Source organism: Panthera leo, chromosome D3, assembly GCF_018350215.1.
Source record: "Panthera leo isolate Ple1 chromosome D3, P.leo_Ple1_pat1.1, whole genome shotgun sequence".
Classification (NCBI taxonomy): Eukaryota; Metazoa; Chordata; class Mammalia; order Carnivora; family Felidae; genus Panthera; species Panthera leo.
This window is the reverse complement of record NC_056690.1, coordinates 1,689,796-1,742,500: the sequence shown is the minus strand read 5'-3', so window position 1 is coordinate 1,742,500 and position 52,705 is coordinate 1,689,796. Positions and strand designations below refer to the sequence as shown.

Sequence of the window (52,705 nt, the reverse complement as noted above, 5' to 3'; positions counted from 1 at the left end):
GTTCCCCAGAGCACGTTCTTCTTCATGAAGATTGTGTACCCTGGACAGCTGTCCTAACTGGGGCTTGAATAAAACTCTCTTCCTTTTTCTTTAAATGTTTTGTAAAGGTTTATTCACTTCACGTTGATAGGTCCTTGCTCAGGGGGAAAAAAAAAAACAACAACAGTGGACAGAAACTCTGTGTCCTGGAGCACCTGGGTGGCTCAGTCGGTTACGCATCCGACTTCAGCTCAGGTCATGATCTCACAGTCCGTGGGTTCGAGCCCCGCGTCAGGCTCTGTGCTGACGGCTCGAAGCCTGGAGCCTGCTTCGGATCCCTCCCCTGCTCATGCTCGGTCTCTCTCTCTCTCAAAAATAAATAAAACATAAAAAGAAAGAAATACTAAAGGAAGTCCTTCGAGCCGAGAGTGACTTTGGAGTGATCATCATCTGTAGGAAGAAATACAGAGCACCAGAAATGGTAAATCCAAGTGCTAACATCAAAGGTGCTCTAAGCACATTTTTCTCTTTTCTTCTCTTAATGCCCTTGAAAGACACAAGTTGTATTAAAAAAAAAAAAAAAAAAAAAAACAACCAGGGTCGCCTGGGTGGCTCAGTCGGTTGAGCGTCGACTTCGGCTCGGGTCATGATCTCACAGTCTGTGAGTTCGAGCCCCACATCGGGCTCTGTGCTGACGGCTCAGAGCCTGGAGCCTGTTTCGGATTCTGTGTCTCCCTCTCTCTCTGTCCCTTCCCCACTCATCCTCTGTCTCTCTCTGTCTCAAAAATAAATAAAAAACATTAAGAAAAAAAAAATTAAAAAAAAAAAACAAACAAACCAATTTCACCAGATTACACAAAGAACTCTCACAATTCAAAAATGAGACAGCCCAATATTAAAAACGTGCAAGAGGTCTGAATGGGTATTTCACCCAAACAGACCTGGGAATGCCTTAATAAGCACGTGGAAAGGTGCCTGGCTGCGAGAAACAGTGGGGAAATGCCAATTAAAAGCACACTGAGGCAGCACACACACCCTCTCCAGAGACCTGACCCAGCGCGGTGAGGACGCGGAGTCTGGACGCGCGCAGGAGTGGGAAACGGTACGGCGGTCGGGTCTCCTCCCAAAGGAAAGAAAGAAAACCTCCAGCCAACCCGGTTATGCACATACGTGACAGCATCCCTCACGACCTTGTAGCACGAGACCACTTAATCAGACCGCGTGTTTGTGTGTTACCGTGCAGGGGAGACACAGAAGTGGAAAATATGTAAAACACTACGCCACGTGGCGCTCGGGGCTCGGTTCTTTGGGTACGAACCCGACTGGGCAGTGCCGACAGGAATAAAGTTCCTTCCTGAAAGAAAAGCCTCGGTGTCACGACTCTCCGTGCGAGAATCCTGCTACATGACTTAGGGGCTCGCGTCCGGGATTCAGGGACGGGGCGTTTCCACCTCCTTCGCCGCCAGGGATGCGAACCTCTGGGCGCCGGGAGAGGCTGCCTCACCTGGAGCCAGCGGACCCCTTGATCCGCAGGAGACTGGCCCTCCCGGCACCGGGGTGAGGATCCCGTGTGCGCCAACGGAACCTGTGAGGCCCAGGAACCGGCTCGGGAGCACTGCCCGTAAGACTGGTAAGAACCCGGGTTCGTTTGGGCAGACCCGCCCCACAAGAGGCAGAAGGGGAGTCTGATCACCTCCCGGAGTTGTCCTGGTAGGTCCACTGGGAACTCTCTTTCTCTGCCTTCTGCTGGCACCTCCCCTCTTCTGCCTTTCCTTCCCTTCCTCCTGTTTCTGCACCACTTGGGGGCGGCCTGCAGAACTGGTTCCTCGATGCCCAGGCCACCGGCAGCCCCTCCTCCCCCAGAGGTCGCGTGTGAGACCACACACACTTCAGATTTCCCCGCCGGTGCCCCAGGTGAAAAGTAGACAACGGGGAACAAATTGTCTTAGTGGACCCAAGTAAAACGTATTCAGTGTTTAAGCTAACTTGAGTTTGTTGGTTTGAGACAGGCAACGTTTACCGATATGAAAAAAAAAAAAACAAAACTTTTATTCTACCTAGATTTGCTGAGGGTCAAATAAGCTCATGTTATCTCCGTCCCAATTTGTCAGCAAAAGGATGGCTTAAAGTGATGGCTGATTTCGTCTGCCTCAAAGTTTTCGTGGGTAATTGTTAAGACAGCTTTCAAAGTCCTTGGTAACCTAAAACGTTTTGCTTGCATGATAAACTGAGATTGAATTCATTGGATATCTAATGAGAGAAGAGGCTAAAGTACTAATTACTAGATGTAGGTTTGTGCTTCTGACTTGTTGCAAAAAACTAAGGATCTTTGGATCTGATGGAAAAAACATGCTTTGTGCTGAATGGATTCATAAGTTTGCCATCTAAAAAAAAAAAATTCTGATGCAACACAGAGTTCACAACTGGTTACTAGTTAGTTTTCACCGGAGACTAAGGTTTCGAAGAGTTAAAATTCTGCTAAATGTAGTTAAAACTGATAAAAATAAGAAAAGCAACGCTGCAGGTAGGAAAGTAGGAGACAGGAAAGAAAGATATAAGAAATGGAAATACATTTTTGTTAAAGGTAAAAAAAAAAAAAAAAAAAAAAGTAATTTAGTCCTAAATGAGACTGGTTATTTGGAGAGAAATGGCTTGGGACAAAATCTAAATGCAAAGAAAATCTGTGGAAGTTTTGTGAAGGAAAATCTTTAAAAAGAAATTTTATGTGTGGTCAGGACGGGCTAAGGTTAAAATAAATGGATTTCAAAAGTACACGGGGTTGATGGGGGGTGGGAGGGAGGGGAGGGCGGGCGATGGGTACTGAGGAGGGCACCTTTTGGGATGAGCACTGGGTGTTGTATGGAAACCAATTTGACAATAAATTTCACATATTGAAAAAAAAAAAGTTAAAAAAAAAAATGAAAGTACACGGGGTTAAGATGAAAATTCCTCGTCCTTTGATCCAAAGGCTGGGAAAATGATGGCAGTGCCCTCGGTGCCGGCCTCCAACTCCTCCGCATGCGTGCACGGGATGCCTCTGCCGTAGGAGGGAGGGACCGATACATGAAGGGCTTTCACTAAGATACATGGGAGCCGTTTTACTAAACTTAGCCCACTGTATGCCGAAAATGGGTATCCACACGGCTGACACATATTTATGTGGGCATTGTTGAGAAAGGCAGGGGACTAGACCTTGACTCTGGCCCTTTAACCCCCTCCCTCGACGGCCAATGATCAGTATGTAAGTTACCGTTGGGCCAAAATCAAATCAGGACCTCCTACGACAACCACAACCGGGAAAATCTTGCTTGGTCATACCCCATACCCCCAAGGTGCTACAGGTGGGAAACGGAGGGATAAGAAAAACCAGGAAAGGCCGGGCCAGCTCTCGGAGGTAGAGTCAAGCCTGGGTAAGAGTGACTACTCCCAGCCCCTCGAGAGACCGACAGGGCCTTTGGGAGCCAGTCCCTCAGCCGGCCCAAAAGCGGGCCAGGAGATGAGGTTTCTCCTGGCAGGCTATGGGAAATGGAGACAAGGGACAACTTTCTTCCTTTTTCCTATAGATGGATGGGTAATTCCCCAACCAAGGCCACTGGTCCTTTGGAATGCATCAAGATTCATTTGCTTTTGCCTCAAGGCTTGGCCCCAATCCGAACCGGAAGAGGGAACTTGGCCTTCAGAGGGAAATATCAATGACAATACTATCCTACGACTGGACTGGACCGGGTTTTGCAAATGGGAAGGGAAATGAGGAGAATTCCCCTATGTTCATTGTTTCGGGGCCTTAAGAAAGAAATCGAGATTTATGTAAGCAATGTGAGGCGGAGCCTAATTTAAGGGCGACCCTTTCTGAAGTCCGGCAATCAGGAGGGGACGCAATTAAGGGCCCTTTGCCTGTAACCAAAACAGACCTAGAGAAGGAGGAAGGGAAGCCTCCCACCTCAACCTCCTCCTCGGGTCCTCAATCTCTCTCTCTTCCTCTCTCTCTTCCTCTCTCTCTCTCTCTCTACATATATATATATATATATATATATATATATATATATATATATATATGTATATATACACATATATATAAATACAATTCTGCTCCCTGCTACCCACCTTATCCAGGCCCTCCCCGTAATGTAACAGGCATGTTTCCCTTACAAGAAGCTAGAAGGCCAGAAGGAAAACCTTGACATTACAGGGTTTAATACAGATAAAAGGAAATGTAGGTAAATTTTCTGATCAGACAAGTATATGAAGGCTTTTCAGAATATTATATATGTTTTTGAGCTGACCTGGAAAGATATAATGCTTTCGTTAAATCAGACTCTCAATGAGACAGATGTTTGGGGAAAAAAAAAAAAAAAATTAAGGAAATCTAAGATTTAGCCCTCAAATTATGCTAAATTAGCCACTATTTTACAAACAGAATATGAGAGCCCGATGGCCTTCCTGGAGAGGCAAGGGGGGCTCTCACTACACATTCGGCTATCTCCCCTGACACCCCTGAGGCTGAGACGATTTTAAAGGACAAATCTGTCATTCACTCAGCCCTAGATATTCAGAGAAAATGCAAAAATTGGCTGTTGGCCTTGAAGGGTCCCTGGAGGTGCTCTTGTGAGCTGCCAGCTGGGTGTATTACAACCAAATCAAGAGAAGAATTTTTTTTAAAAGAAAAGAAAAAAAAAGGAGGCTTAAAAAAAACTGAGGCCTTAGTCGTGACCTTACGTACTATGCCAGACTGGACTTCCCGAGGTCCTGGCACCAGGTGCCATTTAGGTGGCGTTCAGAGCAGTGAAATGAGAACCAAAATGAAAACCCCACAAGCCGTGCCCCTTAAATGGAGCCGATCACTGGAGACCTGAATGCCCTCGGGGACCTCTAAATGAGAGAACTTACCTCGTGTCCCCGGGAGGTTTAGGCTCCCCTAAACCAACGGTCCATCAGAAACCCAGAGCCTCGGATAACTTCAAACATAGAAGGAAAACTAGTTGATTTCCTTCTTGAGACCGGAGCCACCTTTTCTGTCCTCCTTTCCACTCCAGGCCACTATCCGAACGTGGCATGACGATCAGTCTCCGGAAAACCTGTAACCAAAGTTTTCTCTCAGCCCCTGGAATGTCTATGGGAACCCTTTTTTCTCATTCTTTCCTGATGATGCCAGAGACCCTTACTCCCTTGCTAGAAAGGGACAGTATAACTTAATTAGAGACTAGGGTACGACTAAATCCAGGGCTAAATCACAATTATGTGAGTTTTTGGAAATTACTAGATGCTGTAGGCTGTAGATAGCGGGGTTCAGGAAAACAGTGTGCTATGTCGATTGTTAAAGGAGACTCGATCCCACCTACTCTGCCCCTCAAAAAGTAAACTGGGGCCTCGCTCCTAGACACGGTCTCCAGCCCTTGGAATGGTTACACACAGAGCAGGGCAACTGCTGTCACCAAGCTCACGGAGCTAGCAGATGATGAAAACACAGCCTCAGGCCTTTCATTTAGGGACAGACAAAACTTAGCAAATGGCCCAAAGGATGTTTACTGGAAAAAATTCGACGGGGGACAGTTGCGGAAGAAGTATCAGCCCGTGAAGTAGGTCTTAGAAATGTCCAACCACAAACTTGCTCTCCCAGGCAATCAAGGACCTGGAGGCTATCCAGGAAAAACTAACAATCAGGTTTCATTCATATGCCAAGGTCAAAGGAATCCCAACACCAGTTGGTATGGACGGACTCTTTTACTAGCTGGGTAGAGGCCTTCCTCTGCAAGACAGAAAAGGCACAGAAAGCAATAACAGTTCTGCTGTATAGAATAATACCCAGGCTCGGCTTACCTAAACATTTACAGATTAACAATGGCGCGTGGCTACTTTGACCTTTCTCTAGTAGCACTCCTGGCCCTTGGAAAAGTTTCACACCTCAAAATGAAGCAGACTGTCTACCTGCACTCGGCAAAACTCTGAGTTAACCTCACAAGCATTAAATGCTTTAAAAAAATTTTTGGTTTTTATCAACATTTTTTTTTTTTTTTTTTTTTTTTTTTTATTTTTGGGACAGAGAGAGACAGAGCATGAACGGGGGAGGGGCAGAGAGAGAGGGAGACACAGACTCGGAAACAGGCTCCAGGCTCCGAGCCATCAGCCCAGAGCCCGACGCGGGGCTCGAACTCACGGACCGCGAGATCGTGACCTGGCTGAAGTCGGACGCTTAACCGACTGCGCCACCCAGGCACCCAAAAAATTTTTGGTTTTTAAATTACGTTAGGGCCAAACTCTTGGAAACAGAGCCACCGTCACGTGGGTTATGAGAGATCCCCTGACATGTGTTGTTTACAAAGTCAGGGTCTCTCCTAGATTGTCTGACAGGTTTGAACACCGTAGACATGATCTTAAGATGCCATCTCGTTGCTCAGTAGAATCTTTGTGGTTTTCTGTGTGCGTCTGCTGATGTTCATGCCGCCTCCTGCCCGCCAGCCTTCCCGTGGAACCATGCTGTGGGTCGCTCGAGCGACCCGTGGGTTGACTCTAACTGCTGTCCCCCGACACCATCCCTTATCAGCTTGAAGAAGCCAGAGCGGTCATCGTCCCTGTTCCCTAACAGCAGACACAGGCCCTGCTCCAGGGGAGGAATAAACAAGGAAAGGGTGAACCTTAGGCAGGGAGAGATCAGGGACCTTCAGGGAGGCAGACTGCAGCCGCAGGTGGGAGGCTGAAGGAGCAGGCGGGGTTCTCCCCTTATGAAATCCTTTGGGCACCCTCCCCCCACTATCAAGGGCATGGGGGGCGGGTTCTAAATGAGACAGACCGTCTCACCGTAAGACAACAGATGCGGCCCCTTGCCTCTACCCTAACCACCTTATACCACTGGGTCAGGGATTACCTGTGAGTCTAACCCCTCTAACCAGGAGATGCCGTGTGGGTGAAGGAGGAAAATGTCCAACCCCTACAACCCCTCTGGAGGGGCCCGTTCACTGTCATTTTGTCCACCCCTACGCAGGGAAGTAGCCGAAGCGGGTCCCTGGGTTCGCTACGGCAGAGTGAAGCCAGCCTCTCGAAACTGGGAGTGCCTTCCTGACCCATCCACACCGCGCAAGCCGACCACACACGGAAGGTTCTGCCACTCCAGAGGCTCTGGGAGACTGCAGCCCTGCCCTAGTCACTCCGGAAGCTGACTGGGCTACGCACGGCAGGAGCTTGAGGAACCCACGGTCCCATGAAACAAAAGACTGTCCTTATTTTCTACATGTTTCCTTGCTGTGAGGCACCGTCACGCCTTCTCAGTATTATCGTGATTCTTGTTCTACTCTTTGCCACAGGATTGGCCGAGGCTGCCCTGGCCGGCTAGAAATGGGGGAGGGGGAGGTTTTCGTTAGCACTCAGCTAGGATACTTCGTGGGTACCAACGTGGGGAAACGACGGCCATTGATCCCCACAAACCTCATAGTAAAACAAAATACCCCAGTCCCACACCCGGGGTTTGGCCTCTCAAAAGCTCAAGTATTGGGAAAAACTGTCCTGCCTAATGGGGAAAAAGTTCATCATCGTCTGTTAAAAACTTAACATGCCTAGGCCGAAGATTTTATAACTCAACTGGTGGGGGACCCCAGATCACCTTGAGCCAGATCCCCACCCTTTGTCTAACTTCTCTCATCTACGAGAGGCCTGGGACAGTGTCAGTGCAGCCGTCAAAGGGCAGGCTCCAGGTGGATTATTCTAGGCATGTGGGGGGACAGCCTATATAAACCTCTAAACCAAGACGATGCTCTTTGACCCCAAATAGAGGGGTCTGAGAATCAAAGGGGGGAATGTGGTAGGGTCCCGTCCCTGAGGAAAGGAAAAAAGAAACCTCAAGGCAACCTGGTTATGCACAAAGGTGACAACATCCTTCACGACCTTGAAACATGAGACCGCTTAATCAGACTGGGTGTTGGCGCGTTACCATATACGGGAGGCAAAGAAATAAACAATATATAAGAAGCTACACAGCGTGGCATCGGGGCTCAGTTCCTTGGGTACGAACCCAACTGGGCGGTGCCAGGAATAAAGTCCCTTCCTGGAAAGAAAAGCCTCAGTGCCGCGACTCTTCGAGAAACCTGCTACAGTACCGCGTGTGGACAACAGCTTCGCAGTTTCTTAAAGGGACACTTACGTGTGACGCAGGAATGTCCCCAAGAGGAATGATGGCGAGTGTCCACAGTCGTGTCCGGGCGACGCCGTGGCCGCGCTTGGACCTGGGATCCGCTCCATGAAGTGGCCAGCGGATGAATGAAGCCTGGTTTACACTAAAAAACAACAAAAAGGAACAAACTAGGGATTCACGGTACAGAATGGGGGCACCTGGGCAGCGGGAGGCTGGACTGACCGCGTGGGCACGAAGTGTCCAGAAAAGACAGGGAGAGCTTCTGCACGCTTCCTAGGGCGCGTGCGTGTGAAACTTCCTGCCCCCGCAGGGTGCGGGGTTACACGAGCGGGTACGTTCACCGCAAATCACAACTACACCGCTGTAACCCGGGAGCTCGCGGGGGTGGGGGTGGGGAAGGACACCTGTAAAAGCTCCGAGGCAGGCGGTCCGCTCCGGCTGCAGCCCGCGGAGCCCCAGGCCTGCCGGCGAGCAGCGGGCGTCGGCTCCGGGTCTGGCCCCCAGCTGCCCCGCGCAGGCACAGGACTGGGGTGCGGCGCGGGCTGGAGCTGCCCTGCTGGGTCGCCGCCCCACCAAAGCCACCCCCACGCCTGCGGGCAGGCCCTGCTGGGGGCTCCGAGCCCCGAGACGGCAAACCCCCCCAGCGCCTGCGCGGCGGGCGGCGCGGACGGCCACCCTCCAGCCGCACCGCGAACTCGGGGTCCGGCCCCCCGCCCCGCCTCCGAGGCCACCTGCCTGCCACCGGGGTCGGGAGCCCCAGGCGCCCAGGGGGGAGCGAGCGGCGGGCGGAGGCCGACCTGCGGGCGCGCGTGTGTCTGCGTGTCTGTGACTCCGGCCGCCGGCTCCGTCCCCGCCCCCGCCCGAGCCGGGCCCGCGGTGGGCGGCCTGGGAGGTTCCCGGCGCCCCTCCCCCTCCCGTGTCCCGGGCCCGAGGTCACGCCCGGGTCAGGCCTCTGGAGCGCTCCAGGCGGCCTTTGCTGGAACTTCCCCCGTGGGGGAGTCCGGGCCTCAGCCTGCCGTGCCCTCCGCGCCCCGCCCCGTGCCCACCGGCCGCCGCGAACACACGGGAGCAGCGGGGCTGGCCAGGTGCCGGGCGCTGTGCCTCCACTCACCTCACCAGCTCCACGTGCCCTGCGAACCGCTGCGGGAGGCATCAGAGGACTGCGGCCCCCCCTGCACCAGCTGGGGCCTCCCCTTGCACCGGCCTGCGCCCCTTTCTCCCCCTCCCCCCACCCCCGCACCGGCCTGGGGCGCCCCGGCCCCCCTGCACCGCCTTCGGTCCCCTATGCACCAGCCTGCAGCATGGCTGGCACCTGACCGCCACGATCACCGGCTGTGCCACCTGCCGGTGTGAATTGCACCCCAGGTGTATCCTGTCTTAAGGTCGTGAGAGGGTGTGACTGTAGATGTGCCGGTGTTAATAGGATCTGTTGGGAGAGGTCAGGGGAGAGGACATGACCCCAGCCGACCTCAGGCCCCCTCTGCTCTCCGTTCCCTTGGTGGGAGCTCATTTCCAGGCCGAGGCCCTGAGAGGGGCATGTGGCCCTGAGACCGTGTGGACACTGCAGCGCCCCACCCTGGGCTGAGGCGTCTCCGTGAACCCCAGGATGCTGGCGGCCTGGCCCGAATCTGCTCCGTCTGCCCAAGACAAGCCTGGATAGGAGCGCCCCCGCGTGTCGAACCTACCACCTGCACCTCCGGGGCGCTCTGCCTGCTTCGCCGCCTCTCCCTGCTCCCCCTGCCTGTCTGGGGAGCTCCCGAGGGCTCAAACTAACACAATTCATTTTGCTTTGTCGCCTAAACTATATATAAAAAGTATAAACTTAGGGGCTACGTTACTGAATGTGTACATCGAGATTGCAGTTTGGAAGGACACTCACTGTGGAAGGGGCCTCAGAAGAGGGAGGTAACGTAGGGGAACCTAGTTCTGTGACCTGCTCTCTCCAGGACTGTTTTCTCTTCCCTTTTTGGAACTGTGGTTTTTGACGTCACTTTCCAACATGGTTAGAATTTAAGAGTTACGGATTAAGGAAATCCCACTGAAGAAAAATTCTGAAAGGGGATGAAGAGATAGATACAAAGGATAAACAGCTCAGAGCACGGGGGCAGGAGGACCCCCCCTCCCCCGTTACTCAAGGAGATTCTGTCTGGTGGACATAACCACCGAAGCCGCTGACTCTGAAATGTAACCCCAGTTCCCTGAATCAGCGTTTGCCATCAACAGCAAGGACCCGGATGGGCTCCTACATACCACACCAGGCACCGAGCCTTGCAATCGCAACGAAGACGCCCAACATCGTTAAGTGACATTATTATACACAATAACGGCCACAGGTAAGAGTGATTTTCTTAGTAGAACAATTTATTAATGGATATGCAATAGAATATCTCCCCCCCAAATCTTTCCAGAAATGACGAGACAGAAAGTCAGTTTGGTTTCGGTTCTCTGGCAGTTTTTTCTTTATGTAAACATAAAATATTTGAAGGAATGATCCAAGTAACAAGGGAACCCGTAAGTATAGCTTTTGTAATCTGATCTCAAACGGGTGCTTGGGGTCCATGCGTACAGCAGCGCTACCCCATGACTGACTTCGATGTTCTCCTAAACAGAAATCAAAAGGCTTTTCCTGGACTCCAACTACAGAAGCACAAGTTTGGTAAATCTCGGAAGAATGACCTGAACAAGGGCAGTCGGAACCGTTGCCGGAGGCGAGGCTAACGAGCCAGAGCTGGAGAACGCGCCCAGCCGCACACAGGCCGCCGCCAGCACAGAGCGCTGCTCTGCACGCGGACGCGATGACACAAACGAGTGCACAAAAGTTGTGCTGATGCAGGCATGATCGCGAAATATTTAAATGTCCTTCAAGGCGCGTCTCCGACTTGTGCACACACGGCGAGCGGACCCCGTTGACGGGCCATGTAAAGACTTTTTAAAAACACGCGTTGCAGCCAGAGCGCTCCTCTCCTAACTCTGAGCACTCAGCGGTGATCAGCACGCAAATGAAGTGCATCCATTCAGATCCGGGTCTAAGCTAAGCCATCGCGTGCATAAATCAGGAACGAGTGGAAGTCATAATCGTATTACATAAAGAGCACGGTTTCCGGACCGCTCGACTCATTTCACGCTTACTGTGTGGAAACAAGCGTGGCTCTATCGGTTTTCAAGCCAATGTCAGGATGCAGGCACGCGCTTACACGGTCGATCGCATACACAAGGAATGAGAGCTTGGCGCCATTTTGAACACCCTTCACACCTTCACCCACAGTCCTGACCAGCTGCCGTCTCACAGAGGTCCGCTCCCTAGTAAGAGCCCACACGTGATACACGTCAAAAAATAAACCGTATTATACTAAGAAACATTACCGCACGATACAAATGTTGAATTACCATGGATTCCTATGAACTTTGGGAATCTACTTTTGCAGTTCAGCAGAACAGTAAGCACTTACCAAGAGCATTTATAAGTAATCTGTACAGCAGTTTACATTTAGAGGAATTAACGTCTGGGAGTAAGTTCCTTGAGTTGAGAGAGTACTCAGTCTCGGTCTTCTCACCGTCTTAAGTTCAGACCTTATTGACGTACACAGGGACACACAAACCTTATTTCTAACGAACAAAGAAGAGGCAGTGGTCTCGCACGGGCAGTAACTAATTTATTATCTCGGGCAGCGGAACAGGTAGGAGTGGGCCCAGTGCAATAATGGAGACGTTCCCGGAGGCCGTCAGGTGCATTTTTTAACCTTGTGAATCAGCGTTAACAGAAGGCACTTGAAAGGCTTTTCGGGGGCTTTGCCGCCGATGTGTGCTATGCCAACGGCAAACTTGGTAAACAACTGTGCAAAGAAGGCTCTAGTCATATCATGACGCTTCCTATTTACTTCAAAAGGCAATATTCGATATATAAAAACGGAGTAAATTAAGATGTTAATATATTAAACAATTTATAAACATTTAAAATTATCGATATCTTACAAAACAGTTCTGTGACGATACAAATTTTTGTTACGAACAAAACACGAATGAAACGGAGTACAAAAACGACTCTTAGCGTGTTAGCTGGGGGACGGGGAGGGAGGAAGGCTCAGACCTTAAATCTCATAGCTTCATGACATAAAATATTCCTAATTAAACTTCACATGTACTTTTAACACTGAAATACAAAAAAAAAAAAAAAAATTGAAATTTTCAATCATTCCTTGTTTTAAGGCCACTGAAACAAGTTTCACATTGTTAGTTTTCGGTGATGTGCTCTTCAGAGTCCAAGGACGTCTGGGTTAGCTCGTCACACCCATCCCGCTCCCGGACTTTCACTAGACAGTGCATCCGTGGCGCCTCCCCCTGGCCCTCAGCAACGAGACCGGCGCCCAGCACCACACGTCACGGTGGCTGGGGCTCAGTCACGGGACGGGAGGGCGCGGGCTCGCCGCTCGCTGCGCCTGTGGTCTGACTCCGAGGACGGTGGCTCTCGGGATACGGTCGCTACGACAACGTTGTTGCTAGGACAATTCCAAGGATCACAAGCAAAACAATTACACAAATGATAATGCACATCATTTTCTGCAAGATAAAGAAAAAAACATTAATTAATTCGCATAATTTGCCAGGTCTCAAAGGAAAGAAATCGCTAATGTCATTTCTTCACAGAATTCTCCTGGAATTTGAGTTTAAAATGCCCAGTCCCCAGGCACAGGACAGGGAGGGGCGGGGAAGCAAAGTTCCAGAGGCAAAGCACCGGGTGCACGTACCGAGTTAACGGAACTTAATAAATCACAGCAGGTGTTGCTGGACAACAACCGTGGGCCCCTGGGGGGAAGGCAGCGTCTACCTGGCACCACGTGGGGTCCTCAGCGGACACTTTGTACCGATCACACGAACATTGCGAGCCGCTCTTCCTCGGACGCGCCGCACGTCTTTTTAGAACTTTAAACGAATCTACTTCCCATTTGCCTAAGACGGTGTCGCTTACACGCGTCTTTGCGCTGAGGCCCGATGCGCGGACGCACGAAGGCAGCAAGCTTACTCAGCCCTCCGCTGCGCCTGTGGCCCAAAGCGGGCGGCACGGCACTTCCGTGGTTCCTCTGTCACGAACACGTGTCCTGCACACCTAGAAGCTACGCTACCTTCGGCTTCAGAGCCGGTCTCCTCCGGGGGACCGTCAGCGGGAGAAGGGAAGGAAGGAACAGAGATGACGGGCGGGCCGTCTGGGCGACCCTGCCTGAGCGCACGGCTCCGAGCTGGCGCACCAGCACCTCCATCAGCCACCACGCGCTCGGACGGTCTGCGCGGCAGGCCCCTCGGGAAACTTCCGCTCGGCTACCCAGGGACCGGGGAGCTGCCGTCGGGACACCCCTCTCCGTCAGACCCGCACACGCGCCGGGCGTGAGGACCGCAGCCCGGCCGCCCGCCACGCGCTCCCACAGACCCCGCTCGGCACCTTGATCTGAGACGGCCTCTTCCTCGGGCTTCCCAGCAGCGGCCACCCCTCAGCTCCGGAGCCTGCTCACCGCACCCGGGTCCCCCGGGGAAATGCCACCCTGGACGCGAGCTCTGACTTCCGGGGCCCGGGGTGCTGGCCCTGAGGGCGTCTGGGCCCCCCTCGCGGGTGCACGTCCTCCCCACCGGCCCCCGGTGCCGCTCCCCTGAAGCCCACGCCGGCCGAGCTCCTGCACCCAGATCTCCAGCTTTAACAACCATTCTGTCCAGCGCCCTGCTGCCAGCTGCACCCACACGCGTGCCCCTCTCCTCGGCGGGCGGGGCGCCACCACCTCCACCTCGTAGACACAAACGCGGCAGGGTGCGGGCCCTGCCTGCCTCCTCGGGCGGAACGGAGCGCCCCGCCCACGCCGCTGGGCATTCGGTTACCCACCAAGTGCCTCCGCCGCAGGGCCTGGCCCACCGCGAGGCCCCCCTGCACCACCTGCTGAAAGAATAAATTAAGTTTTCTAACGTGTAATCACGGACAGCAACCACTCGTGTATAAAAGAAATAACTGTTGGTGTAAGCTTTGGCGCATCTTACCGAGGATTGTTTTGCGTTCGTATTTAAAGACACTAGGGTAGGGGCGCCTGGGTGGCTCAGTCGGTTAAGCATCTGACTTCGGCTCAGGTCATGATCTCACGGTCTGTGGGTTCGAGCCCCGCGTCGGGCTCTGTGCTGACAGCTCAGAGCCTGGAGCCTGCCTCGGATTCTGTGTCTCCCTCTCTCTCTTCCCCTCCCCCGTTCATGCTGTCTCTCTCTCTCTCTCAAAAATAAATAAAAACATTAAAAAATTAAAAAAAAATAAAATAAATAAAGACACTAGGGTAAAAACCAGCCATCCGGGCCCACGGCCCAGAAGCCCACTGCTCCCTGAGGGGTCACCCTGAAAAGGGGCGCCCGGAGGGGCTCAGTCGGCTGAACGACTGACTCTTGATTTCGGCCCAGGTCATGATCCCACAGTTTCGCAGACGTGAGCCCTGCGTCAGGCTCTGTGCTGACAGCATGAAGCCTGCTTGAGATTCTCTCTCTCCCCGCCTCTCTCTCTGCACCTCCCCGGCTCGCGCTCTGTCTCTCTCGAGATAAATAAATAAACTTTAAAACCTGTGTTCATTTAACGGCATTACCTAACAACATCGCTGGGTCCAACCTAAGAACGAATTTTAATCTTTAGTGTAACCAACATGTTATGACCACTAGGAAAAATTAAGAAAGCACGTCTTTTTAAAATTATATAAAAATAGCTCTTAAGTGCTATTACCCTGGCAAAGAAAATCATACACATCATTTTTCCCAGCACCAGGAAAGCCACACAAACGGGCTGTCCCAGGCCGAAAAGCAGTGGCGGGACCTGGCCGCACGCGGGGTCCCTGTCTCCCGTGCCATCTCCCTTTGCAGAAATAAAGGGCCGGCCTGCTGCCGCAGTCGCTTTCGAAAAGAGACAACGAATTCCTCAAGGACTGCCTGTCACCGTCCTGGCACCTGGCACTGCAAAACGACAGTCGAATGACCACGGCAAGACACCCTTCTCAAGGGACACGCATGGGACAGCGTTCCACGGTCACGCGAGGAGGGCGCTCCCACATGGGGAGAAAACCAGAGGAAAACACAAATGTACCGGAGTCTGGAGAAAGGGGACAGTCACACAGTGAACAAAATAAAGTCGCTTTCGTCAATGACGGAGACCTTCTCCCCAGAACGTTGTAAACTGACCGGCAGGCTGACAGCACAGGCTCGCACGACAGTCAGGAGGTACCGGAAAACGGACGGGATCCGGCTCGTGGAACCCAGGGAGATGGGAGGATTTTCACCCCCGGACTTTTCTTTTTTTTTTTTTTAATTTTTTTTTTTTTTTAACGTTTTATTTATTTTTGAGACAGGGAGAGACAGAGCATGAACAGGGGAGGGTCAGAGAGAGGGAGACACAGAACCTGAAACAGGCTCCAGGCTCTGAGCGGTCAGCACAGAGCACGACGCGGGGCTCGAACTCACGGACCGCGAGATCATGACCCGAGCCAAAGTCGGCCGCTTAACCGACTGAGCCACCCAGGCGCCCCACCCCCGGACTTTTCCAGAAAACTCCGGTTCCCTTCCCTCCAAGCCAGTCACACCACAAGTGGGGAGGTCTCACAAAGCAACTGTTGCAAAAGCGAAAACGTCAAAGGTGCGTTAACCCGCGAAGTGCCGGCCAACGGAGAAGGCACCACCATACCGTGGCTGCTACATGCAGGGTGACCAGCGGGCCGGGGGCGCGCCTGCCACGCCAGGCGGTGCGAGCGCCCCGGAAGCTGCATCGGGCCGCAGGAGGAGAAGGCCCCGTGTAAAGATGCCCCCCACCCGCCCGTTCACCCTCCGTGTGTGCAGCGGCGGGACCGGGCTCCGCTCCACTGGTGGCTGGTATTACTTTTAGGTCAATGAGGACTGGGCAGGCATCACTGTTAGCTAATTGGCAAAGTTAATAAGTACATTAGTTGATTAGTTACTTACTGCCTCGCTGGCAGGGGGGCACGCACACTGACGTTGTCCACACCATCATTTGCCAACCGATAAGCCAATAATTAGAGCAATTATGGCAACCACAGCCACTGACACAGCCACAATTATCCACTTTTTCTGTCAAAGAAAAGCAAGCTGATTACATCATGGTAATTTCATATCGCCACATTAGAAGACCTCATTCAGTGAAAATAAAACGATCCACGGGAATCTCTTAACATGTAAGTTACAGGACAGCTAATTAATTATTCAGCAGCTTTTAGTTCTTAAAAAGGGTGGTTTTTCCTTGAATAAGGTCAGACTGTTTGGAGACGGTTCTAGAAGCCTTAGGACCAGCAGTGAGCGAGCCGCAGGGTCATGGCATGCGGGTAAGTTCCGAGGGGCTGAGACGCACACGTGCTGCTCTCTCACCTCCCACACGCACAGCCACGGGCCCAGCTCAGGAAGGAAGCTAAGAAGGCAGCGGCCCACGTGATCAGCCCCCGCCCTCCTTGGTCCCGTTTGCTCGAGGTGGCGGTGGACTCCTCCACGGCTCCCGCCAGGCCCCAGAAGATAGACCGCCCGCCCAGGGAAGGGGACGGTCACCGTGTGAGTGGCCGCGGCCGCGGGGCGTCTGAGAGCAGGGTGACAAGTTCAAACAGGCAGTGGGGGTTCACAGGTCAGGTGTTCACGGACAGTGGGGGTAAGTTCGTTTCTGAGCGGCTGATGCTCGCCAAGGACGGTGAGGCCTCGCCAGCAGTCAGGGTGGAGACGGGTCACGGCACCGTCTGTTCACAGCGGTCATCTCTTCACTCAAGTTCTCGCTGGCCGGCCCGCTGGTTGGGTCACGGAGAAGCGAAGAGAACCACCCTCTGCCAACGACTCTGTCACCGAGTCCCCCGCGCCCGGAAGGAGGCTGAGAACTTCCCGCGTGCGCCTCATCACCTCACGTCCTCTGGGAACGTTTGGAAAAGTGGGAACACGGTGACGTCGGCAGCCCTGCCTCCCGTCTCAGAGAGAATGACCACGTGCAGAGGTGCCCCAGGAGAAGCAGGGCCCGGGCTTGTACGGCTGAGCCGAGCCCACGCGTGCCTCCCGTCCCGCGTCCGCGTTCAGCCCGCACGCTGACTCCTCGCACAAACTGTCGCCCTTCCTCTCTCCCCGGCACCCCGGAACCGCCTCTTGGTAGGGCCTTTGTGGGCGACGGGCAGCGGGCAAGCAGGCTCCCAGGAAGGCAGGTGAGCCCGCACGGCCGGCCCGCAGGACGGGGCAGCACAGCGGGGGGCTCTGTGCCCACCTTCTGTACTTGGTGGGGTGGGGGGTGGAGGAAACCCAGGAACTGTGGGGAGAGTTGTCTTGTCTTGGAGTCAGGACTTAACTTCGTCTCTCTGTTGTGTTCTCACAAGAGCTCTGCCCACACACGGCACACTCAGAATTCACACACTCCGACTCCCAGAGCCGAGCGGGGCCGCTGCAGGTGGCTTAGGCCCGGTCTCGGGAACTCTCTGCCTCCGGACCAGACGCGTAGCCAGCAACCCAAGGAAAGAATCGAGTGTTCGCTGCACAAAATGCGCACCCGACGGCTTTGAGAACCTCCAGTCCCGTTAGCTCTGCGTTACCCGCCAGCTGATGGCCCACGACACAGAGGACTCGAGAATGGGAGGCGGCCAGGCTGTGGGTTTCGTTGCTCAGAACACAGTCACGGCACGTTCACCAAGACAAAGTCTAAAACCTCTTAGCAAAAGAAGCACTTCAGTTGTAAAATGAAATAAGAACTTAAGCAAGCATTTATTTCTTGGAATAGCTATTAAGTCGGGCTACATCAATAAAGAGAAATGAAGAGAAAAATGCGCTTCAAGTCTTAAAAACCAAACTCACCCTTCTAGCTTTGCTGTGATATTTAATCGCCTTTTTCGTTTCTTCTTTAGCGTGTTCTACATAGTCTGCGGCGTTCAGAACGTTTTTTTCTATGTTGTTGATCATTTCGCCCTAGAAACAAAAAGTTTCAAGCTTAGAGGATATTCTCCCACGACTTGAGCGCGTACCCCCAAAGCCGCCACAGCACCAACGACATCTTCACGTGAACGCAACGTGCACATGACGGACACCGAATGTTTTTCACGCTTACGAGAACACGAGAACATTACAAATGTGCCGACATGATGATCAAAATGTAACTTACACTGTAAAAAGCGTGAACAGGGATGAGAGGGATGGGCCACAACGGAGCACATTCTGAGACATGCTTTCCCACGTGCACTCCTTGTGACGGCGGGCGCAGCCAAGGACAGGCGGCTAACTCGAGGCGAGACCAATCTCTTACTGTTACCACACACACACGAGGGACAATGACGTCCTTTCTAGTGCATAGGAACTTGTGCTGATTTCTTTAAAACATCGGTCTGTGTGACACTAAGTTCGCCGAGTGAAGGGAACCCGTGGCGCGAGGCGGGCGCAGGGAGGTGGCGGGGAGGGGACAGCGTACCTGGCTCTCTGTCCACAGCAGACACAATCTGCAGCAGTGACGGCGCAGCGTTAGGAGAACGACGCATAATTAAGTCACGTGCTCACCAGCTCAAGCTTACTAGCGGTTTTGACTATACACAGAGTTTGAATTAGGCAGGTCAATGTAACGCATCCCTAACCGACTTCTAAAAGCAAACAACGGAACAAAGCTGAGAATATGGCCATTTCTCTACTGGAGCTTCACGCAACATACTTGGCGTGGAGCCATTGTAATTAACGCCGGAAGCACGCTAAAATCTTCCACGATTACAAAAGCAACGCGGTGCCCTTACGGCCTAGCCGCTCCCTTCAGAACACTTCCGGAGAAGCAGCTGGCAGAAACACACACTGCTCGTGTGGCCTCGGCGAGGGCTCCCCCCCGACCAGAAAGGGGGGGCCTGCCCGTGGTTGCTCGTTTCCCCTAGCAATCGCACGGTATCTGAGGTTTTCACGTACTTGATGATAAACGTCTCCGAAAGGTCGGGGACCCACGTGGAGAGTGAGTCCCGCACGCGGATGGGTTTCCTGTCGTCCTCGTACAACCCAGAAAACAAGCCGGCCAGGGCTTAAGCTTCTCCGGGGCCGCTCCTGCCAGAGCACGCCCGAAACCAGCCTGCCAGCGAGTGAGGACAGATCTAGCTAAGAGGTCCGACGTGGACGCTCCCAGGGCACAGGCGTCAGCTGAACCTGACCCCTGAATCCGCAAGCGGCTGCGAGCAGGCCTCACTCGCTGGTGCGACTGCCACGGAAGGCCTGAGGGAGACTCACGGGAGCCAGAACAAACGAATGCACACACCCAACGGGAACACGTCGGCTCGTGGTTTACACCAGATTTCAGGTCTGTTAAGAACTGCCTACGCTGCTTCCATTGTCTCGCGGGGGAACCTTCGCAGCCCCGGGTGGCCCGCCCTCCCGGCCTGCGAACCGGACAAAGAACACCGCGCAGAGAGCGAGGCTTCTATCTGTGGCATGGACTAGGCCCCTCGGGGCCTACTCCTCCAAAGACTTTTAAAACCTCTCTCCCAACTATTGTTCTAATACACGTTCCTTGTAAAATCGTGGAAGTACACGTGTCTTAGAGAAGAAACCTAACATCCCCACAGCTGCACCGTTGTCGTCCGAGTTGGTACATCTCTTTCCTTCTGTGCACACAGTCCTATGGAGCCGAGTTCACGCACGTACACACGCGTGCGTGTGTTACACACGACCGTATCTATACAGATGTGTATAAACACACGTAAGATGGTACAGCTGCCTCTTCACTCAAAACTCCAGCACGATACCTGCACGTCTCACTAAAAATCTCCCTGACGAAAGTCTGCCGCCCGTGGCCACCCGGTCGGTGGGCTGTCGTGTGGACACACGTAATGCGAGTGAGCGAGCCACGGCCTCCCCGTTGCAAGTTTGAGCTGTTTCCAGCATCTGCCTCACGAGAACACTGCACTCAGTTTCCAAATGTGGAGAGCGGATCCGGAGCAATGGCTTTCTCGGGTACCTGGACCCGACACTTCACCTACACCAGGCGTCCGTCCCAGACAAGGGAAAACGTGGGCGTTACCTGGGTCTCAACGAACATGGCCATGTCCGTGAACATCTCGTGTAGCTCCCGGATGCTGGTCTCCAGCTTCATGATGTCCTTGTGACGAGACTCAATTTCATTGAGAGCTTGTCTAGTGATCTGTGAATCTGATATAATCTTGGGGAAACAAAGGCAAGAGAGAAATACTGATGAACTCAGGGCGGCTCGGAAGAGAAAGCACAGGCACGGGAATGCGGCCGCAGCCCCCCAGGCACTCACGTCTGCGGTGAAGACCGAAGGGCTCCCGCTTTCCAGCATTTCTTCCAGCTCCTCGTCGGTCGTGGTTCTTCCAGCTGTGAGATGAACACAGGCCCCGCTCAGAACGAGCCGACACTTACAATGACCGTTCAGGGGTGCCTGGGTGCCCCAGTCGGTTAGGCACTCGACTTTGGCTCAGGTCATGATCTCACGGCTCATGGGTCCGAGCCCCACGTCGGGCTCTGTGCTGACAGCTGGGAGCCTGGAGCCTGCTTCCGATTCTGTCTCCCTCTCTCTCTGCCCCTCCCCTGCTCATGCTCTGTCTCTCTCTCTCAAAGATAAACATTAAAAAAAAATTCAAAATGACTTTTTCAACCAGAAGTTAGCAACTAAACCTGAGTTAACCTTTTTTTAAGTTTATTTATTTGAGCGGGGAGGGGCGGAGACAGAGAGAGAGGGAGAGAGAGAGAGAGAGAGAGAGAGAGAGAGAGAATCCCAAGCAGGCTCCGAGCTGCTAGCATAGAGTTGGACGCGGGGCTTGATCCCACAAACTGTGAGATCATGACCTGAGCCAAAATTAAGAGTCGGGACGCTTAACCGACTGAGCCACTCAAGTGCCCCAGTTAACATTTTCAAGCAACATCGTTCTAGCCTTTCAAATAGCTTTCTTGGGTGAGTGTTAATGATGAGAGAAATTAACATAAGACTAACAAGCAGGAAAAACTGGAAAACTCTCATAAAAAACCTTATAATTGGAATGAATACAAAAATGTAATTTTAGTAGGAATGAGAACTCTAAAAAGGGCGTTGACACGTAATTTTTTGGCACAGTGGCTTTCGTAAAAGTCTAATTCTGGCTTATGGAAAGAGAATACCAACGTATGTTATCAGCATTTATTAAAAGATTGTAAATAAAGACTGAACATTAGAATCAGATGCTTTAATACTTGCTATGTTTTGGTTGTTAGTATGTTTCCTTGAGTTGAACGTATTCGTATTCTCGATGAAATACAGTCACAGGTTTTTGGAAAAACTCGGTTGACAATCGTTACGTTTTACAATTTGTGTCACACGTAAAAAAAGTTAAATGAGGAAACGTCGTGATCACAGTGTTCACGGCAGCGTTATTCACACGGCCACCGCCTGAGCCACAGACACACGGGGTCCACGCACACAGCACAACACAAGTCATCCGGGAAAGAGGGGACATGCCAGCCGCGTCAGTACGGCCGAACCCTGAAAAATCTGCGTCAGGTGAGGGAGGCCAGTCCCAAAAGCCCGTATATTGTACAATTCCGTTTACACGAAGCGTACAAAATGGGCAGGTTTGTGGAGGCTGGTGGCGGTCGAGGGCTCCGGGGAGGAGGCACGGGGAGGACTGATGACGGGGCAGTTTCTTCCAGGGAACGAAGATGTTCCAAACTGGGCTGTGTGGACGTGACAACCACGGACCTGCCCGCTCTGGAAACCGCTTGTGTGGCACGTTCACTGGATCCCAAGAAGGCTGTGGAGATGCCGTTTATTTATGTATTTATGTATTTATTTATTTATTTTTATTAAATTTTTTTTTAACATTTATTTATTTTTTTTTAATTTTTTTTTCTCAACGTTTTTTATTTATTTTTGGGACAGAGACAGACAGAGCATGAACGGTGGAGGGGCAGAGAGAGAGGGAGACACAGAATCCGAAACAGGCTCCGGGCTCTGAGCTGTCAGCACAGAGCCCGACGCGGGGCTCGAACTCACGGACCCGCGAGATCATGACCTGAGCCGAAGTCGGCCGCTTAACCGACCGAGCCACCCGGGCGCCCCAACATTTATTTATTTTTGAGACAGAGAGAGACAGAGAATGAACGGGGGAGGGGCAGAGAGAGAGAGGGAGACACAGAACCGGAAGCAGGCTCCAGGCTCCGAGCCATCAGCCCAGAGCCCGACGCGGGGCTCGAACTCACGGACCGCGAGATCGTGACCTGGCTGAAGTCGGACGCTTAACCGACTGCGCCACCCAGGCGCCCCAACATTTATTTATTTTTGAGACAGAGAGAGACAGAGCATGAACAGGGGAAGGGCAGAGAGAGACGGAGACACAGAATCTGAAACAGTTTCCAGGCTCTGAGCGGTCAGCACAGAGCCCGACGCGGGGCTCGAACTCACGGACCGCGAGATCATGACCTGAGCTGAAGTCGGCCGCTTAACCGACCGAGCCACCCAGGCGCCCCTGTGGAGATGCCATTTAATGAGGTTCATATTCACAGCTGTTCTGGGCTCCCCCACCCCGGGGGGACACCGCACCCGTCGTGAGGCCGTGTCGCGGCCGAGGAGCCCCGGTCTTCTCCAACAGGGAGCGGACAGCGAGCACACCGGACTGACCTTCCTACGGTCAGCAAACTGCCTTCTGCCCGGCGGCAGCCAAGCTCCATCGTCCAAGGGCGACGGCCGCACAGACGTCCTTGAAAGACCGTCTGGAGCCAAGGGCAGTCAGTGTGAGGCCCACAGAGAACCGTCTCCCAAGGTGGGGCAGGGGGGCTGGGGGCAACGGAGAGACACTGAGCAACTGATGGCTGGACGTTTCCCAAGTCTGATTAATACCCTAGGAGCAATGCCAGTTAGAACGCAGTGCGAGGCCGCCTGGGGGGCTCCGTTTTTAAGCGTCCGACTCTTGATTTCGGCTCAAGTCATGATCTCAGGGTTCGTGAGTTCGAGCCCCGCGTCGGGCTCTGTGCTCCCAGCGCGGAGTCTGCTTGGGATCCTCTCCCTCCCTCTCCGGCCCCTCCCTCTCCCTTGCTCGCATGTGCACGCACGCTCTCTGTCAAAAATAAAATAAATAAACATTTTTAAAACCAGAAAGTAATCTAAAGTCCACTCAGCAAGGATTTTCTGAGGGACGTAAAGAAAACGTTTCGGTGACTCAATGAACAGGCAGCCCTGGAAAGGCTTGAGGCTTTGCAACATTGACAAAACCAGAGATGAACTACTGTTTTGAAGCCACAGGACTTAAGAAAAGGACCTTTGAATCGAACCGCGTTTTCGTCCACTCACTGATCTCCAGCTGGCGCTGTATGCGTCCTTTGCTCCGCTCCCGAAACAGAGTCTGGGCCTCGTTGTACTCCGTCATGACCTCCACGAATTTCCGAGACAGCACGGAATGCTATTACCACGGAAACACGAAATTAATACACAACGCTCACTTCTTCTGTAGCAAGTGAGGCACAGAAACCACAACGGTCGCACCTGCCCTTCAACTGGACCCGAACGGGTGGCAGCCAGCTCCGGACGGAGTCCGTCCCGGGACGTCACGCGCGTCACCCGGCTTGACTCTCACAACACCCCCCGGCTCACAGATGGGACACCTCCCGCTGAGCGGACGTGGCCTGGCACCCACACAGCCAGGCAGAAGCGAGCAGCCTGGACCCCGGTGTGGGCACCACAGACCCCTCACCCCCCAAGCCCGCAGGGTTCGGGAAATTCGGACGACGCGGGCCCGCAGCGTGGAATCTTTTCTTCATAATAAGGAGGTCTCCTAAAGACACCACGACCTTTTACACGGAGATGCTGTACGGATTCATGTGACGTAAAGACAAACTATTCTGAATCTGAAAGGGAGACAAGAGAGGCCTGTGCTCACTAGACCGACGACCAAACCTGGGTTCGTCGTATCCGGAGATCCACTGAGGTGCGGTCCCCACTCTCATCCTGATCAAAACTCTGCTCGATAGCTGGAAATGAACAGGAAAAGAGTCACCTTTTAAACTAAACAATGGATGTTTCTCAAGCCAAACCTCAAACTACTTTTCTTTCTTATCTTTCCGATTCCTCATAAATGTATGCATCTTGGCAACAATCATCCATTGTTGATAATCTCACAAAACAAAACCAGGTGTTATATCTTAACATTTCAAAGAAAAACAAAAGACAAAACAAAACGCCCGACTCTCACTGGGTTTGGAGAAGTCAACTATCAACCGACAGGAAAGAGAGAGGAACCTGGGTGACATCGGCTTTAAAACCCTGAAGCGTAGCAAATTCTGATGCACGAATGCCCTGGTTTCTCCAACCAAAAGAAAACTTCCAGGGGAAGATGCAAAGAGAATCTGAGTCTTAAAAACTTGGGGCGCGTGGGTGGCTCAGTCGGTTGAGCGTCCGACTTCAGCTCAGGTCATGATCTCGTGGCTCGTGGGTTTGGGTCCCGTGTCGGGCTCTGTGCTGACAGCTCGGAGCCTGGAGCCTGCTTCGGATTCTGTGTCTCCCTCTCTCTCTGTCCCTCCCTCGCTTGTCTCTGTCTCTCTCTGTCTCTCAAAAATGAATAAATGTAAAAAAAAAAAAAATTTTTAAACTTGAAGTGACACGTCACCAATCACAGGGTAGGGTCCTTATTGGGAACCCAATTCAAACACACTGTGAAAAGAAATTCAAAGATCACTGGGACGCGTGCATTCCCATGGGGTATTTCGTGACCAATAACCACAATGATCTGACCTAGATATAATCACGGCACTGTGGTCGTACTTTTGGGCGAAAATCCTTCTGTTTTCGAGTACCCTGGAATCCACACTGATGAAACCACCGTCTGGACGGGCTTCGAGCCACCTGGCAGGTGGGAGCCCCTGAGCCCCTGCATGGCGCACAGATGAAGGGTGTGAACGGTGGCAGCTGGCGGTCCCCCCCCCCCACCAGCTCCCACCTGTCTGAAATGTCCCCAAAACAGTTTTTTCCCATCTGCAGAGATTTCCTGGATGTGAATGCTCTTTTGTAACAATTAAATACAATGTGTCTTTCCAGCAGGCCCCTCCCAAAAACCACCTGTTAGAGCTGAACCTCCAGCTCCACAGAGGCTAAACCCCGCGCACTTAGCGTTCAACAGAACCTAAACGTAAAGGATTGAAGAAGAACCCGTGATTCGTGGGAAGGACTGTTCGCCTTCTCACGTATCTGCAATTTGGCCACAAGCGTCCTACAGACACGCCTCTGTAAGAGGTCAACCCTTTATCAGCAAATGCTTGACCTTGTTGAATATTTGTGCTTCTGTCCCCAATATGCCAATTAACAACCATTAGCTTTAGCCCCTGGTCCTCTGTCCTCCCAGCCTCCCAGCCGGCAGTTAAAGAATTCTCGACTCATGAATCATTTACAGACTTCCTGTTCCAGATACACACAAATAGTTTAAAGTGCCCATCATGTGGACGTTTAGAAATGTGGAAGAACAGAAAATGATAAAGGAAATAAAGACGAGCCACGTGCCGCCATGAAGGGTCAAACGCAGCCAAAGCCTTAAACTCACACTTCAACTTGGCTCGGATTTTACTGGCAGTTTTCTTGATTTCTTTGTTCAGATCCTCAAGGTCTTCCTTTGTTTCTTAAAAAAAAAAAAAAAAAAAAGGTATCTGAGCTATAATATCCAACAGCAATAATGCCCAATAAACGTATAAATGGAACAACATCCTTGGCAAATACTCAAGTGTTTTTATTTCTTAAGAAAAAGTATCCATCTTGCCAGTGGTTCACCAAGACCAAGGGACCCCACTGGCAGGCGGAGCTTGGTAGAAATGCACATTCCTGGGCCCCGCCCCAGACCTCTGGGTGCCGTTCTGCCACCAGCAACGGGACCTGACAAGCCCCCAGGTGACTGTGATGTGCACCTATACTTGGCTGGTTTGCAGCCATTAATTTGGTGGAACAGGTCACTGGATCCGTCGCTAACACCTAGACCTAAGAAAGAAAAGCAGAAATTAACCAAATCCCGGAAAAACAATTCTCCCGTGCGTCTGATTTCTCTTGTGCTCTCCTCTACCCAAGCAAGGCGAGCCCCTCAGGGGAGTGCTGGTGGCCACACTGTGTCCGGGCTGGCAGAGCGAGGGCCCAAGTCTACAGGCAAACGCACACCGGGCAGGATGTATGCAGGGGTGTGGCCCCGCTGAGGACGGGGCACAGCTATGAACGGGGAGGGGGGTGGGGGGGACGGAGCTGCGGTGGATCAGTGCAGGCAGAGCCCCGCTGGCACTCCCCGGGAGCACTCCCCTCACTGGATAGGAAAGCCCCTGGGCTGTTCCAGGAGGGGGAGACCCCGGGCTCCCTGCTCACACAGGCAGGCGGGGGCCCAGGCGTAAGTGAGAGACGAGAAAGGGGCATTGCCAGCCACAGCAGCGGGCCGCGAGGCTGTCCTTGGCAAAGGTGCCATTTCAAACCACTGAGAAATGACTCTCAGTGCTCTGAGAAAGGTGCTCTCAACACCCCTGCTGGGAACTGTCCGGAAAACTGGACGAAACGTGCGTTTAATCTGCTTAAAGACACCATAAAGCTACACGGGCAGGGAAGAAGACCCGGGAGAAGGACACCCAGGGAGGGAGCCAGCTGCTGGAGTGGCTGTAAGCTGGTGGCCACGGAAGAGGGGCCCTCGCAGACCAGATCCAGGACCGCAGCTGCTCCCCCAACCCCTGCCACCTGTCAGCAACGTTTACAAATCATCTTTTAAAAAGCAAAATACTGAGGCGCCTGGGTGGCTCAGTCGGTTGAGTGTCCGATCTTGGTTTCAGCTCAGGTCATGGTCTCACGGCTTCCTTGTGGGTTCGAGCCCCGCCTTGGGCTCTGTGCTGACAGCATGGAGCCTGCTTGGGATTCTGTCTCTCCCTCTCTCTTTGCCCCTCCCCCACTTGCTTTGTCCCTGTCTCTCTCGCAATAAGTAAATAGACTTGTTTTTGTTTTGTTTTTAAAGATGAAGGGTGGTAATTTTTTTAATGTTTATTTTTGAAAGAGAGAGAGAGAGAGAGACAGAGCACCAGCAGGGGAGGGGAAGAGAGAGAAGGAGACACAGAATCCAAAGCAGTCTCCAGGCTCCGAGCTGTCAGCACAGAGCCCAACGCGGGGCTCGAACCGATGAACCGCGAGATCATGACCCGAGCCCAAGTCAGACATCTAACTGACTGAGCCACCCAGGTGCCCCAGTAAATGAACTTTAAAAAATAAGAAGAAAATACTCTCCTAGGATTGGAATTAATGCTACTAGCTTTTACGTACAAAGCCCAGGACTCCACCAAAAATAACCAGGCAAACAAAGAACAGCAGACGAGCTGCAAAGACCCACAGGGCGCCTGTTAGTGGATCATCAGACACAGACTTCTGACATCATTATCCTCGAAGGGGTAAAACACAAAATTAAGAACTTTGTCAGAAAACCGGACGGTGCACAAAGGAACCAGGTGACGTTGCGGGACCAAAACTTCTCTCGCCCAGAAATAACTCAACGGGCAAAGAGAGGTCCGCAGATGACTCAGAAACACAACTTCCAAGTAAAACGAGGAGACGGTGTCTCTGGGAAATAGAGAGTGGAGGGCAGGAGACGCTGCAAGTACAATGAAAAGGTTTAACTACACAGATTTCAAGTCTCCCAAAGAGAGAGGATAGGAAATTGGGCAGAGACGGTTCACGGAGAGAAAGTGGCTGAAGTGGCCAGAGGCGTGGGCTGAAAGATCCAAGAGGCCTTGGGGAAAGCAGGCAAACAGAAAGAAAACCACATCCAGAAACGTGAGCACAAAATTGCTATAGCAAAGACCAAAACCCAAGTATCTTAAAAGCTACAATTCGACAGGTGACTTTAAAAAACACAAAAACACAAAAACAAAAAACAAACAAACAAAAAGGCACTGGAAAGATAACTTCAAGATCTTCAAGATGGTCAAAGAAAATTACTTCCCAACAGACTCCTACACTCAGTGAAAACATCCTCCAAGAACAAGATTACAGATGGAAAATTTCAGACAAATGCATATTCCCAACTAAAAGCAGTGATAATGTTTTGATTTTTTTTTTTTAATTTGAGAGAGAGAGAAGGAGAGAGGGAGAGAGGCAGAGAGGGAGTTCACAAGCAGGGAAGAGGAGCGGGGGTGGGTGAGAGTGGGGAGAGGGAATCTCAAGCAGGCTCCACAGTCAGTGCAGAGCCTGAAGCAGGACTCGGTCCCAAAACCCTGGGCACAACCTGAGCCAAAATCAAAAGTCAGACGCGTAACACACTGAGCCACCCAGGCGCCCCAACAGTGTTTGTTAGAAAGAAACAGTCTCAGATGGAAGGTGTGAGGCCCAGGGATAAAGAAGGAGCAGCTGTGTGGGTGGTAGGTTAGTTGTACAAAACAAGGTAAGATACAAATAGTTACATTACTTGTATCTATTATATACACACGTCAATATGTGCATCTGGGCAAAGATGGGGTTAAAGTTTCCTAAGGCCCATGTGTTACCGGAAGAAACAAAAGTACAGATTTACATTAGATCTTAAATCAAGAATATACACTATGGGGGCACCCGGGTGGCTCGGTCGGTTAAGCGTCCGACTTAATTTCGGCTCGGGTCGTGATCTCAGGGTCCCTGAGACTGAGCCCCGCATCGGGCTCTGTGCTGAAAGTTTGGAGCCTGATTGGATTCTCTGACACTTTCTCTCTCTCTCTGCCCCTACCCCACTCAGACATGCTCTGACTCTCAAAATAAATAAACGGTAAAAAAAAAAAAAAAAAAAAAAAAGAATACACACTGTCATCTAGGGGACGACCACAAAGCGACAGGACGTAGTTCATATAAACAGACTAACAGTGCAGGGGATAAAATTCTTAAAAACCAATCCAAGAGAAAGCATGAAAAGAGAGAAAAGGTACCAAAGAAGCAAGAATGTCCGCCCCAATGGCACATCACGAATTCTGGCAAACAGACTAAAAGCACTTAGAGACAAAAAACGATCAGACTGGAAAGAAGACAAAGCCCGGCCACGTTTTATTTTACGGATAAGAGCCCAGAGAGAGCTGTCAGCTACTAGGGCGTAGGAGACCGACGGGAAAGCCGTGTGATAGGTCCACCTCGCACACCGATCAGGGACACGGAGGGAGGGGGGGATGGGGGGGGGAGGGGCGCGGTGGGGGCTGCGCGCTCAGGCAGGGCGGACGGGAGCGCAGAGCCTGTCAGCGGGGACGAAGGCCCAACGCGCTGCGACGCTTCGCGGTTCTGACGGCATCCGTGCCCGTGTCCTCCGCGCGTGAGTCTGGACTGGGCCCTGGAAGGAGGGGACAGGGGGCTATAAAGGGTGTCCCCGGACAGTCCCTGAGATGGGAAGCAGGGACTGCACGTCGGATCCCGGTGCGTTATCAACGTCGACTTTTCTGCCTTAGATGGTTACGGTGTCGGCGCACAGAGCATATCCCGCGGAGACACACACAGGAGCACGGCTCTGACACGAGTCGGCAGAACTGACGACAACACACACACCACACGTGTCACACGTGTCGGCAAACACCGCGTGTGCTCATCCAGGCACGGAAAGCACACGCATGGCCACACGCCCGGAGATGCGGACGACGGGCGAACCTAGGGGAAGGGATCGGGGTGTTCTCTGTACTGTCCTGGCAACTTTCCCACGGACTTGAAGATTTTCTCGCTAAAAACCCGAAAAGCATGTTGACCGACACCCGTCCTCCATCCAGCAGCTGCAGGCCCAGGAACCGGGCGCCCGTCTGCAGTCTGGCGCCACCTGGTGGCCACCGTGCTCAGCACCGCTCGGCCCAGAGGCTGGGGGGCTGGGCCGCAGCGGCTCGGGGACCCCCACCCCCCTGTCCACAGCGTGGTACCCCGCCCAGGACAAAGGGCTGGGAGGCCGGCAGCCCCCTGCCGCCTGCCTCACCCTGGGCTCCTCACCGCAGGGCCCCGTCGTGCAGGAGAAGGGTGACTACGAAAGCACTTGCACGTGGTTTCCCACGACTCGGTTCACACGTTGTCACGAAACGTACAAAAGAAAGAAGCAATCGTCTTACTTAGGGCCCAAAAGGGACTACTGTGAGCACTGAGGGTTCCGCATTTACTGCAACGGCAGCTTCATCTGCTACTTCTTGGCAGCAGAAGTTTTTCAGAGGTAAATCACTCACAAGGAAAAAAATACGCTAACATTTATCCAAATTCAGTTCTCCCAAAAATTAAATAAGAGGTTAACAGGCGTCACATAAAAATTTCTGTGGGCCTCACACCGGTCAGAGTGGCTAAAATGAACAACTCAGGAAACAACAGATGCTAGAGAGGATGTGGAGAAATGGGAACCCTCTCGCAGTGTTGGTGGGAATGCAAATTGGTGCAGCCACTCTGGAAAACAGTGTGGAGGTTCCTCAAAAAATTAAAAATAGACCTACCCTATGACCCATGATAGCACTGCTAGAAATTTACCCAAGGGATACGGGAGTGCTGAAGCATAGGGGCACTTGTACCCCAATGTTTATAGCAGCACTCTCAACAATAGCCAAAGTATGGAAAGAGCCCAAATATGCATCAACTGATGAATGGATAAAGAAGATGTGGTTTATATACACAACGGAATACTACACGGCAATAAGAATGAAATATGGCCTTTTGTAGCGACGTGGATGGAACTGGAGGGTATTATGCTAAGTGAAATAAGTCAGCCAGAGAAAGACAGATGCCATATGTTTTCACGCATATGTGGATCTTGAGAAACTGAACAGAAGACCATGGGGGAGGGGAAGGGGAAAAAAAAACAGACACAGAGAGGAAAGGAGGCAAACCATAAGAGACTCTTGGATGCTGAGAACAAACTGAGAGTGGATGGAGGGATGGGGGAGAGGGGAAAGCGGGTGATGGGCACTGAGAAGAGCACCTGTTGGGATGAGCACTGGGTGTTGTATGTAAGTCAATTTGACAATAAATTATATTCATTCAACAAAGAATAAAATACAGTAATTACAAAAAAAAAACCAAACAGACTAAGGGCAAACAGACTAAGCAAAGTTGACACAGGTTTCCTTATTGCAGGACTGCTCAGGGCCTTTATTGCTCGGAGTACACTGTAACTTCTCTAGAGGGATTATGGCACAATGAGGCTCCCAAAGCACTTAGTGACATAGGCCAGCCGATGAGATTCGTGCCCCACAACACACTTTGGGAAACAGTCTTCTAAATAGTAAGATAAGGCATCTACAGAGGGTCAGAGCATCGTTTTATAAGACATGCAAAATCTTAAAATTAAAAACGTGGGTTTTTTATTCAATTTAAGATTTTTATTTTTTCAACGTAAGACTACATCAAGTAATCTAGCAAAAAGTTGCTCTCAACTCTCCTCTCTACTTGAGAGTAAGAGCGCCCCCTTACCACTTACACTCAAGCCCACACCGGAGGTCACCGAAAGAAGTCAACAATAGAAAGCACAAGAGGAAGGGAGAACATGTCATTATTCACAGAGGACACGACTGGGTGCGGAGACAGTCCAACGCAATCTACACGGAAATTAACAGCATTAGAAAGTAATCAGGCAGGACAATGGGTACCAGGTCAACACGTGGAAACGAACAGAAAATAAAATTTGCAGCAGACGCTACTTACGTGAACACCGATACCCAAAGCACCTGGTAATAAATACAGTGCAGGATGCGTGAGACGTCTGCAGCAAGCCCTGCAGACCACGACCCAGAGTAACTGGTCTAAATGGAAGATCTAAATGGTGGCGGGACCGACCGTTTTCATGGATTGAAGGGTTCCTACAGTAAAGACACCATTTCTGAAATCCCCACGTGACCGGTGGACTCCAATCTGCAGCCTCTGGCTTGTCCAGAGCCATCTCACCCCTAAAGTTTCCAAAACTTACCTCTCCAGGTCGAGGCAACACTCCCTTATGACTACCAAGGCCCCGACTTTGGGCTAATCTAAAACCGTTTCTCACATGCTGTCCTTAGCAGACACCCAGGACAGCACATGGCGTGCAAAAGCCTTTCTTCTTCAAGCCACCTGTAAACCTGCCCTAACAAATGCTGTTTTCCTAATCAATCTCTTTTTTTTTTTTTAATGTTTTATTTAGTTTTGAGACAGAGAGAGACAGAGCATGAGCAGAGAGAGAAGGAGACACAGAATCCGGAGCAGGATCCAGGCTCCTGAAACGAAGTCGGACGCTTAACCGACTGAGCCCCCCAGGAGCCCCCTAATCAATCTCTTGTTAACTTTCGTCTCAACACAAAATCCCGCCACTCCTGTTTAACTAGGGACGCAGAAAGTACGAATCTGAGGTCCCATCACTGATACGGCCCCGCAGCTCGGCAAAGCCCCTCCTGCGTATTCTTCTGGACAGGACACAGCGGTGGTCGTACAAAGCCACCACTGCGTCAGGACGGGGTGTGGCCTGCTCGGTTCCAGTGTGTTTACGAGCTCCCAGCCTGACCTCCGGCAGGTGCCGCCAGGGCCCAGGCCTGTTTCGAAGGCAGCAAGAAAGAGGCACAGAGACAGACACACAGACAGACGCACTTCTTTTCAAAGCCAGCAACTTACTTCCTTCTGGGTTTGGTGCAGAAAGAATGATGCTGTGGTTTTTCTTTACTTCTTCAACATATTGAGCTATTTTAGCTATACTGGTCCTGATCTCCTCAACCTAGGACAGACAGAAAGTCATCATTATTGCGCACATCCGAATCTGCTGCCACCTGCCGTTCCCGAAAAGGGAAGGATAAAGGAGGGAAGTGAATGAGTAATCACCACATAAAGAAATAACAGCCTTTTACCATTCTCACACTGGGAATTACTTACTTTGAAGACAAAGAAAAACGTACTGTGTGAAGGTCCATACTGCCGTGGCTAAGGCGGTGTCAACGCTCAGCAACAAAACCCACTAGGTTGTACAAACCTTTACAGTCAAGACCCACGTGTTGCCGCAGATGACGTCACCGGGAAGCACGAGGCCGCCTGCAGCTCTTTGTGCAGTCAGCCGGGAACAGGGCAGGGCGCCTGGGGGCTCAGGTGGTTCAGAGACCGACTTCAGCTCAGGTCACGGTCTCGAGGTTCATGAGTCTGAGCCCCGCGTCGGGCTCTGTGCTGACAGCTCAGAGCCTGGAGCCTGCTTCGGAGTCTGTGTCTCCCTCTGTCTCTGCCCCGCCCCTGCTCACGCTCTCTCTCTCAAAAATAAACATTAAAAATCTTCAAAAAAAAAAAAAAAGGGCATGCCAGCAGTAATACCCATGTGGGGAGGTGTTTACCGTAGACGAGGCCAAGGCTTCCTAGTCATTGTTTTTACCCAATGATCTACACTATTGAACACTTGTTTCAAACCGTAATGTACTCGTCAGCAAGGTTCATCCAAACAGATCCATGTATCTAGAATTACCAGACTGGGGACACAGCTTAAGTGCTGATTGGTCCTTCTTAAAACAATCATTACAAAATCCTTCCACGTTGTGGTAGATGTCCACATCCTAGTCCGGTGAGTGCTCCCACATAGGGCAAGAGGACTTCGCAGATGGGGCTGAGTCCTGACACGGGAAAACTACCCTGGTTACCTGAGTTGCTCTGAAGTAATCACAAGTGTCCTTACAAAAAGGGGACGAGAGGGTTAGATTTAGAAGCCGGGGGTGAGAAAACAGAAGCGGAGGCTGGAGCCATGTGCCTTCAGCGCCAGTCGCTGGAAAGGCCAGGGAATGGCTGCTTCCGTGGCGCGTCCACAAGGAGCCAGCCGTGCCGGCACGCGGGTGTGAGCGCTGCACACTCACTTCAGACTCCTGACGTCTGGACCGGGAGAGAGCGGAAGCGTGTCGGTCAAGCCGCTGGGGCGGTGGCGATTTGTGAGAGCGGTGGTCGGAGACTAACTGCACGCACGTACTCGCGAGGGGAGGAGGGGAAAAGACAAGTATCTTAGGATCACCATGAACGTGGTCTTGACCGCCTGGACTCCTTGAAAGGGTCTTGGCCCCCGGGACCCCGGTCCGAACTCCGAAGCACACTTTGAAAATGCACGTGCCGGAGGGGTGTGGAACACAGAATCCCGCCCTCCCCGAAGGGTGAAGTGCTACTCCGTCGGGCCGGGGGCTACCCCCACCGACGCAACTCCTGTAGGACCGTGTATACTTCTCACACTCACAGCTTAAGTTTACTGACCGTGTAAAAATGACACACCAACTAAAAACCGATTCCCTTACACGTTTGCTATTTCAACACCAGCAGGGACACTCTGGCCTCGGTGCACGGGCTCCTGTCTCAGCCGAAGCAAACGCACCAGGGCACAACCGTCACCCGAGGCCAAGGCACCGCCTGCACACCTGCGGAGTCTGCGTTCACACCCCCTGGTGCCCAGGGCCTCGGGGCCGACGCGACGCGGGGACTGTCGCTCCCACACGGTGCAGGTGCCAGCGGGCAGGGTGGTCTGACAGCTCCCCCTGACACCACACAGAGTCTCTTTCTGTCCCTTACGAGTCATCGTCACCAGGGGGACCTTTCCTGGCCACCCGAAGAACACTCTCCAGAGTCCTTTACTAAACACTGGCCACGTGCAAAATTCTATCTTTTACAGCATTCCACGTGATATTTAAGATACAAAGGCCATTTTCAAAAAACCAGTTTGTATTAACAACATCACCTGTTGTCTAACTAAGAAATCCTTCCACGAGACTTAACTGTAAATACGACGACTCTCTAACCAGTGAAAACTTGAACTTCGGTTGAACCCCAATGCTGCCAAGCCTCCCAGCGGGAGTCCCGTTCCCACGCCTCTGGGGCACCTACAGCCGACACGGACCCGGACCCGTGTGGTGACCAGAAACACGGGGAGTGGCATTCAATGACCTACTGTACACAATTCTTCCACCGGAGGTGACAACACCATTTAATGCCAGGTGGGTCTTGACAATAAATACATTTTTACAAAGAATGGAATTCTGGAAGAGTTAAGCATCCAGATAAAGGGGGTAAAAATAGAAAAATAATTTCACAAAGTGGGTAGGTAAGCTCAAGACAATTAAAAACAATCTCATTTCCAAAGTGAAACAAGGAAATTCAGTATCTTAACTTCTTTGGGCCTTAAAGTAAGTCCCTGTATCAAATAACTTAATTTCATATTTTTCCACTAGATAAGATTAGGAACTAATATAATAAATACGTAAACCCAGTGACTAGGCTTATACTAGATATTCAGTGAATTCTGATAACTGATAACTTTTAATATGTTTTTATTAACATATTACTTTTTTTTCAAATCTGCACACTGATAGGCCAGTTTAGACTGTCCCTAGATTTAAGAGTCCATTGAAACTTGGGGCGCCCGGGTGGCTCAGTCGGTTGACCATCCGACTTTGGCTCAGGTCATGATCTCACAGTTCGTGAGTTCGAGCCCCCCGTCGGGCTCTGTACTGACACCTCAGAGCCTGGAGCCTGCTTCGGATTCTGTGTCTCCCTCTCTCTCTCCCCCTTCCCTGCTCACGCCCTGTCTCTGTCTCTCAAAAATAAACATAAACAATTTTAAGAGTCCACTGAAACTATTAGACTAGATTCAGTGTAACCAAAATAAACCCTGCAAATGAAGTTTTTATCATTCAAAAAAGATAACGCACACGTTTCTTCATGTTTAACAAAGTCAAATTATTTGTTCTGTGACTCAGTTTCAAAAATTTGAATTCACGCAAAATTTGGTCAACTATTACTTAGGTTTAAGCCTTTACGCACGGGATACCCCAACAGCAGCCCTGGGGTGCTAAGAGGGAGGGGGAAGGCCTTGCGGCCAGCCCGGGACAGGGGACGCGGTACAAGGTCAGATCCAAGGGACGTGGCTCCAGGGTGGACACCTCAGGGAAACGCCAGGCTGATGGGTGACAGAGTGGCTTTCCCACAGTGATATACCTGCTTACGTCTAAGACTTTCCAGCAGAGGAATTTAAGATTCGTTCAGTGGTTTTAGAAAAGACACAGTATGAGCTCTTTGATGCCCGAGGTCACCGTGTGGGGACCCTGTGGAGGAAAAGGACGAGGAGTGTCGTCGCGTGCGTGCTGGGCACTCCTGACCCGGCGCCATCGGCAGAGGGCACCACCGCCACCACGACTCCCTCTGGAAAGGATCGGGTGGCCCTTCGCTTGGCGACCACTGCTCCCAGGGTGAGACTCTGAGGGTGGCAGGGTCTGGGAGGAGCCTGTCCCGGGAGGGGTGCTCTCTACCCACCACATCAGCATCACGTCAGGAGAGGAAGCCCCGGCCAGGCGCCACCCAGCCCTGGGACGCCAAGCTCCTCCTGGGAGGGGACCGGGGTCAAACCAGCACTGCCCCGTCCCCTCCCCAAGTGCACTTCCCAGAACAATGGCTCCACACCACCAAGTATTTTAAGGGCACTAAAAATTCTAGAGAACTTGAATGTAATTCACACAGCAACTCTTCGTAATATTACTTTTAGTATTATTTCAAATAAGACAAACACTCAGGTATGTTAACTGTGTTTGGAGACAGTCTGGCTGGGCTTCCTTCAGTGGCTCTTACCTGATGGAAGAAATCATCCATGAAATGGTCCTTTTCAACGACAACACTTGTGTCCCCATCATCATTCTTTCTGCACTAAAACGGAAGATATAAAAAGGAGAATTCAGATCTCAGAAACGTCTATGTGGCCACAAACGGTGAACTGAGAGAGAGGAGCATGAACCGTAACAGGCCGGCACTGTCCGCGACAACCGTCCACGACGACATCGCTTGTCCACGGAAGAGACCACGGCAGGGGGAGGGGCGGGGGCCCCGGAGGTGGCGTGGCTGCTTCCTGGAAACAATGGCCGGACTTCTCAGAACTCAGCAACGCGGACCCGTTCGTTGGCCCACGTAAGCCAACATGACACAGCAAGTTTTATCTCCGAGCAGCAAAGCCCTTACACTGCATATTTTCTACGAAGATTAAGAACACGGACACTGCCGGTTAACTTTTCTAAAGCACGTACCTTTCAAGCACCTTGCACTCGTCTCAGCTGGCATCCCCCGTGTTCCTCTGAACAACCCCCAGTGGCGCCCACGAATAATAATCGCTTCTAATGAGGAAACCCTTAGCACAGAAGACCCGGGGAGCGACACAGAGGAGAGAGGCGGCTGTCCCGACCGCCAGGAGGAGCCCCAGCGAGGCTGTACCGGCAGTCAGGTTCTGGACGTTTAAATCCCATCAAAGAACATTCCAGGGCACTTCTCAAACTCCAGTTGCATCAGAATCTCCAGAAGCCTGGGTCTCTGACTCAGGTCAGAGTGGGGCATTCTAGAACATGCTAGAACACTCCAGAACGCTGAACGCTGTTGCATTCTGACACATTCCAGTGCGTGAAGAACCATTTTCCAGGGAGGGAGGCAAGACACGTGGTGCCAGTGGGAGCCCGAGCCACAGCGGGGCTGTGGGAAGCAGCACGGGGTGGGGGGAGGGCGCTCACCGGGCGGCGCCCTGCAGACAGGCGTGGGCTCACTCAACCCTGACTCCGGCTGGGGCCCCCAGCCGTGTCCCGAGTGGGACACAGCCACCACCCTGCTCTCACACGACACCAGTTGTTGAGAAAGACGCCCGGGGTGACCGCGCTGAGAGTGTTGTGTTTGTGCCGCGTTAACAGGACAAGAACTACGGATTGAGCTGTGTCCCCAGAAACACAGACGTTGAAGGCCCGGCCCCAGGGCCTCAGCACGTGAACCATATTGGGAACAGGGGTCCGCGTGGGGTAATTAGTTGCCACGAGGTCATGCTGCGGCAGGGTGGGCCCTTCACCCCACGTGACTCGTGTCCGTGTGAGGAAAAACGACAGCCACCCGAGGGAGACGGCCGTGTGACCAGGGTGTGCCCGAGGACGAGCAGCCCCACCAGCAGCTGCGAGGGCAAGGGGGAGCCCCGGGTGCCCAGGGAGCACGGCCGCCACGCCTCCACCTGCCACCTGTGGCCCCCAGAGCTGGGAGAAGCCAGCTCTAACCAACCGTGCTCAGCGAGCAACTCGACTCCCCATTACTGTCAGCAGGACTGTTCTGGCCTGCTCACCGGCAGGCCCTGAGCCTGTGACCCGTGTGACCCGAGGGCCTTGGTGTCACAGGGGCGCGTAAACCCACAAAGGCTTCAGAATCCCAGCCGGTCGCGGTTGTGAGCAAAGCTGCACTTCCAGCGGCCATCAGCCGGCAAGCCGCCGAAAGGAACGTTCGGGGAGCCACAGACAGCTCTCACTCCTCCGGGCCCCTCCCCTCCTGAGGGAGAGGCAGGCTGCCAGCGGGACGGAGGGCAGGTGCACCGGGGGCTGCGGGAGGCACCCACGGCCCGCGTCAGCACGTCACGTCACACACCGGAGCACAGACCGCGTGGCTCAGGGACTCGGGCCCGAGTCCTCAGAAGCCACAGGGCCGCTCTGCGGATTCGGGTCTGTCTGACTCCACAGAGCTGGCCACCGACAATCCCACCGTGCTGACCCTTTACCTCCAGCTTGCGGCACCCGGGCAACGGGCCCGTCCCGCCAGGAAGGGGTCAAGGCACTGAGGGCAGAGGGACTGCCCCGTCGATTTGGTTCCAGACACCCTTGCTCTTAAAAATTCACCATCCAGGGGGCCTGGGGGGCTCGTTCGGTTCAGCGTCTGACTCTGGGTCTCAGCTCAGGTCACGATCTCACGGTTCGTGGGATGCAGCCCATGTCGGGCTCTGCACTGAGTGTGGAGCCTGCTTGGGGTTCTCTCTCTCTCCCTCTGCCCCTCCCCCGCTCTCAAAATAAAATGAATAAGTTAAAAACAAATCTCACCATCCACCCCTCAGAGGAGGGGGGCTTCCCTCCCGGCCGCCACGCCAGACAAAGCCCGGCCACCAGGCTCTCTTCCCGACTCCCTGCGACAGCCTCACCCCTTGCCTTTGAGAAAGTGTATTCCATACCCCACTCCTCTGGACTTGGCCCTGTGTCTCTCTACTCCCTGGTGACTATTTGTCTCATTGTCTTGCCTTCTCAGCTGTGGGGTCTCAAAAGGGACCGGCTGTCTTGTCCGGCTCGAGGCCAGGAACATCGGCGCGAAATAGCATCACCTAAGTAGCTGGCCTGCGAGGACCGTCACGAACTTGATTTAGGAGTTGCAGCTGGCTGTTCCACCCGTGGTGCCGAGTACAGGCGGGTGCGAAACACCTCTACCTGCCCCCACGTCACTCTCACAGGGCCGCTCACATCTCACTGCTCTGAGAGCAATTCTAGACTCACAGATGCCCGGATTCCGCTTTGCTTTTTGTTATGAAAACCGCAAACACACACAAAAGCATAAGGAAACCTACCGTGAGCCCTCGATGTGCCCATCACACGGCTCGGCGGCCATCCACCCGCAGCCGTCTTGCTTCACCTGTGCGCCTCCCCCCTCCCCACCCCGAGGTACTTGGCCATCCCGAGGCGAATCCCACGCAGAAGACGCCACCGTGTGTTCCATTCTGCAGAAAACTCGAGGGAACTTTCACCTCCCACGGGGCAGAGATACCGCTATGCACCTCGGCGCTCAGGGAGAGGCTTCCAGCCTGACGCCCGAGGAAGGCGCATCTCACCGCCACCTGTCCACGCTGCGCGCTGAGCACACCCCACGCGGCAGTGCACGGGCCACCGCGAGGCACCCCGCGCACCTGCGTGCTCTTCATTCCCGGCCACCCCTGCGGGCGGGGGACCCGTCTCCACCTGCAGCCCTCGAGGGAGCCAGAGGACCAGGAACGCGTTCTCCGTCCTCTTCCTTTAGCCTCGTTTTGAACCCTTTACTTCTATTTCTAACTTCTAACTAGAGTTCTCAAAACTCGCGGTAAGAGGACACAGGCTGCCTAATGCCGTCTTAGCAGTTCCATTCGTAAAAAAGAACAAAGAAAGTGACAACCGAAACACTGCTGTTTCATTAAAGCGGCATCACGGCCCCATCTGCACGCGCCCGCGTTCATCCCTCCAGTTGGGCGGTGAACGGACCGCGTACGAGCCGCCGGGTGACGGTCGCTACAATTTGTGGCAAAGCCTTTACCGGAGGCAGTAGGAGTCTTCGATATGACGGGCTCGACTTCCAAAGTGTCAAATTGCAAGACAAACATTCAAATACCAACATTTCCGTTCCTGTTACATTTCAAAAGAAGTCTCCTTAAATGCAGGGTTACATTAAAAATAAAATTCTCCCTCTGTGCCAACTATCGTCAGGAGCAGAGAGCAAGGAGCTTGCACGTCTGGGGACCGTTTAACAGCCGTGAATAACTTGTCACGGGAACGCTCACTGTTGAGACTTCGACGGAAGCTGGGTTATCACAAATCGGGAGAATCCAAACTGATGAAACGCTGGCTTCTTTCTCCACACACACAGATCGAAAGTGAGGGCAGACAAAGTACATTTTCTTGAAATATCTACAGCACTTGTCCCTTGGCTGCTAGAATACATAACTTCTTTCTCAAACTTAAATCCCTTGAGTCAAAGAAAAGAAGCTGTGATTACGGGTAAAAGCCGTCTGTTGGCCGGTTTGTAATTCTGGAGCTGAGCGTAACAGGCCTTTCTCACACTCATACTATCAGACTTCAACGCCCTGTGGTAGAACGTCACATTGCTTCATGGTTTTCCCTTTTTGCTACCTACGTGTCTCCACTATTAACGTCACACAAATACCTCTGACAGGTACTTAGGCTTTACATAAACAGAACTGTACCGTGCAGATGCTTCTGCTATCTGACCCTTTTCCTCGCATGCCATGTTCAAGGGTCTCCCCTTGTCTGGGACGCTCCCTCGCCGCCAACCAAACCAGCCCTTCTCCACCCGGGAGGTGGGCCCGCTTGTGCGACCCCGCTGGTGGCTCCGGCTCATTCCAGTCTCAGCTCACACACCCTCCCCTGGTCGCCCGTCCTCAGGAGCCCACCCACGGCCTCGCACCCTGCTTGATTTCCTTCAGAGCAGGGGTGTCCTCGGCTGACCCCTGTCCACCCTCCACCTGAGTTTCCGGGCCACGAGGACACTGTCCGCTCAGGGCTCGCACGCCAGGCTGTGACAGCGGGGTCAGCTGAGCAACTGAAGAGAAGGGGCAGGAGCCCGAGGGGGAGGGCGGAGGGAGCACGCACGGAAGGACAGAGAGGACACCAGAAGCACAGGGCACATGACAAAGCAGGCGTGACCGGGTGCAGGTGTGAGCTGCCTGCCGGTCCCTGGCTCCGCTCCCCAGGGGGTCCCGAGGCACATTCTGCCCTCTGGTTCTGAGGCACCCCCCTTCTTTATAATAACCGTCCCTCTCTCCGGGCGCCCGAGCGGCTCAGTCTGTTACATGTCCGACTTCGGCTCAGGTCATGATCTCACGGGTCGTGGGTTCGAGCCCTGCGTCGGGCTCTGTGCTGACAGCTCGAAGCCCGGACCTGCTTCAGAGTCTGAGTCTCCCTCTCTCTCTGCCCCTCCCCTGCTCACTCCGTCTCTCTCTCAAAATAAACATTTAAAAAAATAGATAGCTGTCCTTCTCTTCTCTGCTGTAGCTAATGGATTTGTGTCCCCGGCAACAGAAAGAGCCTCAGGACCACAGGTTCCACGGTCACCTACATATTCCTCACCCTGGGATCTTCCCAACAGCCGGCAGGTGCCCGGAGGGAACTACTGAGGCACCAGAGTGCACAAGCCCTGCCCCGGAAAGGGTGACGCCTGCGAGGAAACAGGACCCACTGGTGCTCAGAGACGGAAGACGGCCACCTCTGGGGACACAAGAGGGGAGAGGACAGGAAGACTTCCCAGGGGTGATGCCTGCACTGAGACCAAATGAAGGTGTGACGCAGGCCAAGAAGGGGGATCCGGGCGGGGCAGCAGGTGCAAAGGCCACCATGGGAACCACAGGCGGCCCCTGATGACGGGACTAAGGCGGCCCGTGGGAAGTGCACGCTGAAGAGGAAACCCATTTTTATGTACTGGTTTTTCAGGAACTGGTTCTCTTAGGTTTTCTCTTCCCTAAATTCACAACAGACTGGAAGTTACAAACAAGAAGTATTAATCTGGGGGGCACCTGTGGGGCTCAGTGGGTTAAGTGTTCAACTTTGGCTCAGGTCATGATCTCATGGTTCCTGGGTTCCAACCCATGTCAGGCTCTGTGCTGACAGCTCAGAGCCTGCTTGGGGTTCTCTGTCTCTCTCTCTCTCTCTCTCTGCCCCTCCCAGTTCACATGACCTCTCTTTCTCAAAAATAAACATTTATTTTTATTTATTTATTTTTATTTTTTATTTATTTTTTTTTTATAGTTTTCTTCCTTTTTTTTTTTAATTTTTTTTTTAACGTTTATTTATTTTTGAGACAGAGAGAGACAGAGCATGAATGGGGGAGGGTCAGAGAGAGGGAGACACAGAATCTGAAACAGGCTCCAGGCTCCGAGCTGTCAGCACAGAGCCCGACGCGGGGCTCGAACTCACGGACCGTGAGATCATGACCTGAGCCCAAGTCGGCCGCTTAACCGACTGAGCCACCCAGGCGCCCCAAACATTTTTTTTTTTTAAAAACTGACAGGATTGGGAACGCTGGGTGGCTTGGTTGAGCATCCAACTCTTGATCTTGGCTCAAGTCACGATCTCGTGAACCGTGAAATCGAGCCCCCGTGGGACCCTGTGCCAGTGGCATGGAGCCTGCTTGGAACTCTCTCTCCCCCTCTCTCTGTCCCTCCCCCACTCTCATGCGTGCTCTCTCGCTCTCTCTCAAAATAAACATTTGAAAAAAAGGCAGCAAGACTGAAAAAAACATAAAAGTTTAAAATACAAACATACACATCTAGGAAATTATGCTATAAAATTGTTATCATTTTAAGTGAAGTACTTAGGGAAAAAATGCCTTATATTATAAATGGGAATTTGAACCTTTACTATATAATGCTTTGGACATGTGCAGTCTGAGCTGTCACAAAACAACTTTTAGGGGCGCCCAGGGGGCTCCGTCGGTTGAGCGTCTGACTTCAGCTCAGGTCATGATCTCGCAGTTTGTGAGTTCGAGCCTCGTGTCGGGCTCTGTGCTGACAGCTCAGAGCCTGGGGCCTGCTTGGGATTCTGTATCTCCTGTCTCTGCCCTCTCCTGCTCATGCTTTGTCAATCTCTCTCTCTCAAAAATAAACAAACATTAAAAATAAATAAACAAAGGACTTTTAAAATATCTAGGTTGTTTTTCCTGCCTTTTAAAAACCTGTATTTGTCTCTCTCTCCCTCTCTCTCCAAAAAATAAAATAAAATAAAATAAAATAAAATAAAATAAAATAAAATAAAATAAAATAAAATATAAAATAAATTTAAGAAAGGAGCACCTGGGTGGCTCAGTTGGTTGGGCACCTGACTCCTGATTTCAGCTCAGGTCATGATCCCAGGGTCACAGGATCAAGCCCCACAGTGGGCTCCACGCTGGAGCCTACTTAAGAACCCTCCCCTCCCCCTCTCCCACTCACATGTGCACTTGCTCTCAAAGTAAAAATAAAGTAAAAATTGCACCTGCAATTCATCTCTCTGAATCCAGGGATTAAAAATACTAATTTTCTCATCTCTCGGGTCTACTAATGAATGCACACAACTGCCATGTGTTTATTTTCCTTTAAACAATGCCCACAGTTGAAATCGTAGTTTCTCTATTCTTAACTATAATACACCCATTTGCATACACACAAACTTTTTTTTTATTTAATTTTTTTTTTAACATTTATTTATTTTTGAGACAGAGAGAGACAGAGCATGAACGGGGCAGGGGCAGAGAGAGAGGGAGACACAGAATCGGAAACAGGCTCCAGGCTCCGAGCCATCAGCCCAGAGCCCGACGCGGGGCTCGAACTCACGGACCGTGAGATCGTGACCCGAGCCGAAGTCGGACGCTCAACCGACTGAGCCACCCAGGCGCCCCACACACAAACTTTTTTTAAAAAGGCAATCAAAACGCATTTGGAGTTACCGTCCCCTAGAACAGAAATTCCATTTTCATTTACTTACATCCTGAAATGTGTTTCACCCTGCTGGCTCCCTCCCCTCCCCTCCCCTCCCCTCCCCTCCCCTCCCCTCCCCCTGGCTATCTGCTCCACAGGGGCACCCAAGTCATTTTTGTGCCTCTCTGCATCTAGCACACCTCCTCCTCGGGACCTCGCAGGGGCGTGTCTGTTGGATTGGTGGTTCTGCTTTTGGTAAATCAGCAACTCTTTCCGGATTTAGAGTCTAGGAGATCTTGGGTAAGTCACTTAAACTTCCTGCACCCAAATGAACTGGCTGCTCAAAAAGAGAATCACTACTTAGAAGGAGCTACACCTGTATTTGGCAAATTGTACTGGACACACTCCTTTTTAGGTCTTTTCCAAATGGTTATCAGTGGTAATCTTCTTGGGAAGAAGCACCAACAGCTAAAAAGGGAAACTTTTTGAAGGTATAACAACTATTTTGCCAGGTTGGACACTGTTGATGAGATATTTTAACTACCCAATTAAAGCTCACCTAGGAAAAGAACACCAGCTGGTTAGAAACATGGTTATGAACATTCAACTACTCCAAGAACTACTTGGAAAGAATACATTTCCTTAAGGAAAGAAAAAGTCTAACTTTTATTTCTGACAATTTCCAGAGGAGTTTTTTAAATATTAAAAGTTACACACGTGTCAAATTCAGTTTCAAATTAATATTTTTTACTCCACATAGTAGTTTGCTTTTTATAACTATGTGAAAACATTAAAAAAAAAAACTAATAAATATGAACAGCACTCACAATTACATGGCAGTTGTCCCACCTTCTGCCAGTGTCACACACGGGAGATAATTTTATGTTTCACAACCATGTCTATGAGTAAGCAAGAGAGAGATTATCATCCCCATCTTAAGAATGAGAAAATTGAGGTTTTGAGAGTTTCAAAAATAATTTGCCCAAGATCAGACAACTCCAGAAGTAGAAACTTCCAGAAATGTGTTCTATAATTGCTCAGTGTCTTTATCTCGAGCAGGACGGTGTTGGACTAGAGAAGGCCACTTCTAGCTCTGAAATTCTAGATCCCAACAGGTCACGTGCTGCAGGAGGAGGCCCTGCAGGATACATAAGGCTAGAGTGGTAAATACCGCCTGATTTATTTTTTGCTAATCAGGCCCAGAAAAGCTACATATATATTCTAGGGACAGACCTTTCTTAGCTACCCCCCAGTATTACATACAATTGGAGACCTTCCGCCAACAGTTACAGTTCTCCTGTTCGGATACACTCAGCAACTCTTTACAAATACGTGAGCTCCTCCTGGCACAGAAAGGCATTCTGCAGGGCGAGAGAGCGGGAACTTGCTACGTTTAACAGATGTTCATCTGCAAACTGCGGAGGTCAAAACATCTGACCATTAAGAAGAAAAAAATCACTACGAAGAACCATTCTTGCAAGGAGAGTAAAACATAAGGTGATGGTTCCAAGGGAGGGTAATCCATTGCCTTTTTGAACCCGGCTTCCCCACGTGATCCACGGAACACGGATAACCATTTCCGTGACAACTCCTTCCATTTTCCTAAGCATGCCATAGAACCAGCCGCATTCTAGGAGCAAAGAAGCTAATTCACTACATGCAACGGAGGCCTTAGGACAGAGGACCCAGCACCTTGTTCTGAGGCTGCCCGGCTGCAGAGGGCAGAGGCTTTATCTGTGTCCCGGAGAACAAAACATCCACACTCGGCACTAATTAACAGTCCTGTTTTTAAAGGAAAAAAAAAAGTAGTAATTACCTGTTGGCCTAAAATGTCTCAACTCAGCCACATTCTATGAACATCCACTCGACTGTCGCCGCAGCCATGTCATTCATGGTGCTGTCCTCTCCCGCACTGGGCACCGCGCATCAAAGATCCGTCCCGTGCCTAAGGGGACGCCCCTCCCTCCCTCAAGTGAAGGGTAATTTGCTGGGTTCCTCCCCGAGCACCGCACACTCCACCGGCCAGGTGTGCTGGGTGGGAAGGAAGGCAAACACAGGCACGGCTCAGCGCAAGCACCCGGGGCTGTGAGGCGCCCACAGGCAGGGGGCACCGTGTGCATCCCTCCCACCACGTGCGGGGTCCCGAGCAAGACCCCAGCGATCGGACAGCGGGCAAGGCGACAGGCCCCTGCTCTCCGGGAGCTGACATCCACACCCTAGGGCCGCACCGACCAGAGCCGAGCAGTTTCTGGTTGTCCTGAGTGCTGTGCAAAGGATCAGGATCAGACAGGGCGATGTGACGGGGCGACTTCAGCCCGGGGAAGCAGCAGAGAGGGGCTCAGAAAAGGGGGTTCGAGGCCCGGCCACTGCTCCGTGCCCCCCCCACCCCACCCCCGGGCAAACTGCACTCTCAAAAACTCCGCTTCCCTGCCTGTCAGCGACGGCAACAAGCGTTCCTGTCTCCCGGCTGTGGGGGCGTCGTGGACACGGCGGAGACAGCGACCCACGAGGCGGCGGCGGGGCGGGCCAGCGCCGCGACCCCGGGCGCCCCCCTGCCCTGCTCTTCCCCCTCACCTCCGCCCATCCCGAACAGCCCCATCCTTCCCCGCGAGTCCTGCCCACCCCGGCGCCCCCCGCCCGCTACTCTCCCCTCCGCCCCCACCTCCGGCCACCCGGAGCCCCCCGCGCCCCGCCCCGCCCCGCCCCGCCCCGCCGCGCCCAGCCCGAACCGCTATCTGCCGCCCGCCCGCCGCTCACCGCCGTCAGGTCCGGCAGCCGGTCCCGCATCCCCACGGGCCCGGGCGCCGCGCCCCGCCGCTCAGGCCTGCCCGGCGCCGCCTCCGGCCGCCGCGGGCTCTCGGTGGACGCGCCGCCGCCTCAGCCTGCCGGTCGCCGGCTCCGCACCGCGCCCTCCCGCCGCTCTCCCCTCGGGCCGGCGCTGCCACGGCAACCGCGCCCGTGCGCTCTGCGCATGCCCGGCCGCGCCGCGCCCGGGCCCACGCAGCCTGCGGGAGCCTTCCTGCGGGAATGCCGCGGTCGGAGGGGAGGGGCGGGGCCGGGCGGGGCCTGGTGGGGCGGGGAACCGACGAGGCCGGGCGGAGAGAAGGCGGGGCCTGGAGGAAGGGCGGGGCCTGCGGGGCGGGGGGGGGGGGGCGGACACACCATGCCGGAAGAGGGAGAGGGCGGGGCCTGTGGGGGCGGGGCCTGGTGGGGCGGGGAACCGACGAGGCCGGGCGGAGAGAAGGCGGGGCCTGGAGGAAGGGCGGGGCCTGCGGGGCGGGGGGGGGAACACACCATGCCGGAAGAGGGAGAGGGCGGGGCCTGTGAGGGGCGGGGCCTGGTGGGGCGGGGAACCGACGAGGCCGGGCGGAGAGAAAGCGGGGCCTGGAGGAAGGGCGGGGCCTGCGGGGGGGGGGGGAAACACACCATGCCGGAAGAGGGAGAGGGCGGGGCCTGTGGGGGCGGGGCCTGGTGGGGCGGGAACAGACCTAGCCGGAAGGGAAGGGGGCGGGCCCTGTGGAGGGGCGGGAGATAGAAGGGGTCGGGGAGGGACGGTGGGGGCGGGGCCTGAGTGAGGAAGCCGAGGGATCTGGGGTGGAGGGGGGCCAGGGGTCGGGGTTGGCCGAGTTGTGCTCTGGCTTCGTCTTGCCTGTTCAAGCAGATGTGCCATTCGTCCCTTCTTGCTAATGTTTTTCTGCTTTTGTGCTTTGATACTCATTTATGTTTTTTTAATTTTTTTTAATGTTTAGTTTTGAGAGGCTGACAGAGCTCCAGCGGGGGAGGGGCAGAGACGGAAAGAGAGACACACAGAATCCGAAGCAGGCTCCAGGCTCGGAGCCGTCAGCACAGAGCCCGACGCGGGGCTCGAACCCATGAACCCTGAGATCATGACCTGAGCCGAAGTCGGAGGCCCAATTGAGCCACCCAGGCGCCCCTCCTTTTATGTATTTTTAAAAATCGTGAACATTTTGGTGAGTAGTTCAGCCCGGCTGCAGAGAGGAACTGGGTGGAGCTTTAGGTGCTGACACCTTGGACAGGCTTTCTCCCGAAACCGCACCACCTGCACCGCCTTGGTGGAAGGTCCCGCACCAGCTGAGCGTTCCTCCTACCTCCAGAGTCTCATTTTCCAGGACCTTTTCCTCCACTCACTCCCAGCCTCATTCTACCTCAGGGCCTTTGCACTGGCTGTGCCTGTCTTAACACTCTATCCCCAGACAACTACGTAGCTTGGTCTCTTGCTTCCTTCAAGATTTTGATCCAGGGGCACCTGGGTGGCTCAGTCGGTTGAGCGTCGGACTTCGGCTCAAGTCAGGATCTCGCGGTCTGTGAGTTTGAGCCCCACATCAGGGTCTGTGCTGACAGCTCAGAGCCTGGAGCCTGATTCAGAGTCTGTGTCTCCCTCTCTCTCTGCCCCTCCCCTGCTCATGCTCTGTGTCTGTCTCAAAAATAAATAAAAACATTAAAAAAATTTTTTTAATAAAAAATAAAATAAGATAAAAAGATTTTGATCCAATGACGCCTTTTCTGTGAGGCCTGTCCTGCCCCACCCTGTTAAAAATTGCACTCCCTGGACACCTGGGTGGCTTGTTGGTTAGGCGTCTGACTTTGGCTCTGGTCAAGATCTCATGGCTCATGGGTTTAAGCCCCGCATCCGGATCTGTGCTGACGGCTCAGAGTCTGGAGCCTGCTTCGGATTCTCTCTCTCCCTCTCTCTCTCTCTCTCTCTCTCAAAAATAAATAAATATTTAAAATAAAAAAAAAAATTGCACTCCCTCCTTCATACTCCAAACCCCTTATTCTGCCCTTTTCCCCCTCGTAGCGCCTACAGCCCTCTGATGAGCCACATCATATACACATGTATTTTGTTTGCTGTTTATTATTTGTCCCTTTCCTCTGGAATACTCACGCCATTGAAGGCAGGGATTTTTGTCCACTACTCTCTAATTATCCTCAACACTGAGAAGGGGGCCTAGCACATATGAAGTGTTAAATAAATATTTAAGTAAATGAAAAAGTTATGCCATAAAACTTGCTTTTGTACGCGTACCCATTCCGAAGTAGATTTCATTACTGTGGTGGGCGAGTTATGGCAAAGTACAGGATACTGAATTTGGGGCCAGAGTCTGGATTTGAACCCAGCAAGGTCCCTGCCTATTTTAAAATTCAGTGAATCTAAATTAGGTGATTATTTTTATTGGACTTAAAGAAACAGTAAGGGAAATTTTATTTTTTTTTTTACTTTTTTCATGTTTATTTCTTGGAAAGAGAGAGAGTGTGAGTGGGGGAGGGGCAGAGAGAGAGAAAGACACAGAATCCAAAGCAGTCTCCAGGCTCAGCTGTCAGCACAGAGCCTGACACAGGGCTTGAACCCACGAACTTCGAGATCATGACCTGAGCCAAAGTTGGATGCTTAGCTAACTGAGCCACCCAGGCGCCCATTAAAAATCCATTCAAAAGGGGGCGCCTGGGTGGCGCAGTCGGTTAAGCGTCCGACTTCAGCCAGGTCACGATCTTGCGGTCCGTGAGTTCGAGCCCCGCGTCGGGCTCTGGGCTGATGGCTCAGAGCCTGGAGCCTGTTTCCGATTCTGTGTCTCCCTCTCTCTGCCCCTCCCCCGTTCATGCTCTGTCTGTCTCTCTCTGTCCCAAAAATAAATAAAAAACGTTGAAAAAAAAAAAATTAAAAAAAAAAAAAAAAATCCATTCAAAGGGCCCCTGCGTGGCTCGGTTGGTTGAGTGACTGGAGGCAGGCCTGGAGCCTGCTTCGGATTCTGTGTCTCCTGCCTCTCTCTGCCCCTCCCCTGCTCATGCTCTGTCTCTCTCTCTCAATAATAAATAAAAACATTTAAAAAAAATCCATTCAAAGTCAGAATCCTGAAGAAGGATTGTCAGTTGACCATAGAGTGTTTGTTCTGATCATAACTGGAAGAATTCCCCGGGCCCTGATCCTAAATGTGAATGAGGATAAGCTTTCCAAGGAATTTGGAAATGCAGTTGCCTTGTTTAACTTACCGTAATGCTAAGCTTAGAACAGACTACCTTTTTAAAGATGGGGCTGTAAATATATTTATTTACTCTGGAAAGAACTTTATGATGGTCCCTGTTGGGGAAGGCTACACAGTCAGGGGCTCCTGGGACCGGAGCACGGACATCCCCGGAGGGCAGTATTCTGCCTACTACACATACGTGTGGCTTATTTTTCAGAGAATTATCTTACGTATCCCTGGATGTAAACGGGAAGGACACAGGATTAAAAACATCATAGACCATGACTCGTGGCTTTTGTTTGAGACCAGTATAGATACATGAAGTGCTCTGATCGATCATTCCCGAGGAGCCACCCTCCGGCCTGTGGGCTGACGTGGGAGCCCAGGGGGATGAAAAGATACACATATCCCTGATAATCAGGGAATGCTGAGTAAAACTGCAGAGGGACGAGGCTACGCGGGCTCGGTTGGAGGAGTGTGCGACTCTTGATCTCAGGGTTGTGAGTTCGAGCCCCACATGGGGTGTAGAGATCGCTTACAAGTAAAATCTTAAAAAGCAACAACACAGTAAAACTACAGTGTGGCACTATTTTCCCAATTTCTAGGGCAAAACAGAAATAGAGACACACATCCCTTTGACCTACCAATTCCTCTTGAGAAATCTAAAGTGTCCTAGCTATAAAAGCCCCAGGTTACACATCTGTATGTTTAAGGACATTAACTGCCGCATTGTTTTACTGGGAAAAAGGCTAAAACACACCCCAATATCTGTCGATGGTGGAAAGCTTGATTAACATCTGACTTATCACGTAAGTCAGACGGTAACATCAAACAACACACAGTGCTGCCATTCCCCCAGCCTCCAGGCAGGCGAGCGGATGATACATGAGGGCAGGTCTGAGACACGCGGTCAGGATCCAAGGAAGGAAACACTCATCGCACCACCCGAGGCTGGTGCCCCGGTTCTGAGCCGTTCTGCCAAAGCTCACTCTGATTTTATACAATTTTTGATAAGCCCTATGTTATGGTTGAATTGTGTCCCCCAGAAAGATATGCTGAAGTCCTAACCGCCCCCCATACCTGTGTGTGTGACCTCATTTGGAAATAGGGTGAGCGAGTTAAGAGGTGTGGTCGTTAGGGTGGGCCCTGATCCCTTACACCCGGTGCCCTCATCAGAAGAGATTAGGACACAGACACACAGAGGGAAGACCACACGACGTGGCAGGAAGGCTGCTCCCAGATAACCCAAGAGATGGCAGGGCACCATCGATGAGCCAGGGATGGCCAGGGATGGCAATATCAGAAGCTAAGAGAAAAGCCTGGGACGGACTCCCCCTGGAGCCTTCCGAGAGAGCATGGCCCTCCCAGCACCTTGATTTCAGACTTCCAGGAGAGTGAGGGAAAAAGTTTCCGTTATTTTAAGGCATCTAGTTTGCGGTATTTTTTACGGCACCCGGGAAAACGAAGACACCCTGTAATTATCTTCTAAATAGCACAGTCATGCTGCATCAGTGATTACCCTGTCTTATAAGAACTAGTTTGTTAAAAGTAGGCATTTAAGATGTACCACACTTTGTGAAACCCTGAAAAAAACACGTACTGAAAATTTAAATACATAGACATTTAAAGATACACTAGAAAAATACATACACTGGAAGTTTTCATAGAAGTTGTGCATCTATGTGTCCACATATAAACATCTATATATCCTTCCATATATGGGTACTGTAAGTACATACATAGAGATGCTGTACGGATACTATGCTGTGTGTTGTACAGACACTAGGTCTATGTCTCTCTATCCGAAGGTGAATATAACCATCTGGGTAGTAGCTGGACTATCTAGATAAATACACAGATACATAGGTATCTAGATCCGTCTGAAGTGCCCCCCAGCCTGTCACAACCCCCGACTAGAACTGTTTGGTTCCAGGGACGCCTGGGTGGTTCAGTCAGTTAAATGTCCGACTTCAGCTCAGGTCATGACTTTATGGTTCGTGGGTTCGAGCCCCACGTCAGGCTCTGTGCGGGCAGCTCAGAGCCTGGAGCCTGCTTTGGATTCTGTGTCTCCCCCTGTCTCTCTGCCGCTCCCCTGCTTATGAGCACGCACTCTCTCTCTCTCTCTCTCTCTGTCTCTCTCTCAAAAATAAATAGACATTAAAACATTTTTTTAAACAATGGGTGTAAATAACCTTATTTTTTTAGGAAAAAAACCTGTTTTGGGGGTGCCTGGGTGGTTCAGTAGGTTAAGCGTCCGACTTGAGCTCAGGTCATGATCTCACGGTTCAGGGGTTCGAGCCCCGCATCCGGCTCTGTGCTGACCGCTCAGAGCCTGGAGCCTGTTTCAGATTCTGTGTCTCCCTCTCTCTCTGACCCTCCCCCGTTCATGCTCTGTCTCTCTCTGTCTCAAAAATAAAAAATAAATGTTAAAAAAAATTACAAAAACAAACAAACAAACAAACAAACCTGTTTTGTTCTATTACATACCTATGTTCTCTTATGGCATTTTCTATCCTCTTTCTTGGACCAGACCCCCTAAAGTCACACAGGACACAGAGTGAAAACTTCTTTCACAGAGAGCATTCTGTCCCACTGTGGACTGCCAGTAGTCAGCTTTGAAGGTTCCTCTTGGTATAAAGAAACAACCATTGTTCTTAATACAAGAGGCTCCTTGCACTCATTCTAAGACACTGAGTTTACACAGAAACATGGTCTCAACGGGGGTCCCTCATAACATCTGCTGATCTGCTCCAGCCACATGCCTCCTCGCTGTCCCTGAC

The 52,705-nt window shown here is 52.2% G+C and overlaps 1 protein-coding gene across 3 annotated transcripts; it reads right to left on the bottom strand.

The window, feature by feature from the left end:
- Window positions 1-10,441: 10,441 nt before the first annotated feature.
- Window positions 10,442-46,801, bottom strand: STX2 (syntaxin 2). Of its 3 annotated transcripts, none has more exons than XM_042909714.1 (10): window positions 46,699-46,801; window positions 36,585-36,659; window positions 32,628-32,727; window positions 25,612-25,686; window positions 23,976-24,049; window positions 23,373-23,481; window positions 20,355-20,428; window positions 20,115-20,252; window positions 17,930-18,040; window positions 10,442-12,658 (listed from the first exon to the last, which is right to left on the bottom strand). In XM_042909714.1, the coding sequence occupies exons 1-10, from the start codon at window positions 46,726-46,728 to the stop codon at window positions 12,581-12,583; spliced, it is 864 nt and encodes a 287-aa protein (XP_042765648.1). In that variant the 5' UTR covers window positions 46,729-46,801; the 3' UTR covers window positions 10,442-12,580. The 3 variants fall into 3 exon arrangements, with proteins under 3 accessions (XP_042765648.1, XP_042765647.1, XP_042765649.1); XM_042909713.1 differs by lacking the exon at window positions 10,442-12,658 and adding an exon at window positions 16,064-16,189 and having other exon boundaries at window positions 46,699-46,798; XM_042909715.1 differs by lacking the exons at window positions 10,442-12,658; window positions 46,699-46,801 and adding exons at window positions 16,064-16,189; window positions 37,034-37,281.
- Between the last annotated feature and the right edge of the window lie 5,904 nt (window positions 46,802-52,705).

What these genes read in the sequence shown, in the direction of transcription:
- STX2 (XM_042909713.1), bottom strand. Translation starts at nt 46,728, where the DNA reads ATGCGGGACCGGCTGCCGGACCTGACGGCG. An exon ending in GGCTGCCGGACCTGACGGCG is followed by an intron (nt 36,660 to 46,698) that starts GTGAGCGGCGGG and finishes CTTCCGTTTTAG; the next exon opens with TGCAGAAAGAATGATGATGG. An exon ending in TGCACCAAACCCAGAAGGAA is followed by an intron (nt 25,687 to 32,627) that starts GTAAGTTGCTGG and finishes TTTTTTTTTAAG; the next exon opens with AAACAAAGGAAGACCTTGAG.